The 72,089-nt window shown below is 40.3% G+C and overlaps 1 protein-coding gene across 1 annotated transcript; it reads right to left on the reverse strand.

Moving 5' to 3' along the window:
- Positions 1–3,926: 3,926 nt before the first annotated feature.
- gsg1l (gsg1-like) lies at positions 3,927–33,234 on the reverse strand. The gene is made up of 5 exons (XM_006637167.3): positions 32,360–33,234; positions 21,809–21,856; positions 13,487–13,639; positions 8,206–8,317; positions 3,927–5,191 (listed from the first exon to the last, which is right to left on the reverse strand). Exons 1-5 carry the CDS (start codon positions 32,685–32,687, stop codon positions 4,891–4,893), a joined length of 942 nt encoding a protein of 313 aa, XP_006637230.2. The 5' UTR covers positions 32,688–33,234; the 3' UTR covers positions 3,927–4,890.
- Positions 33,235–72,089: the final 38,855 nt, after the last annotated feature.

Below are 72,089 nucleotides of genomic sequence, written 5' to 3' on the forward strand. Positions count from 1 at the left end.
ATGTTTATATAATCTTGTAAATGCTTTATTTGATTTATTTAGTAGAATGAAGGTTTTGATTTTTTATATTGTGAAGCTAGTTGTGGCTTTCTTCCTTCAGGTCAGTTCTTCTTTGTTATCACTTTCTCTCAGAGACATTTTACTCAGCTTATAAACCCTGGTATCCCATTTTGCCACAGCACCTTTTGTTATATTTCAAGGAATTTCACTTGACAGTGTAAAAACTGGATCTTCCTTTCAATTAATAACAAAGGCTTAAAGGTGCTATGTTACTTTGGAAGCATTAAATTAATATTGCCATTACTTTGTAAATCCATGGCAAGGTTTACTGGCAACCACAGTTTATCTCAGCTTCAAAGCTGTCATTATCCTAAATTTGGATATAGGTAATAGGTAAATAGGTAAAGCTCAACCTTATAGTATCCTACATTATGTAAGAAAATTGCTACACAAAGATTTAGTTTTCCTTACTTCATGACATATCTTTTAAAGGCATAAGATTATAGAGAAATAATGTATGTTTAGAATTAAAGCCATACTTCCATGCTATAATGGCACTATAGAAACCCTACTGTTGTTATTTTCAGTGGTCATTCATTCCATTAGACAGTTTGGCATCAATTAGCTTCAGTTACTGGATTTGTTTAGTTTATTCAATCAAACTGAGCAGAGGATCAATAGAATAATTAAAGAGATGGTTTTAATAAGGTCGGCAGTAGAATTGCTTGAAAGGGCTATATGTTGCGTATCCTCACTGTATTGGAACAACAAATGTACTGTTGGTACCCTAAGTGTGAAAGCTTTTTGTAAAGTAAATTTACTCAATACAAATTCAAATGAAGATGGATCTGTCTTGCAGATGCTGCTCACCTTACAAGTTGCTTTTCTAAATTGTTAATCACATCTCATATAAGCAGGTTTGTGTTTGTCTTAACTCAGGCTGCTGCCTCTCATCCTGTACCATATCTACAGAAGAAGGATGCACATAACCAAAGAAGAGAAAGGTAAAAGGTGTATGAATCACATTGACATTTTCATTACCTACCCAGGTTCCACATTTTCTCAGACACTTCAGACAACAGCAAAAAGGATTCAGCCAAGGCAATCTGTTTTGTTTCCACATTGTCAAAGCTGCAAGAAATACATTCAATAACTCATCTTTCTCTGATTGAGCTTCTGTTCTCTGATGCCACAAGCTATGTGTGACGGTTCTTGGGGTATTCCACCCTTGCTGCTCCTGCCCTGCCCGTTCATCCCTAGAACCTGGGTCTCCGATGTCACGCAAAAGGGAACATGACGGCTGAGCTAAAGGAGACCTCCCTCAGCCCAGGCGGCTGAGATCCTCATTATATGCAGGGATATGTTCGTTACATTCTCTCCCTGCTTAATTCACCGTCCTCGGTGAAGGGCCATCCTGTACATCCTGTTCTTGGGGTTTCTGCCCTGCCAGTTTGTCCCTCACTGCCTGGGTGCGAACCCAGGTCTCCGGTGTCATGCAACAGGGAACTTGCCAACTGAGCTAAAGGAGACCTCCCTCAGCCCAGGTGGCTGAGATCCCTGTTATATGCAGGGGCTTGTTCGTTTCATATGCAAAGACGACTAATTAAATCAGAATTAAATCAAACCTTTCAATGTAAACTCCAATTGCAAGTCACAAGACCAGGACTGGTTTCCAAGTTTCCCTTGGATAGAATATTGCAACCAGGATTTTAATTCATAATTGAAAGTTGGCTTGAAGTTTTAATTTGCTCTTTGCCAGAAAAAAAAGGTTTATTTTGTTGTCTGCTGGTGGTTTTGAAAAGAGCTTCTTAATGAGCACAATGACACCAATTCAAAGGAAAAGGGTCACGCACTTTCTCTGTTATTATAAAGTTGACACTACAGCCTCAGTCTAGGTTTGCGTTTTACAACACACCTTTTCCTTCAGGATATTTAAGGAACAGATTGAATATCAGTCACTGTAAATGTGTGCAATTGTGTTGTTAATGAAAGTGATTCCTGCAACTGTCTCGCCTGCCAGCAGGACTTAGTTTTGAAAAGTACTAGATCAGCTTCCACTCAAGTTTTCCCACTTGCCTTTGCTTTCAGAGCAATTAGACTGATTTTAATCAAAGTGTTTAAGTTTTATTCCAGCATCCTGCTGATCCAACTTTTTTCCACTGTAAAACAGCAAATTGAGTTATTTGCTTCAGTGAGCAATTTGTTTTTTGCGGGCTGTCAATGTGTTTGAAAATTAAGACTTTGTGCCTTGGTTTTTTCAGGTTCCGAAAGCTATCTTGAATTTACAGCTTAGAAACTAAGTAACTCTGACTACCAGATGTCTGGAGATGTTTCTGCTGAAACTCTATTGGCATCGGTTGCTGAAAATTAGCCAAAACAGCTCCAATACCTTCTATTTTTAATTTTGAAAAAAATCCATCTCTGTTGGAATTTACCAAACAGGTACAGGAGAGATAAAGAGAAACAGACTTGAGATGTCCAGTTCAAAACCCTTGTGGAATATTTAATGAACATGCAGTGAAATTGTTTTAATGGAGAAGTGAAACAAAAGAAACTTGCAGCAGTATTATGTAACCAGTACTATTTCTGTTTTGCATACAGTATTTGCTGTCTGGCCTTGAATTAATAGAGCTTAGGAACTGGAAACAGGTGACAGTACCCTTCCAAATAAATTAAACAATTTTTAAGATATGTTCTCTGGTCATGTTTTCTGTGGAATTTCTTAAATTCAGTAAGCATTACTTGTTTTATACTAACTAAATGCAATATTGCAAAGAATTGAAATTGTATCTAATCTTCCTAGGGAATGAGGATTTGTTTAGAGGTTTATTTTTTAAAGTTATTTATTTTCTGCTGTTTCTCCTATAATGGGTTACGATTCTTCTGCCTGTTTCTAAAAGCAATTTATCACTGATCATATCACTTTGCCTGTGTTTCTTATTAAGCTTTTGCAACCTAGAAAGAGTGAGAGATTGTCCTGTTGGAACACCTTGCTGGAATTATAAAACCTGATAAACCTACAGTGTGGATCTAGCCTTGAATGAAGCAAAACAGCCATGTCCCATTCCCTTCAGTTTTCTTTTATTATTTACACTGTACGTAATGAAAATAGGATTCTGGAAACCAGCGTTGTGCTTGTTGAATACAGACTGAGACCTTATGAACATCACAATGAGAGAGAAACAGTGCAGGACATCACACAACTCTCCTGCAAATTTCTATCCAAGCTGCAGACTGCATGGAGGAGCACAGGATATTAATCTCCTTTCTGTACCGTAGTCTTGCAGAGGCTTGAATCCTGCCACGGATTTTTATTTCTTCCCATAAAATGAAAAGCACATTCACATACATGTGTATCACAGATATTGAGTAACGGATCCCACATCTTTCACGTGATATGAAAGCAATGTCTATGAATAAGTTTATAAAAGTGGATGCAGCATGTATGGGGAAAGTTGGATTTGTATGGAAATATACTGTAGGCACGAGTGGAGCTGAGGGCCACCAAATATGCTATGGAAACTCTAGCAAGACTGTGAATGTCATTTATTTTTCCTGCTCAAGCATGATTGCGAAGTTGTTTATTGGCAAGTCTTTTGCTTACGCTTCCTGGTGGAAGATATTCCACATCGTAATAAAGCTCCGAGTCTGGGACACTCCCGACAGAAGGAAAAGAAAAGCAAAGATTGCTGAAGACTTGTGGGAAATGTGTTGTGCAACATACATGGGTGCATCCCGATCCCTCCGCTTCATAGCATGTTTTCAGCTTTACTGCGCTGCGTTTTCCGCGCTCCTCATTAACTTAATGTTTCTAAAGTAAACAACAGGCCTTTTTGTTAAACAAGGACAAAATGGTGGTACAGATGAAAACAGATTTCTATTAAGGCAGTCTCTGTAAATAAAGCAGTCTTAATGTACAGTATGGATTGGGTAATTGTCAGTCTAACTGTAATTTTTTTCATGTACATGTAAATTTGCTTTTTCGTCCATGTCTTTTACAGATATAAAAAGAGACACTATCTTTACCTACATAAAATATGCATTTTCTAAACGTATACAATCACACAGAATGGTTTGGTATTTTGCACACACCAAATTTCCTAATAATATGCCTCTATGCCCTCACATCAGTGATGTTTCATAGTAACTGCCCAGAGATGTCAAATATTATGCCTTATGTCTTATTATATTAGTCATGTCTGCTTTAAGACTGACAAAAGCCAATCATCCACTTAAACAGTAACAGACTGAAATAGTACACATTGCGTCAAGCTGGATGAATGCATTGCATGGATGTGCTGCAATTTTTTCACTTCAAGCCATTTGAAATGATTACCATGTAAGGGCAGTGACAATCTCAATCATTACAACCAACACACCCACTTCTTTTTCATAATGACCCCTGCTTTTCCTATCCCAAATTCCCTCACAATGTAATAATTACAAAAAAAAAGTAAGGTAAACTGTTCTCCATTTTTAGAAACTCCACCCGCAACCAAAGTAACAGACCTTGTTACAAATGAAAAGGTCTTGTAGGAAAATTACCAACGTTCTGTATGTTCAAAAGTCCATCTAAGCAGGTAAACCAACCTACCCATTCTTGAGTACTGAAGAATAAAATGGATCTTGTCTACTGTACTTTATAAGAAAAAGAAAATAAAGAAGCAGAACATCAAATTCTGATCTATATTTGGCCCAAGAAAAACACATCAAGCCAGAAAAGGGAATCTCCAGATCAGAAGCACAGCTGGTGAGATGCAAGTCGATCATCAGACGTTCTGTGAAACGTTGGTTCTTGGAGATTGTATCACAGGTGCCCTCTGCGTGCTTGGTTTGGAATTTTTGATTGTTGGAAATGAGCGGATCTCCATTCTCTGCCCCTCTCGGCCCTCAGCACTGTTCCTCTCCCAGGGACTCTGGGATCTCTCCCAGGTCCATAGACGCTGCAGGCCCGAGCGGTTTGCCCCCACTGGCCCCTGGGCCCGGAAACACCTCCACCGAGCTGGAGATGGACTGAACGGACCTGTCCCGGAAGTAGCTGAGAGCTTCCTGGTCAATGAAAGTCTGCTCCTCCCGGAGGCCCTGCTCGAACATCTTGCGCTTGTGCCGAAACTCAATGACAGTCTTTGTGTAAGAGTTCAGCGTGGTGACGGAGGCAGCCATGCAGCAGGTGAAGGAGCCCCAGGCCAAGCTGAGCGAAGACGGGAAAAGAAAAGAGGAACAGGGTCAGACTGTGACCCGGAGGCGCTGTCTATAACCTCACAACTCTTTACATTTAGAGTCAGACAATGACAGGCAATGTCTCCAACTCTAACAGGAAAGAAGGTCAGAAATCGGACTTTACTGACTTCATTGATAGGAAGGTGAAGACTTACCGTTCATCTTAAAGGTCTTAAACAGGGATTATAACCTTAATTAACGCCAATGCCAATATTCCTTGTATGTTCTCAGATTCCACATAGGCTTTCTCACGTTATTATTTGACAAAAATATTTTTTGGGTTAAGATTCACCAGTCCAGATGGAAGCAATGGTATTTTCACCTGATCAGGAGTCACTGTTCCGCTTACATTTTTCTGCATTCTTTATGACTTGGACTGACAAGAAATCACAAGCTTCCAAAATTTTAAATGCCTAAGGGGAAAGGAGCTACACCAATGAGACGTTATTTTCAGAGTCTGCAACAGGCAGGCAGAGAAAAGTAATTCAGCAGACAGCTGAGGACAAAATGAAGCAATTGCAGCTTGTTGCTAAAATCACCGATGAGGCAAACTCTATAATTCAGCCACTGCAAATAGCATCTTCCTGGCCTGCGCAGTCAGAACGGTGAAGGTGTTTCATGACATATCCACGTACACAAGTATCATAACAAAATGATCATTGTCCTTCAATTGAGCAATATCAGTGTCAACAAAACTTCATTTTCTATTTTCTCTTTGTCCTGATCATCCGGACAAGTGCAGCTTATTTACAAGTAAAAAATTGAATACCAATTCCACCGGATGGTACTGTGTTTATATTCTGGCTCGCACAATGGAGTTGACAAAAAACATTCTTTACAGACAATACTTTTTCAGCACTAAACCACCCTGACCTCTCTGTGAACAGAATCCAGACACTCAGCCAGATTCAGATTTAACTGAATTAGGGTCACAAGCTGGGGTGGTGTTAATAAACTGAAGATCGAAAACAAACTGGAAGCTTACGATCCGAAACGGTGCAGGGGGAAATGTGCACCTATTTCTCAGTCTTATTTTTTGTGAGTCCATAGCTTAGTGAGTAAAACTCCCTTTCAAAGGTTAATGAGCCAATATCACGTCGCATCACTATTTCATGATGTTTCAGACCTTTAAAAAATGTTATTGTAATGTCGAAGAGAGAATTGCTTGTCAAAAATCGCTTTTGAAAATCGGTCTCAAGATCAGAGGGAGGAGTGGATTTAAAACCATTCGGTTTTGAATGGAAATCAGTGAATGACACACATCCTTGTTTCTATGGCCCCTCTGTTCCTAAGAAACCTCTACTTTGACTCAACTGCTATCAAAGTCAATATAGTCTCCGCAGTAATTCACAAAACACAGATTGCTTGTTCAAACATTTATGACTGGTGCAATTTCCAAGGAAACCATAACCAGCAAAACATAAAACAAAGAAAAAGAGGGGAACACTTCTTTGACCCATGCTATGAAATCCGGGCTCCACGCACTTGCAGATGATTATTTTTTTTATTACTATTATCTGATATTATGCCTGTTTACAAAACTCTCAGGGTCGACATTCTTCTTTCAGCTCGTTTCTATGGAAACCTCAGCTGGCATTTGTCCTCCACAGGAGAACTGTATGAAAAGTCCAAGCTGTTTATCATAAAAAAAAACAAGAGTGAAAGGAAGTAATTACTTGCACACCCACATTCAAAGTATTAATTTCTATGACCCTAGCTCTTGAACGCATTCTATTTCTTAAAGTTATAACCAAAACACAAGCAGAGCCTAAAATCACAGCCTTGGTTAAAGCAGACTGGTCCTTACTAAAAGCAGTAATTCACAGTCAAGTTTGTTTTTGGTTGGAAAAAAACAGTTGTAGTTCATATCCCACAGGTTTCAACTTGAAGCAGTGGTGCTGAATCAGTTTTTGTTTACTGATGGACTGGCTGTTGATAACAAGAACGACTTCCATTCTGAAATTCTGATCATGCACAGTTTAAAAGGAAGAGAATTGGCTAATCATAGCTCCTGTGCCAGTTTAAATAATCCTCCATAATCAGGGTCTTTCACAGGGAGAGCACGAGACTGAGAGCTTTGGAAGTCCGCAATCAGTGCTGAAAAAAACTGCCTATGGTGCGATGGTAATATACTCCGAATAGACTTTAGATTTGGATCGCAGGGGTAATTAGCACTCAGAGCTGTGTGGAAAATCACTGCAGGGGTCACAGAGTTCTCACTGAACATCTTTGTTTATTTCTCGAGTTCAGAAGCCGTAGACTGGGGAAAGTATATTTTTTTCTTGAAATACCACCTGCTATAAGTCATGGTCTACTTCATTGTTGTGAAGAAATGCTTTAAAGAGATTTAATCATTAATAGTAAACCTTTTTTTTACATTTTAATTAATGATCTTTATAGACTAAGAAATGGCAAGTTATGAATTAATTAAGTCTTCAAAATCTCTGTTCTTATTCTAAGCTCTTTCACGGGTTCAGTGAGGTCATTATAAAACATGCTGTGGTCACAACTGATGTTCTTCTGGGATTATTCTTTTATTTGTGCAGCAAATTGTTCATTCTTTAATTCGGAACCCATTAAAGTGTGATTAACATGGATTGCTGCTTGAGGGGGGAACTATTACTATCTGAATTAATTTAAGAGGAAATGTTTGTGTTCATGTCCCACACACACTGTTGCACTAGAATAAGGGTTGGGAGCCAGAAAAAGAGTATTTTTGTTCTCTATTCACATGAGCACAACTTGTCACATTCCTCTTAGAAATGGAGACTGATCTTTCATCCAGTCCACCTATGGGCACCCCTGAATAAACAGGTTGAGAAGAATGGGGCAACCCTGCAAACTGGCCACTCTCTGCATGTAGACCACAGCTCTGTAAGAAGCCCAGGATCAGGTCCAGACTTCCTAATGTGTCGCCACACCTCGATGTTGACCAACCCGGGACGCATTCTATCAAAACTTGAACACAAAAGCAATCATACTGACCAAAAGGACCAGCCATAGTCCCAGGTGTGTGGCCTCCAGTCCTCTGGCCCCAAGCTGACAGTCACCTGGAACACCTGTGTGTACATCATGTGGGCCACCATCCCCAGGAGACCTAAAAAAACACCACACACTGGCACGATGACTCAACAGCTTCTGTGCAATGACAATACTCCTCTAATACTCATCTGTCATTACGGAGTTCAGACACTGCTGTAGGGATGTAAGAAGTCATAGCACAGTGCAGTGTTGAAGGAAGTTCGTTACTGATGGCCAACCAGAGAGCAAAGCAGACGTACTGTATCTTTGCTCTGTTCCAACCCACCAAGTATCAGGTTTTCCATGCTTCTCACCCACTTACATAATTCTCCACTTCAGAGGGCTTTTTAGGAACCACGCACAACCCCAGTTAGCCTCTTGTGGCACCATAAGTGTGTTTTTAGGACAAGGACACGACATTTTTAAACAGAACGTTTTTCATCAAAGTTCACATAGAATCATTAAAGAGTAGTAAGATTAAGAAAACAACATTAACGAAAACCGTATAGAGCTATTTGAGTATACCGCTGTGGGAGAACTCTTTCTTGATCAGTTAAATAAGACCTTTAATGAAGAATGAAAGTGTTCAAGACACTTTCTAAATTAACTAAAACTGCACATCAGCTATTAAAAAAGTGATACATTTTCCCCACATCCTCATAAAAAACAGGTTCCCTCTTCCAATTGACGTTGTTTATTCATTATGACTTTGTTCACATGCTCATTGTGAAAATAAGTGACGCTTAAGACAGCTCTTTTCATCTTCTTGGTTTCCCAAGTCTGTCTTTATGACTTGCATTGTAAGAATAATCGGGTTTAATTGCATTCAGAGTAGGATCCTGTCAAGAATGTGTTTCTTCTCATAACTCAACCAAATAGCTTTTTAATAGGAGATCTAATTAAACCATCTTTTATCTTATCAAAGCACCCCGTTTCAGTGTACTGGTATATCACATCACATTTTGTTCTCCTTTACCTTATTTCTGTTCAATCATAGTGGCTAACTGCACCTTTTAATCATGACTTGAAGATTTCACATTGCTCTCTAGCTTCCCTTTTGATTGTAAGCCTTTCAACACAGAGAACAAAAGTAAAAGACTGCTAGAAATAGAATCCAGGTATCTTTAAAAAAAAAAAAACTTTTCTACCCAACTAATTGTGTCAAGCCCTGAACAAAGATGTCTGTTCACTTGGTACAAATTTCTAAAGCTTCACTTTTAGCATTGCCCAGGAAGATAAGGTTTAAGATGGTCTGAATGCATTTGTACTGTAACTATGGCATAAACAGAATACCACAGATATTAAAGCTTTTAAAACTACAAGTCTATCTAGCTACTATTGCCTTATTCATAATTGTTTTCTCAGGGTGTGTGTGGGGTGGGTGGTTATTTACACATTGTCAGCTGTTGAATGTGTACGTTAAGCAGGGAATAGGAGTCTTGCCATTGTCCAGTAAAACAGGCTGTGTAGTAAACTCAGTTATTTAATAAAAACGTAATGTTCTTCTTCCCCTATACATGTACAGCTCCAATGTGACACAGAAGAAACAATTTCTGTTAATAAGCTACAATATATGGGTCTATCGCTCATGACTAAATTAGAAGAGCAGTTTTGGAACAGTAAGATAACGGCCTGAGAACTTCTAACCTTTGAGGATTGATTGATGTAGTCTTCCTGTATTAATTGAAATCCCTTTCAGGAAAACAAAGAAAAAAACATTGGTAACTACAGCAACTACATCCAACATCATTCAGAAATACCACTACTTAAATACGCATTACCGATTCAGGTCCCTAAAACCCATTTATTACTGATAAGTAAAGAGTTTCCTATCTGCTAATCAGCCCATTTCTCTCCATTAGGCCAACCTGCTGTAACTCTCTTGTCACGGAAGGGGAAAGGGATGTTGGTGGGGTTGTTGAGAGAGCTGGAGAACACTCCAGAGGTGAAGAACAGCACGACAGATGTTACCACTGGCCTGGGCCATGGAACCTGGAAATGTTCTATCCCAGTGTCTCGTCTAATCATTCGTGTTTATGCAACCAAGTTGAGGCACTACACTTTTTAATTTTCCAATTTGATTTATCTTACCTCTAATACGGTAAGAGTCTAATGTGCCACCTGGGAGAATGTCACAGTTAATGGACCAGGCTGTGCCTGAAAGACAGAGCTGAAATACACTTTTACAGCTAATGTTCATACATTGAAACATAAATAAATGAATTGCTTAACAGACAAAGTGAAGACGCTCATCTGATTAAAGGTGTATGGCTGATAATCATGACTTATAAACTGATGATTTAAGAAACTATGTCTTTTTGATTCCCAAATACTAATCTCTGATAAATTCTAAACCTGAAATACTGTGTAAAGCTGTTTTTAGTTTACTGTTTATTTTTTCTTTAAGTCTTTTATAAAGTTATTTAAAAGTGTTGAAGTATGTAAATGGGTGAAAAGTATGGAAAACGTATACTTTCAGCACAATAATTTCTTTAAATGGTACAGCATATCTCCCCTGGAAAAATCTCACTCCCACCCACCATACTGTGGATATTGAGAAACCTGCTTTCTTCACATTAAAAAAAATTAAAAAACTTAAATTTTAGAAATTGATTTTTTTCCCTGAGAGTTTTAGGAAAGCACAACGTGATGTTCCTTGTGGTTGAAATGAAAACATGCTAAAATAATACAACTATTCAGTCACTTTTTAAACAATTCACAAAGGGTATCTCCAAAGCTGACGAAATTTGAAATATCTGTCAAAAATATATATTTTTAACAAAATGCCAAATGTTCTTTGAAATAAAATCAAGGAGCCCTGGCAGACTTTGGAGACCCCTTGAAATGCCCCCATCTGCCTGTTTGGAAAAGGTCTGAACTAGACGACAGGAGCTTTCAGCTGGAGGAACAGAGCTAGAAGACACATTTCCCACTTCCTTGTGATGAGTCTCTAACACGAGCCAGATGAAGATATGAATGCTTAAATAGTGTTGTTGTATAACATCACTTTAAAGTTATACAAACCATGAGACAGTGGAGTGCAGTTCTTCGATCTTGAGAGATGGATGTATTTATTTGAGGAGTCACTACTAATAAGTTATACAAAACTACTTTGCTTTAGGGCTGACAGCCAGGCCAATTAAACACTTCATATGAAAGATAAAACGTTTTCCAAATCTGATCATTATATGTTTTGCAGGTTCCAGACCAGCAAGATTTAGTTCCAAAATGAACAAGAATTTGGTGAACTATGTGCAAATCTGAGCAGAAGGGTATGTTGTTGTACAATATATACTGTATCTGCAGTGGAGTGTATTCTGGTTGAGATAAAGACAGAAACATTAATTAAGATTGGGAGACAGGATGTTATAGAGCATCAGAGGGATTAATTGAACACATGGCTTGTACCAGACGTATATAATGCCACAGGTTTATGTAATGAATTGCTCCTGACAGCCTAGTCAATACAGCTTGATCACTCTAATCCAGAGCATGAAGGATAGATGTCATTCCTCATTATAGCCAGCCTCCTCCAGGGAAAAGGTTACCTTCTGATTAATAAGAGGTCTAGGTTAGAGAAGTCTTGTGCAACCCACCCTGATAACAGATCAGGAAATAGGAGCCAAGAGTGTAGGATCACATTATTGTGATTAATAGTCTGAAGCCGAAATTGGGGTTAGATACAAGAGAATGCATATGAAAATCTGAAAATGATTTTTGTCCATTTACTGTGTAAAACAGCATGATGTTTAATTTGTATTTAGATGGGGGGGCTAGTCATTATGTAGTCAGAGGTGGTCCCTGGGGGTAAAACAGAAAGACCGAAGTGAAGGAGCCTACACGTCTGTAAGAGAGCCACATGGAGAGGGTGGAACAAAGATGTGAAGACCACCAGCCTGATTTACAGACAGACAGATATTTCTTCATTCCTTTCCTGGACTGCTTACTGATTGCTTTATGCTAAGAAGAACAAAATAAACAAAACACTGACCAAGGGGTCCAAATGGGTTTCACAAATGAGGTACAAAGTGCAGTGGCATCAGCTTGAAAGGTATCGATGCCAGAATAAGACAGATGCCCACAGCGGGGGCTGGCATGCGCCCTTTCTTCACCAAGTGTATCTGTGCGCAGAGACAGCGAGGTGGGTGTGTCATGGTCAGTGGGCCAGGTATGTGATGATTCATGCAAACAATATAGAATACCCACATTTATTTATGGGAATTTAGAAAATAATCTGTCCGCTATTTTGAGCACCTACTGTACTGTATGAAACACTCCAGGAATGTTTAGGAATCTCCAGCAACACTTTTAGCAAAGATTGTTTTTTTTTTTGGGGGGGGGGGCATTTTCTTTCTGCAGGTCAGAAAAACTCAAGAGTCACACTTGCCATGAGTCTCATCCAGAAAGAGAAAAAATTTAGACCGAGACGTTCACTCCATGTCTAGCCTAATGCTTGACTGGAATTAAAGGGCCTTTACAGGATAAAAAGCACAGTGCTGTAGGCCCCCAAACAAACAAATCTTAATTTGTAACTGGCAGCTGTTCTGACTTCTTGACAGCTGGGATTAAGCACAATGTAGCCTGTACCAGAAGATAAAAAACAGACAGGTCATATTTGTGCTTTTACTACAGTTCTGTTTCCATTCTGTTTTTCATAAAAAAAGCAAGTGCACCTGCCATATCTATTAATATCTAGATCCTGGTCCTAGACACTGATAAAATGGATTATAATAAACTGTAAAATATATTTTCCGTTGTATTTCCATCCCTATTGACAGAGGGGTTTCCAACAGACAGATTTACACTTGCAGATTGGTGACTTTTACATTTTTGTTGAAGGTATTTTCCTGTTTGCAAGCAATTTTTGCCAGGGTAAAGAAAGAGAGATGCATAGCTGTATTGGATTAGAAGACTTGACAGAGAGTATACAGTGATATTAACGTAGCGAAAAACAGCCACATACAGGATGAAAAATACAGCATCTTGGAAGACTCTGGCCATAAGCATTTAATCTTATTTTTTCCAAGGTTCACTGTCCCTCTGAAACAATATCTGAAATGAACACAGTCAAACTTTGTAAGGATAACAGACGTTGTGGACAAATTGCATGCTTATTTATATATAATGTGGCCTGCTGAGTCTTTTCCAGAAGCATTTTTTCTATAGCACCAAAACGGTGACTTGATTCATTTTAAGTTCAGCAATAAGATCTAAAGTAAAAGCCTCTTCATTGAGGGCACGTTACCTGAGAGTACAGTGAAAACAGCAGCAAAGGCATTCAGTTTCAGTCCATCTATCATGTTGCTTGAGTGAAAGAGTTCCAGGCACATTAGACTGAAGCCAACGACCAGGAGCATGATGTATAGCACCTCAGACACCACCGACAGCCAAAGGACACCTGAAGTACAAAACAGACACATTACTTAACATTTGTTTCAGGATCCATATTTTCTTGTCTTTTCAGAGCCATTAACATGGTCACAGAAGGAGGTATAAATACAATCATTCACTGGGGCCAGAACGTCATGCGATTAGTGTTTCATTGGCACCAAGTCTGACTTTTGAAGGACAACATTAACTGTTTTCATGAGCTGTTTATTCCTCTAAGAACATGAGGAGAGGCGGGGTATTTCATGAGAGCTATTCTTCCACAGCTAAGGCAGAAAGAAAAGGAGCACCTGATCTGTGAAGGTTGGAAGTAAAACTTCCGCAGGAAATACAGCGATGACTCTTGGCCTTGCCAAGTTCTCCAACTCTTAGCGTCGCAATATTCTGTGCAATAAGGACAGCATTTTTTTTTCTTGAAAGCATTATATAGTCTTTGTTGCCTGAATGTGGAACCCCTAAGACACATCAAAATGGTCTTTTTTGAAAGACAAATGTGATAGATTTTTTAGACTTATAATACGTGCATCATGGAGTTTATCAGTATAATAAAAGAGACTGTTCTATAGACTGTACAGTGTGTGCGTGAACCCATTCTGATCCTGTTGCAAAACCACTGGCGAAGCACACATCTTTTTGTTTAATGCTTTAAAATGAAAAAGCCATTCAGAGCACAGAAGAGACAGACGGCTGATTATCACACAATCACAGTGCAGCTTCAGCATCTATTTTTTTACTATTGATAGAAAGTAAAGGTAATTCTAAATTAAAACATTTGGATTTATCCCATTCGAGACCGAGAACATGTTCACACATTGTTAACGCTCTGTACTGCATATCCTCTATAGACCTGTGGCACACAACTTAAATATATAAATCCAGACCTAACCTGTAGAATTTACCTCTGAACATTTCAAATTCTACGTTTCTGTTTCTATGTCGACCTGTGTTATTTTATGAGTTTCAAATGTGAAACACAAAAGCTCACACATCGCAGAATGCCTTAATTATCAAGGGACGATTTCAGTTGCAAAAGTAGTGTTTTGGGATTTCTGCTGTAAAATATGCATATGCAATTTGAAATTGACTATGTTATCGCTGTTAGAATGTTTTGATGTACGGAAGGCACAAGAGAAATAACTGACATTTATCATGATTTTTTACCTGTGATATCTAAAGATTCTGAGCTTTGTCAGAAATGGATTTCCCAGAGGAAGAAAGGGATTGCAGACAGACAAGTTTACACCTGTGCAAGAAAGCCCCAGTGCTAGCTACTGTAGACGAATACTGTTACCCTCCAATCCCTTCATCTCCTTTCAGCTCTCTGCATTCAGCACCATGGACAGCTGCTGCTGCACTTGGGCACTGGGCCATTGCGAAGCCTTGAAGGACAGTAATGAGCAGAGATCTCGGCAACTGCAATTCTTTACAGACCTGGACATTTTAAAATTCATTTTGAAAATAAAATGGCCACTGCCCGAATAACTCTCACACTCGGTTTGTATGTGTCTGTTTAAAGAAAGAGATAGTATGGGTTTTATCCCTTTCCAGCCCACTGTTTTAAGTGCATAGATTTGTTTTTGTTTTTCTTTAAAGGTATAAACTTGCTATGGATGTCAAACTCACTTGGGTTCTTCCTTGAGAATCTACCAATTATTTGCACATTTACACAATATTTTTGGGGTTGCGCTATACTTAGGTGCAAGGCTAATAAGAAACATTTAAAGGGATTTAACAGCTGATTATATCATAATCACAGGTTAATTTTCTGTTGTATCTCTCAACTATAATTCCTCTGCCTAAGTTCCAGTGGCAACTATCAAATAATTCAGCAACACATATACAGTGTAATTGCCAAATCTCCTTCCACACTGACACAATAGACTGCGTCCTTGTTCAGTGTTTCAGCATGGTGTTTTCTGCACACCAGAAGACAGACACTGGAGGATCACACAAGCTGTTCAAAAGAATGGCAATAGGGTCTTCTGCCATTTGTCAAGGATGTGTTGGTACAAATCACAAGTGGTAATGTTTTATTGAAACCTCTGTTGAAAAGACAGCTGACAGCAAAATGAATGGTTCAGTTTGAAAGCGTTCGTCAGGAGGAATGTTGTGGGAGCATTGCTGCATATAGCTGCCCCAGACAAAGAAAGATTGCAGGCAGTGCTTCTGTCGCTTGATAAATAAACAGCTTTTCACCTTGCTACTCATTTTAATAACAATAAATCTGGGAACTTTGTTTTTAATTTCATCTGCAGTTTCCTAACTGGCAAACAGCTCTTTCTGCTGCAGTGCAGTAACAATTGAGGGTCAATATAAATTGCTTGTCCAGACTATTGTCATAATTTAGTTCATGTAGGAGGGATGTCAGGTTTGCAGCAAATGGGATTAATATTGAGTGCCTTGATTCTGGCTGAAGTTAATAATAGCTTTTAAAAAAAACAGGATTGAGTGGAAATATCTAGGGTCATATCTGGATTATACAGAAGGGTTTAATGGCTTTGGGATCAAATTTCAACACAGTGGTAAAAATGGTATTTGCCAACTCTCCAGCTACAGTATTAACAAGCAACAAACGTTCTCAATTTATTATTTCCTTGGGTCGTTTTCCAAGATGCCCCTTTCACCACCATTGGTTGCCTTACCTTTGGAACATCTAGCTCCAACTTGACTGTTCATAAACTTGCTGCTTCTACCCCTATTGGCCTTAATAATGCTTAGCATTGCATATTTCTTTATGCAGATGATAGCTTGTTATATGTAGAAAATGTATCTTAAACCTGGCCCCATCTGCTAATTAATTTTGCAGATTTTGGAGCTCTATCAGGATATAAACCTTAACAGTCCATCTGTATTAGTGCCATTCAATTATACACTGGATGCACTATGCACTGGCCTCTGTCTGTGTCTGTTTGTCAAACACTTCACATACCTTGGCATTGAGAATTATTCTTCATCTGCTCTCACAGAAAACAATTTTAATAGCATTTTCAAACAGGTGGACATTGACTTGAACAGATGGACTCATTTTCCTAGTTGTCTTCAAGCTTCCGTCTCTAAAATAAAATGAACGTGTTTTATTTGTTTAAATGTCTTTGATTCTATGATTCTTCCCTTTTCCCCATTTGGCTATTGGGATAAATTGCACTCTAATGTTCCAAAATTCAAATGGAAAGGAAAGTGACCACATATTGATTTTTCACTTTATGGCAGGAAAGAGACCTGTCTGCAGGAGACCTGCCTTGGCCAAAATTCAGATTTTATTTTTCTTGTGTTTTGCGGCCATTGTCTGCTTGCTTGGAAGTCTGGTATCGCCACGTAGACTTCAAAATCAGATTTACACTGAGGTCTCATTTACAGATATTGTAAACAGCATTTTAGCCCCATAATTATTACACAATTAATTAAGATCTGGCATTCTGTAGAGACTGCTTTTTGGCCGCATAATTACACAATTAATTAAGGCTTGGCCTTCCGTAGAAGACATGGCATCGCATCTCTCCTATTTTGTATCATAAACTAATTACAGGCAATTCATCTTTCTCACATTTGCACACACTTGTATGGTATGCTTTCCGTATGAATTGAGCAGCCATGGCAAAACCATCCATGAAGCACATATAACTGTTTTGTCAAAACTGAATAACGTCCTTTCAAAGTCCCAGAAAAAAAAAGGCAGTTAGACTGATGGATGACACTGAGAAAATGTAGCTACAGGAAAACAAGGCACATAAGCTCCTTCGTGAAAAGCAGAAAATACAGATGAAAGTTGCTATCAAACTACAAAAAGGAGGTACATATTGTGACGAAGGACATCCATTTTCAGAGCAACAGATAAATTGCAATCACTGACAGGAAAAGTTTACATAATGACAAAGCAGTCTTTTTTATTATTTGTCAGTTCACATGGGCAATACTGTATGTTGGTTTGGGTTGTGTGGTCTGTCGAGTTTCAGGGGCTGTTTTGCCTGAGGTCATGTCTAGATTCTTCAGTCCCTCACACCACATTCTGAACAAATCTGACAGAGAGGACGATCAAGTTGGTCGAGGAGATCATGGGATGTGACCGGCTGTCCTTCTAAATAAAAGAGTTTGTTCAATGACAACAGAGACGTAATAAAAGTATAAAGTAACACAATTTGAATAGCCAGGGAATATAATAGCCAATGCTCCCTGGTATAGCAACTAAAATCTTTCTTATTTGATCAAACAAAGTAATTAAAATATCAATAACATATTAATGAATTTATAATGGATAAGTCTGTAAGTTTTCAGGAAAAGGATTGCCATAACTTTGTTAAAGCCTGCTTCGGAACATTCTAAGATTTTGTCTGTGTAGATATTTTCTAACTGCTCAAATAAACCTTTCTTTCATTTCTCACTGATCCTTTATATTTTCCTGGTAGGCGTAAAGGCTGGATGCTTATGCCTTCAGATGTCATGCCGCAGAAGCGTAGCAAGCAAACATCAATCCTGTTATTTTTCTAATCACTCCACTCTTGCCCTGGAATAAACCTAACCTGAAATAAAACTGTGTTTTCTTTAGGTCTTTGAGCTCGGTGCAACATGTATTCTCCATGCGTTTGTAGATTATTTATAACATAGACAATCCAAGACCCTGGTCACACTGATTTCTTTGGAAAGTATTTCTTTATTGCTAACTACCAGTTGTTTTTATCTGATGCTTTCATCCAATGCAACCTCCTGTACATTTGCAGCAATTCTACAGCTGGGTATTTTTACAAGACGTCTGGGTGATGTACGTTGCTAATAGGTTCAGCTGTAGTGTTTCACTCAGGGGTTTGAATCCGCAACCTTCTAGTTACAAGTCCAGGACCCCCAATCACTGCTGTCCTTCTAGCAAAGCTGTCTAGTGGCCTTCCCCACATGTTGTGGACAGGAACATAGATGAGTGAGCAGAGGAGCCTTTGTCTTTTTCATAGTTTCTACTTTCAGTTTATTCGTGTAGAACAAACACAACCACAGAGGCAGTGATTTGGTACTCGGCCTCAAGCTGAAGCTGCTCATTTTCAGCGCTGATAACTCATAGCTACGGATTTGCATGACAGGTGGAGGGCGATAATTAGTCTGCAAGCATCCCCAGCAAACATCCCAGCCATTGCAGAAACAAGCTTGGCTGGGCATGAAATTGCTCAGCTTCTGTTACCCAACGTTAGATAAAATTCTGCGATATTGATCTCGCTCACTCCTACTATGAAATGTGCACCGCTAATTCATCAGCTGGCAGACTAGTTTATCTCTTTCTCTCTCACCTGTGCCACAAGCCTTATGTTTTGCAGTCACTGCAGAAGCTGATGCTCGGAAAGAAGAGGCCAAAAACAGAGGATGAGGCAGCTGGTGCCACAGGACATGAAGCTGCTCTGCAAGATGATGAACTTCCTTTGGAAAGCCTTTCAGATGAACTGTTGCACTGAAAGGAATTTAATCTAATTGTTTTAGGAGCAATATCCCCCCGAAGTGAATAAACGCAGCATTTCCCATAAAGAAAACCCTCATTTCTTACTAATTGAAGTGTTAATGAAAATCGCACCAGGTCTTGGCTTCTGTCATTGCTCTCTTTTCTTCAGAGTGAAGCGAAAGCTGACTGCAATCACAAACATGCAGCTCACGATCGTAGAGGTTTTTTTTTTGTTTGCTTAGGAGCGAGGCTGGCCTAGCTTTCTTACCTTCTGCATATTTATTTCAATTCAATATGAATAAATGAGTCTGTAATGATACAGAACGAAGAGAAATCAATGGTAAATAACTGATAAGAACCACCTTCTAGCATTTTATACCGGTGCTCTCAAGATGGAGATTCAGGCTGAACGGATTTGTGAAATCTAGTCCCAGGCACTGGTGTGTGCTTGACACCAGAGCTGTGTTTACCTCCACAGAAACAACCCGACTGAAACTTAATGTTGTTTACTACATATTTCTTCATGATCTCTGTGAACATGAGACCTGAATGAAGAATACCGAAGAGCGGCACCTACTTATTTCAATTTAAAGAAAGGAACTCCCTAGTTATGGCGATGATGACACAAGGACAATCAAAGCCGGCATGGAGGGTGCAGTGCATGGAGAGGGAGGCCAACAGTGTACGAGGTGAATAACGACTGAACTCATCGTCTCATGCTTCACATTTTGGAATACTGACATGCTACTGTACATAATTAATTTTGTAATGCCATTGGGCCACCCAATATGTGTAAATGTGTGTTGCAATAACAGTAAGATGACAATAAAAACATCCATAGCGGTGATACATACCCTTGTTTCAAGCAGAGTAGGCCAATCTATTTTTCTCACAAAATTTCTTGTGAGGTTTTAGTGTGCTTCGGCCACGCTGCAGTCCTGTCTGCCAGAGTGCATTGAAATGCAGGGAGAGGGCTTAACAGGCTTCAGGAACAGCCCTTTGTTTCTAAGAATGTCAGCTTCCTTCATGACTTCTTAACTACCTGATTGTATCGCCACTTGCAAGCACAGCCAGTCACGTTCACTGCTGCTGCTGTTTCACTTGACAACTCTTGTGAAACCTACAACAGAGAACTTTCACGAACTCCGAGGACAAGCAGTGGCGAACACTTTCCCTTAAGACAAATCAATCGGGGATAGTGTAATTAAATATATATACTGCAATTACCCACTTATAGTAAAATAAGTATCAGCAGAGTGCATTTAGTAGTAAACAGAAATACAATGCACCAAAAGAGCTAAATGATATTCTCTAGATGCATTACAATTTGAACAAACATGATCATTTTACTGTCAGCATAATACTAAGAAAATTCAATAGACCGATTGTATTAATCCTGAATGCATTCATACAGGCTGTTGCCAGGGACAACCTACATCGTCTGAAAGATACTGACAGATTGCTCCAGTACTTGCAAAAAGAATAAAAAAAGGGAGAAAAGAGAGGTTTTAAACATTATCTAAATAAGAAAAATGATTGATAGCTGAAAGAAAGCAATGCGCCCATCTGCACAGAAAGAGGCTTTCAAAGCAGTCATACTGCTTCAATAACCCTTGGAAAGTGAAGGTATAAACCAGAAGAATGTCAGTGCGGCACTCAATTAGTGCGCTGGCTCTCCCTTAATAATTTATCTCTGGAGTTTCATTGAAAAGCAACACTGATTGGGACCGAGATTTTCTGAAATGGGTTTTCCTACTGGTGTGCTAACCGCCATCAAGCCTCTGTCTTTTTCCTGGGCTTTGTGATCTGACTGGTTGGGGGGAGAAAAAGCTCTCCAGCCCGGTGCATCCTTCAACAGTCATGAAGGAGAAACGTCTTACAGATGGTGTACATTTATCTTTGCTCAATCCTATAAGGAAAGAATTCAAAGATCTCCACTTTTTCTCATCTTATCCCTTTCCACACCACAAAAGGGCTCCAAACAAATTTTAAAAGCTTGCTCAGCGATCATAAGAAATAGACGTTCCAAAGAAAGAACTTCTAAACATCCTCATGTTCTTACATGCGAGCCTCACCTGCTTCAAGGGGCCCTTCTTTCTCCGAGACAACAGTTTCTCTCACCCTTCCTGGTTTACATGATGCTCTGCACCTGTGTCTGGCCAGTGTGTTTCATGTCCTCCATCTTGGCTCTGCGCTGTGAATTGGACCCAGAGCCAATATGGTGGAGATAGGCTCCGGCTCATATTCTCCTCTATGAGCATTAAACCCTACGTATATAATGAGTGAAGTGAACTACATCACAGGCTTCCATTCAATTTTTGCAAAGCTCTGGTAAACATTTTTTCACTTTTTCTTCAACACTGTTAAATGTATGCTCTTAATGAATATGTACAAAAAACATGGGGGCTGTTCAGTGTGTAACAGGTTATTATACAGCAAAAAAACATAGAACAATGCATTATCATTAAAGAGAAAAAAACTGTATGAATACCATATTATGTCTGAGGCAAACTTATGGGTAATGCAAATAGGTTACTCTCATTTAAAACTAATTTGGCAGCAAACTTGAGACGACACAAATATCTTTGCGCAGAGATGACAGGTGGTCCCATTTTCAGATATGAACACCTTCAATCCCAGTGAATAATAAATACGCCGACCGAACAGCAAACTGACAAGGATAACAGATCTGGTATTTGCACAAGTTCCTGTGTCCGCTGTCAGACAGGGCTGATAGCCGGCGTAATGATAATCATTACTCACCCCTCTCCGACGCCGGGGCCAGATCAATAAAGCTTCTGCATTTCTCACCTGAAAAGACACAGGAAAACAGCAGAGTAAAGGTTTGGGAGAAACGGTACATTTCTGCAGGCTAAGATTTCAACTCTGGGTCTCCAAGTTTCTGGTTAGTTTCTCCCTTCCTCTTCCATAGGAATTCTGAGAGTCAGCTTTCTTCCCTAAAACCCCTGGCTGGATGGCACCTTTTCCAGCCTATAGCCTGATCTCAACAGACCTCCGAGGCCAAGCAATGCTGGTGCTAGTCAGTAGGTGTCACTCTACCAGCTGGATTTGAATTTTAAAACCAATGGATGAGACATTAAATAAAGTTTCTGACTACTTGATCTTCTTGACTGCTTGATCATTAAACATCCCATTGTGCTGTTCATAAGATGTTGACTAAATTCCACTCTAACTACAGATCCCCTTTAACTGGTAAAGCAATTTCTCACTACAAGTAATCTACTGTGTAGTGGCTGTCACGGATGTCGGAAAGGACGAGCCGTGGAATGACAGGAGAGCGAAAAGACCCTATGTGTAGCAGCGAGACGGGGGTTAGCTCAGCTGTTCAGGGAATGCCGTATAGAAACCTATGGCCTCAGGTAGCAGACGTAGGGCGACCTGGTGCTTGGCGGGTTTCAGGACATCCGAACGTAAATGCTGAGCCAAGGCAGAATGAAAGACCCGGAAATATATAGCCCCAGAGAGAGAGAAACACCGGAAGGACAGCAAAGAACTGGAAATGAGAGACAGGACAGAGAAGGTGCGCCCTCTGGCTGCAGAGGGCATGACAGTGGCACTAAATCACTGCTGCATGTCTACTAGGTGGGAGCTGCTCATCAGTGATGGACGGAGTGTGTTTCCTTCAATATTGACAGTTTAACAGGACACGATTTTGGAATATGCTCATATAAGAGCTGAGCTCTGTCTGTGACTTGTAGAGATTCTGAATCTTTTTTTGATCATCTCATTCAATCAGGGCTGAAGAAATCTTTCTAGTGCAGCTCCCAGAGGAACCACCTAGCTCAGGACATGGTGTTTTTGACATCAAAAACCCATCAGGCGGTGGTGGTTATGTTCAGCTCGCATCAGTGGAAAATGAAAAAGATTTACATTTGGAAAGAAAATATGCACTATGTTAAGCACGTCAGAAACAAATAAAAGAACTACATGTTGGTATGATCCCTAAGCAAATCGGTGGGCAGAGCAGACCTTCAGTTCATTTGTGCCTTTTCAAGTTCAGTATTTTTCCAGCTGCTGTTCTGTAGATTAGTACATGCAAGATTGGCACCATGAAACCAAGTGGGCATCCATCCTGTGCAAAACACAGATATCTTGTCTGCCTTCACCTACAGGTCGCCTCTTCACTAACGAGGGTGCCAGTGCTGTTGTAGCATTGATTTGTGAGACATGCTACAGCACAGAAGTATAACATTGCCTGGGCTTTTTTATGAAGCAGCTGAGGTACAGCAAGACGAGAGGAAGATGAAAATAATTCTTAATGGAGCATCTCAAACTAAGTTTAAAAAGGCACAACAGTTAAGTGGAGTGCCGAAACCTCATAACTTGAAAATTCACATTGGCAGACAATGGTTCAGATGCATCTAAATTCTGACCAAATTGACCAGTTTTCATCTCTTTTTACCATCTATATTCCATGAATCTGCTACACATCCCTTTGATTTTCCACAGTTTGCATCATGCCTTATTGTACTTTTGTATGTAATGCTGTGCTTTCCTAACTCCTATTGTATTTGCCTTGCAAGTCTTCAGGAAATGTCAGAGAAAAGCAAAGAAGAGCCAGGCGAGTACCTCAGTCAGACGTTAGGTTGCAATATCGTGCAGACAGTTTTTTTAAACCACTACCGGGTTGCTGGAGAGTAATGACACATTTGTGCACTTGAGTCCCAGATGAATATACATTTCAAATATACCTTTTAGACAAAAAGCAAAACAAAACAAGAAAGCTGTGGTAGCTGCAAAACCAGCATAAACACAATTGTTGCACTTATGATTGTCACTGCAGAAGTAAAACCCTGTCTGAAGAAAGCACTGCAGTAAATTCATGCCTGTATCTAACAAATCAGACTGACAGCCAGCAAGATCCCTGTGCCTTAACAAGCTACCCCATGTCTCAGTCACCTTATGTTCCCGTATGCAACACAGACACTTAAAGAATGGATCAAATTCAGTGGAATACAGTATACCATAGCTGACTGAGCAGAACATCTGCTATAATTCAAAACTTGTCACATTGAGATGGCTCTATTTATAATAACATTCCTGCCTGCCCTGCTCTTTAAAGTGAGTAGACCCTTCAGTGCTTTGCAACTGGAAGGCACTGATTACAGAATGCAATTACAATTTTATTTTTTTTTCTCTCAGCTACAACAACATATTAGCATGTCAGATATAGTTTTGCACTCTTGTGCTTCTGAAGCTTTAGAAATTAGAAACCTTCACCAGTGTAATGCACTGTACAAGGAGAAGGGAGCAAACTGCACGTTTTCGCCAGATGGAAACACAATTATAAAGCAAATATAAGCTGAGTTCATTCTAAAGCATTTAATTTTGGATTAATTTTTTTTTTAGCAGGCTAAGCTATACTTAAAGCAAACTCCCCCCCCCCACAATTTAATGTCTTGTATTGGATTTACTGGAGTACTGGAAACTGTGGCCAAATATAAAAGAGTAAAAACTGGAAACAAAACTTCGAATTGTTAAGATTGAATGAAGAAGATTTTAATGCATAATGGTCCAAAGATGAAGAATACTACATCAGGCTCTGTCATTACACAGGCTGCAAAGGCCTCATGTGACTGTCAGTGCAAAACTGTGTAGTCTTTTACACTGAATACCTCACACTCCTCAGCTGCAGATCAAAAGAAATTATTACACCCTACGATTACAAGATAATTGAACTGCTGCCGCAAATTTATAGGGGCTACTGTATATCGGAGTCACCATAATTAAGAATTGCTGTGGGTACACCATACTATTATTAATATCTTAGGTTTTATACAAAATACGTATAAATTATGGGCAACCATCCTTAGAATGATGTCATCATTGGCAAGTCAGTTCAGTATTGGCTTTCATAATGGGGCCTTAAGAAACAGGTGGAAGCAAAAAGATGTGTAGGTCCCTCCTACAGCAGGAGACCAGATCTCTGGATGTAGTGGAGGCCTCAGCAATCTAGGGAGCAGCACCGTGTGAGCTCTGAGCCCAAGCTGAATCCTGGCAGGGGCAGATCTGCACCCTTCATTCAGTTAACAAATGTGTTCCAGTTTGGGGGTTACAAGCAACAGAAAATGACTTACCCACTAATGATTTAATAAACTTTTTACACAAGACGTGTGCAATAACTTGTTGGAGCCATAGTAACTACTTATAAACATCAGCAGTTACTGTACAAGCAGCAACATACCTAAAGTATTGAGTACTACCACAATTCTGGTAAATATGTATATGCCTCAGCACATAATGTTGTATATGGAAGAAGCCTGACATTTTTTATTTGGCAGTTTTAAGTCTTCTATCCTTCCACCAAAAAGAAAGAATTTCATTTCAAGAGGATTAGGGGAGAATCACATGTTGCACCAGTTTTGCACCCTGCACCCTGCACCCTGCTCAGTGAAGTGTGAAATCCTAACTTGGTGGGTCAGTGGCAGCTGTAACTGAGGACAGAACTGGCTTCTTTCATGGAGGATGGAACTTATACAGCTGCTCTGGGATGCTCATGTCCACGCCGAAGATCACATTTTGCAGCTGCTGAAAAGTTGCAAAGCTGAGTCCAGCCAGGACACAAAGCAGTCACTATCGTCGGCCGTCCTCACTGTCAGTGCAGCCCAGTCGTGGTTTTAGAACCACTCAAGGACTCAGGGAGCCTGAATTTGACATTTCTTGGCAAATGACGGCTACAGTAGAAATACAAGAGCAACTAATTCTGCATTTCGAGATCTCCCTGTGTATCCTTTTTCATTATATACTGTGCTCAGTGTTTTTGCAAGCTGACTTGAAGGCTAGGCCTGGAGCTAGAGTAAGTGCGCTCTTCCCAAGATAAAGGAGCCCTGCGGCTCATTTCTTTCAAACCCAATGAAAATTGCACTAAAGCTGTCCTTCTTAAGAATCTGCAAAGTGGCGCTGCACAGCTACAAAAGGCAGAAAGACTTCATCTGAAATCACTGCCTGAAGGTTACATGTTGTGGACAGATCACCCTTACATTGGTCATTAAAAGTGGAGTGAAATGCAGCAGAAGTGTAGTTAAACCGAGCAACAGTATAAGCAAACTAAGTAAAAACTGAATAAATCTCAAATGGGGAAAAAAGTGCACATTTGTGGTGGCAAACCTTTTCCAGGCAGAGGAAATGGGATATTTCCTTAGATTAGTTTTGCACCGAGAAGGCGACATTAAATCAAGTCCAATTAGAACACGAGACTGGGAAACAGAAAAATACCTACCAAAGAGCAGAAGACCTTCAAGCTCGATCACATTGACTCCTGTGAGAGCAATTAGGCTGTCTGAAACTGAAACTGATTTGGGGTTTTTACGTATTTGTTCTTTCTCCTGTTTTGCACAGAGAATTGGATTGTAATGTTGGATGAAAAGGACACAAAACAATTATCCGGCTGCCACACAGAATTTCCCCTAAGCATTACAGGAAGACAGCTGCTGCAACTTCGAAGCTGCCGTTTTAGCTTCTGTCTACCACATCTGTAGCTGATTGCGATGGGAGCCCATAAGTCCTTCCAAACGATGCAAACATGCTGTCCACTTATTAAATGAAAGTAAAGTTTTCATGGTCATGTCTACACATTTACCAGAAGTGTAGAAAGATCTAATGAGGCCGTATTTACGGCTAAAATTAGACTTAAACATTTTGTTTAAGGGAGACTGCAGTCCCAATTTCACAGATCTGTAATTGAATCTTTTGTAACCAAATAAATTAATTAACGGTATCGAAAAGTTTGACAAATTCTGAATCAGGCACGAAATGGTGAACTTCGTGAAAGTACTGTCTGGTGGCCATCTCGTCGCAAGCCGCTGGTCTCGCCAGGGGTGAGAGTGAGAGTTGGTGCGAATTGTGACATGATGTGGCCCTTCCTGCTCACTAGTCACTGCAATGACTAATTGAATAGGATGTATGAGCACATAAGTATAGGTTATGCAGCAGTGTATTTGTTGGCATAATACTGAAGTAGTACTAATACTAACTTTAGACGGTTTTGCTGACAAATACTAAGTAATAGTATCTCAGTGTTCATATTACTATTGGTTTAAAGAGATGTATTCACAAATCTGCTTGTTTTCAATGTAATAAGGTTTTTTTCATGTCGCCAGATGTTTTGTTGCCTCTTTCTGAATTGCAGACAATGAAGGTGCTGCTCATACCTGGAAATTGTGTCTATTTTGTGGTTTAATTGACGGTTTTACAAGTTACTGCGTACATTTTACTTTCATAGTGTTTTTAAATGCGCTCATCGATAATCATTCTTTCTAACCCTAGAATATAAAAATAGTGTTACAGTAACCCTTTAACGTCCCAAAAAATCTCACAACAAAATGTTTCTTGAATTCCATATGGATACTACCAATAGTTGGAAATTTTGGTAAATTGCAAAAGAGCTGATGTGAAGGTTTTTTAAACAGCATTCTTTTTTTCATTTAAAAAAATGGATCAGGACAGTGAAATCAAATAACATGCTTATGCAGACCTGGTTCTGGGTTGGTGCGTTTGCAGGTTTTTCACAATCCCTTTAACGCAACAGTATCTGAAGAGCTGGAAGAAGTCGTTCAATCACTCTGATAATGAACTGAATTAGTTCATCAAGAGCTGTGCTGGAATGAAAAATGCCAGAGACACAGGTCCTCCTGGCCCAGGACTGGACAGCTTTCGGAGTCATTTTTAACCCAGGAGAGCACAGCTGTGGACCTCTGGGTTAACAGTGACTTCCTATTTCCATTCTAGGTTAATTGAATAAATGAATGATTTATTTGCCTAATTAGACCTGTCGGTTGTATTATAAAACTAGCTCTGATTGTTGCCCTCCAGGACTGGAATTCTGTATCACTGTTTTATATCAAGCTGGTAACTTCATTCCTTCCTCCAACTAGCTTTCCTTACACAGACCTAATTAAAATTAAACATAATTAAAACAATTCAAAGCCGACCCTGGCCTGATGCACACCAAGTTCCTCACACTGATCACTCAGGTTTGCAAAGTCTTTGAAGAATACTTCTTGAGAAATTACATCTAGTCTAGCGGCAGGTCTCTAACTCTTCTTATATAGCAAAATAGTTTAGATGATGTTTTATAGGAGACTGCACATATTGGACTGCCTAGAAACATAAAGAGATCACAGTTAAAACAAACAGAAAATGAGGTTAAAAGTCACACTGCATTTATCTTGGAAGATTCTGTTTCCCTTCTTATATACAGACTTTTCAATTTGGTTGTTAATCTAAAAGTAGGGCACCAGATGTAGCAACAGCACAATCATGTTTCAGAATTACACTATGAGCATCAGAAAGAAAGAGCAATGGAGCAGCTGAGAAAGAAATGTGTACAGCAAGAGATAGGATTTGCTGCAGCAGAGACCTCTCGCCTGCTTTACTACCGAAGTAGAAGACTTGGAGTCACTCTTCAGAATTTGTCCATTTCTTGCTCTTGCAAAAAAAAAGGTGTTTTCTCTTCGGGCTTTTTACGAAAGGGAATCAAAGTTCAAATAAATATGTCTTGCAACTACTGGAAGTAATGGCATCCACAGAAACTGAAGAAACGGTGCTTGTATTAAAATAAAACAAAACCAGCTAATCCGAGGCTTGATTACAAGTGACAAGGTTCCATCTGCTTTTTAATTGGCAGAATTCTTCATCAAAATCAACCATGTTTCTATCAGACATGCATGGTAGTTCAGACAGAAGAGCCGAAAGATGGAGACACAAGCACCAGATACCATGCATTGAACTGTTTCCTAAATTGTATCTAGCTTGTTAAAGAGGGTTTTCTGCCAAGACCATCTAATTCATTTCCTTGATCTTTTTATTGTCTATAAATCCCTTTTTTAAATTAATCATGCATATGGGTATGGTGGTAGTCGAGGTTATTAAATATGCAGCTTATGCATTTCAATTTGACATATGTTTCTGTCTGAGTACGTGCACATGTGTGCTGCAACACAGAAGCTTTTTAAATCTATTTCTGCTCATCCTCCATCCTGTAAATACCATGCATGGTCTATCCTCTGGTACATCAGTCTTCACATATACAGATGTGTTTATGGGAGGCCTGGATAGGAACATCTGGTTAAAAAAGGAAAAGAAACTCATTTAGTCCTTTGATGTAATCCCTAATAAACTGATCTCTCTCCCAGCCCCTACCCAATTCCTGCAGCTGAGCAGGACTGTTGGCGCAGTAATAAGGCACAACGATACTCTGCTACTAAAGTCTATTCAAGAATTTCCAATGGAAGCTGTATTTGCAGACCAAAAGTGTTTTCTTTTAGTTGTGTTCCTTCAGGGAAGTACATTTTTAGTTCATTTTACCAGATCTACATATTTGTTAGGATATTTAAAGCACCTAAAAATATTATCCTCTCCCTGTTTCTTTTTAAAAACACAATATCAGCAAAGGCTCTACTCTGGGACTGGAAAAAAGGATGACAAAAATAACTGGAAGGACTTTGTGGGCTCTTGACCAAGAATCCCATTGCTGGCGATTACTGACTACTGTCACTGCGATTACTGTAATAAAATACAGTAACAATGAGCAGAGTTGATGGTAAGGAAGCTATGAACTCTATCCCTCACCTGCACTGTGTATACTAAGGAGGAATATATCTTGGTTAACCTGGCTTTAGAACAATGAATCCTTTGTGTGGCTAAATACAGAACTCACTGTTGACGTTTATTATAGGTGTCAGGCACCAGTCCTTAAGGAGCAGGGATGCTGCAGGGGTGGAATGAATTCTGTGCAAAGAAGTAAGGGTGGCAGAAACATGAGTGCTGCCTTCTCTATCCAGAAGCCCAGAGCTTTCAGCAGACATTCACACTGAAATACAGACGTCCTGCCATAGAACAGCCTTACAAAGACAACAGGGCACATGCTACTGGGTTATTTGAATTGAAAAGACAGGGTGAAGCCTTAACTTAACCCGTCCCTGCTGTTCTGGTTGGCCCAAGAAGAGGAAGAGGTATTTTCCATTCAGCTGCACACAGTGATGAAAACACTTGCTCCCCTTCATTACAGGTTAATAAGACTGCGATATTTTAATGAATGATTGTGACCACCCAGATCTCAGCATGATTGTTCCTCTGCCGGTAATATTACTTAGCTGTATGCAAGTTAGAGGTAGTATTATCTGCTCAGTCTGCTGCTACTTCAGAGGAAACTGTAGGTTAATGGATTTGATCCTACTTTCGATTAAGTGGCTTTTCATAGCTAATGTTGAGAATTCAAAATAATCTGCTCACATGTTGAAGACTTACGCATCACGGCATGATTATTTACACTAGAATTCCAGGCAATTTCTGTACTGTAGATTGGACACATTTTACATCTCCTGATCAATTCAAGTGGTTGGTCAAGAAACAGGACCAACAGGACCATGTCATCAAAATGCGCCATAGTCAAACTGCAGTTCTTTCACGAAGGCTTGATTTGCTCGGTTGTGTTTCCCTTTATAAAGGAGCACTGCCCTCAGTCTGCTACTGATTCACACTGGAGCAAAGCCCACTCTGACCCCTTCTTCGATTGAGCCCACGGGTCACCAAGGCCAGAGAGACACCAAACAGCAACATGACATTTAAATATCTTGAAATCTCCTTCATTATGTTGAATTATTTGCACTGCCTTTGAAAGAGCCTGAATTCTCCAGGTAATTTATATATGTGGTTAGCAGAGTCAGTCCAGGTACATACCCTAAGTGACCAGTATCCACGCACGTATCTTACAATCTGCATTTTTATTTTCCGTCACGCAGGAACACACACGCATATCCTAGATTTTTAAAATGGGTGAGGGATGTGAGTATTTTAGATGCAGCAGATACAATGAAGCATTTTAAAATGAATCGGATTCGTATCGGATCATATCAGAAATCTGGAGTGGGCATGTACTCCAGAATGGAGCTGGAGAACATCTGCCCTCAGATTCAGACTTTGCAAGCATCAGGTAGGAGCTCAGTGCGCCAGAGCTCCTAACTGGAATGATGTAACGTCACAGGGCCAATTCAACAGGTTCTCAAAATCTCCAGCTGTCGGTCATTTAAAAGTGCCAAACATGCCAGATTGTAACCCATAGAAGTAGGACAAGCTACATACCATTCCATAGATTTTCCTTTAGGAAACTGTAGACCGTTTATCTGTAAGCTGCAAGCATATTTACTGTACAGCAGCAGACTCTATTGGCTATTCCTGAAGGTGTAACTGCCTGCTGATTTCACTAACCTCAGAATGTCATATTATTTGATTGCAGCTTGGCAGTAGTAATATATTCCTTTTTGTCTGATTGGAATCATTCTAATCCAGAGCTTTCCTCCAAGACTAGGTCGAGCGCGTCTAGTGGTTTTCAATCCAACTATATTTAACAAATATACATCAGCTCATTGCTGGCTTAATTGGATCAATTTAACAACATCTCACAGCTCTGCGGGCACTGATGCTTTAAAGAGACATACAAATCCTGCAGACCCTCCAGGACCAGCCCTGGTATAGACACTGTCTCACTGCTGTTCTTGTGTGCTGTAAGTTTAATTGTGTTGTGCGTGTGTGCTTCTCTTCACTTGGTTTCAAATCATCACACACTTTCTGACTCACAATTACTGCCGACACCGATTCCACACTAAAAGACAACCCGGAGACAATCAACTTTAGCTTTGAAAAGAAATTTTGTAAAAAAAAGTCAGGCAAAAGAAAGGAATTAAAATAGATCTGTACATAATGTATTTCTATAGTATGTGAGACTTAATATGAAGCAGCATAACTTTAGAGATTGTGAGCCATACATTTCACCCCGATCTTCTTAGACCATAGCAACACTGCCCCTCTTGATAAAGTTCTCCCTAAAAGAAACCCCCCTTTAATTGATAACGCTTTAGCCGAAGGGTTATTTTCAAAAACGTGAAAGTAAAAAATAAAAATAGAACCAGTATTTGTAATGATATAGGATTTCAGAACATCTGCGCACTTCTGAGACCTTCAAGAGCTCAGCATGCTCGGCTGGTTTGCGGGGCTGTGCAGAGCGTTACTTCTGATCCCATTTCACAGACGAAACCGTCAGCGATGAAACACACGCTTCCCGCAAAGTATTTCTTTTTTTTTTTTTTTTTTAGACGGGTCTAAGAAAAACGTGGGGAATTGGCGAATTTAAAATGACTGCGCTGGGAGCAGAAAAGCGAGTTCTATACTTGCTTGCTGTCGGCGGTGGATGCGGGGCTTCTGCTGAAGAGATGCGGATAAGAAGCCAGAAGTTGAACCGTTCGCAGACTGCGCTGGGCAGAGGAAGGGAGAGAGGTGGGGGAAAAGACTTCTTACCTCCTCCGTTGATGTTTTCCTCACACGAGTACCAGATGCCGGTGTGAAAATGCCTGAACAGAAACCTGTCGTCGCCAGTCTCCCAGCTGTAGTGAACCTTGCTCTGGTCCGTCTCGTTTACCCCGTAGTTGATGCAATTTCGCAGGCGGTCTTTGCTGCAGTTCGGCTTGGCGACTCTCTGTGTGCCCTCGCACCAGTAAGTCGTGATGAAAGCGGTAGTGGAAAAAAACAGAGCCACCAGATTCAAGCCCACGGACAGCAGCGCCCTGCATTTCCGAGTGGTCTTCATTGTCCAAGAAAGTCTTTGCAGATGGAGTGAAGAGTTCATCCAACTGATCAAATCACGGACAGATAAATCTTTTAGAAGCTCTCGATATGTCCTTCCTCCCACATCACTGTAAAGAAAAGACGAAGATGGAACGCTAACGATGGACTGCTGCTGCTCAGCATGATTGCCCTTGGGGAATAACTAGTAACCGGTTAACGCTAAAGAAAGCCGACAGCGGAGAAGCAACAGTGCGTGATCGGTACTCGCATCTTTTTGTACTTCGTTACAAAACCGTCCAGAAACAAGCCAACCTCCCCCCACCAAAAAAAAGCTCAGGGTCTCTTAGACGAAAGCAGGACATCAGAGAGCCAGCGTGCGCTAACCGTCTTCGTCCTCAAGTTGTCAGGAGTGGGAATCCTTTCGCCTGGCGTTGCGCGCAATCCTTATTCTCTTCGTCCTCGATCTCTCCCTCTCAAACTGTCTTCGCAGCCTCAGACTCTGTTAAATAGCGCTTTAAGAGAGCCGGCATCAGCTTGCATTAGACAAACAGTGACAGAGGGGGGCAGTGACTTCACTCCGAAAGACACCTGTGGGTATATTCAAGTCCCGGCGAGAATAAGGGTTTAGGAAAAAATGGCAGGAAGATTTGTTTTTTCCTGCAGCAGTAGACCTTGAATCGGATACATTATCCCCGATTGGAAACAAAACTTGGTCCATTTATACAGTTACAGCAGACGTATAATGTTAAAATCTACCATTATATGTTTTTAAGGAGTTTTGAAAACATTTTTATCGTCGTTGATTTTAACACAAAACAACATCTCTGTGAATATCCGAATGGCGTTGATTATAGTATTTTTCTGTATAATCATTTGTTTGCTTGAATGTAAAGATAAGTTACAATCAAAATTAAGACGCTAACAACAACTATTATTACTGTAGCTGTTTTTAGATTGTTAAATCTAATTATCATGCATGAAATCTTTGGTTTTCTTTTAGGCTTCATTTTCACGATAATCACAGATGCTTGTGGCTTCTAACAATTTATTTTGTTCAGTTTTAATTTAGTTGCCATAAATTGCCATATTCCACCTGTCCGATCAATCTGAGCTCTTTGCCCGCAAGATCTTTTTCCTTTTATCTTTTATATTGGTATGGCTAAAAACGACACCCCTTTCACTTTAAAATGAAAGAAAATGTGTCATTAATTGCTGTTGATGGTGCTTATGTGACTTTATTGTAAGCCAAAATGAACCGTGCTATCCCTGTCCTTGAGTCTATTCTTACACCCCTCAGTCAGAGCCAGTGTCTCTGCTCTTGGGTCATTTGTTTCTAACCTCATCAAATTCAGTTGTGTTCTTGTAGGCTTGACGTCTGCTGCTATTACACCTGTGTTACAAAAGCCTCTTCTGCAGCACTGAGCACTTAACTTCTGTCGTTTTCCCACTTTCCTTCTCTTCCAGAAATTATGAAACAGGCTGTGGTAGTTTTGCCTCTAATGAGCTCTTTAAAACTTTTTAGGCAGGGTTTAGTCTGGGACACAGTACTGAACTAGCCCCTGCTAAGATAGCTTATAATGTGCTGATGGTTGTTTTTCTCCTTCTGGAGCTAAGCACAGCTGTCAATATCCCCAGTTCCAGCATCGTACTGTGTTGCATGAAAAAGTCTCGGGCTCACTGGTAGAAGATGTAGATGTCCTTGTAGGCTTGAAGTCTGAGTTTAAAGTCTTAATTCCTTTCTCTCCTTTTGGATAAGAGGAGCCAATCTGTAAACCTCGACTGTCTTATTTCTGATGTTACTTCACTTACTGAAGGTGCTCCACTGGTACCTTCAGTTATTACTGTGTTTGCACGGTGCCTCATACAGTACATCACGATTATTCACCATCACTCACTTGTTTTTTTTATTTTGGCTGCAGTGTTGTGAACATAGAGACCACATCAGATACTGTACCACTGCCGCAGTTTCTGCAAACGGGTGTCTGACATTAAGATATTGATGCAGCAGAATGTTTGAATGTTAAAATGACGAGGCGGAGGTTGGTGGATTCGGTGATGTTGTTGAAACTGCTGAAATCAGGCCTCTGATGGAAGCTAAAAATTCCTGATGTTATTTTTGAGCCCTTGTTGTCATCTGAAGTGCATGTTAGGTTGACTACAAAGGTATCTTTCCTTCACCTGTGATCACAACAAAGTTGGGATAAGATCCTTGCTCAGCCTATCTGATACATGTCTTTATTAATCAAGATTAGCCTAGTGTAATATCTTACTTATTGGGATATTTTAATAGCACATGACGGGCTTCAGTATGTCCAGATTGCTGCAGCTCATGTCCTAATTAAAACGACTCTGCGCCAGCACAAAGCATCTACGTTCTATAAATTGTCCTGGCTCCCTGTGAAACTGAGTAGAAAGACTTTAAGGCTTTCATACTCATGTACAAGACACTGAATGGTTGAACTCCAGGTTATTTTAGGCACTTATTGCATGAGCATCGTCCAGTTCTTAATCTGACGTCTGCTTATTCAGGTCTTCTCATTCTGCAAAAGACGAGGCTCAACACTATGGGCAACGGAGTCACTGGTGTGCAGCACCATGTCTGTGGAGCTCACTGCCCAAATCCATTAGAGACTCTGACAATCGATGTTCTCAGAACTCCTTTCAAGATCTCTCTTTTACCTTTAGCTTTTAATGTATAACTCAGTTCCACTAGTGGTTTTATTAGGCCAGTAATGTGTGATGTGCATGTGGTTCTCGTTAATTTTATTTGTCATGGACATTACATACAGCATGTGATATTTTACTTTAGCGTCTGAAAAGTGTTCATAAATGGATTAGTATTTATTAAATGCACCTTTTTTTTGCCAAAGCCTAGTTTTATTTTCTTTTATGCGGCAAGTGGTTTCAAATCTAGTTTCTTAATAAAAATGGAGATGTATCTGACATCTGTGGAATTTGGTTATTTTGTATGCATACACATTTTGTTGTATGCATACACATTTAATTGCTTGGAGTAGTGTACGTCTTCAGAAGAAAGTGCGGACAATTACAATATTTTCCCCATTGCGTAATTATGCGTCTGAGTTAGTTTGTGACCAGGTTATGAGAGCACAATAGAGGTACCACACTCCGTATTTGTTTTTTAATTTTTTTCACCATCACCACTTTCGGAGTTAAAGAGTTAACGTAATGACTCTATGATGTTTGGAAACTTGAAAAGGCAGCGCGTTGCAGTTCAATTGCGTTTGTCTCTGCCAGTTGCCTGCAGTTTTTAATTTGATGCCAGGTTGCTCGAAGCAACCGAATTTCAATTTAAGCAGCACGTGTCACTTTGAGCCGGCGCTCTCGAAATAAAATCACATTTTCTAAAGCCAGATTCTTGGTACTCAGTGTCGGCGTTTAATGTCAGAGAGCTGAATTAAAAGCCGGGGAAACGCAGTCAGGAAATTCAGCACAGCAGAGCTTGCATCAATAACAGCTGTCAGTAGAAAGAGCATTGTACGGAGCGGTGATTTAACTGCGCCTTGTTCATACCTGACCGCCGACTGTAAAACCGACGAATCTGACAGAATATCTGCCCGATTTGTATTTATATAATCACGAGAACGTGAAGTGCATTTTAAGTATTTAAACTGAACAATTTTCAAACATTAGCACCCCGAATAAAACTCGATCTTTCATATTACGGACTGATTGATTTGCGTTCCCCACAGTGCAAATCGTCTGATTGCATTCCGAAGCTTCAGCCAGGCAGTGCAATAAACAAGCCGTATTAATCCAAGTCAATGAAAAGCCTGCTCCCAGCCTAGTCTGCTTCTCGGTCCGGTCATAAATTTCCATGACAGCAGCAAAAGGTCTTGTTAAATACATATTTCAAAACATGATCTAGAAACAAAAGCCAAGTCGGCTTTAGCACAGTTATTCCACAGCACACATCTAGCCTGGACATAAATACGATGACACTGTAGATGAATCAGTAAAGGGTTTTAAATTTAAGGTGCAGTCGAGGCATACACAGTAGCTGGTTGTGCCATAGGCAAAACTCTGCACGTCGTGGCAATTACTCGCGCCCCACCTTGCGTGTTCGATCACGTGAGCCATCGATCATGTATTAGTTTTGCATGAAGTCCTTTCATTTCAACATTTACAGAAAAAAAACTTCTTTACCGACAAATTAAGGACCAAGAAACATGTCTTTGCGTGAGAGTTTTACAAGATGGTGATACTGCTGCTCTGAAAACCTTTTTGCGACTTTACCTCTTTGGCATATAAGGAAACTTAGTCCAGAAGAAGATTAAGCAGCTGTGTGGGATTCAACGCAGAATTGCAAATCTGCGTTATTTAACGACGACTTGCTGGATAGACGAGCGAAAAGGAACAGTAGCGTGGAAAATGGTACGGCAATGGGTTACTGAGGTATATACGACGATCAGACACGACCTTTAGCAACAGAATTATGTACCTTCTGCGTATTTTCAACACCTCCACTGATTTTTCTACTGCTGAAAAAAAACAACCTTCTTGCGCTTAACATTTTGTAACTTCGTGCTCCCGAGCTAATTAAAATGTCGGACGAGCGTAATGGCGAGCGGCAACAAGGGCAAGCTGGTTATAAATACCGCTTCTTATCGATCCCGTCCTGCGGTTGTCGTGGTATATATAAATTACTACCTTCATAGAAAGAGACCATAATCCTCCAACAACCAGAGTTCATTACGCAATTGTTTGTCCTCGGCGTAATCGATGCCGGGTTTAGCGCGTGTGTTGCAGCCCTGTCGTCTGGGTGCTGCTGTCCAGACGACAACGCTCTATGAAAAGAGCAGGTGTATCGTGTCATTTTGCAGCGAGCCGGAGCTTTTATTTGCACTCTTCTGGAGCTAGTATTTGAAAATAATTCATCAGTACGCAATAATTGGAGAGACTGACTCAACTGACGTTGTCTTCTACAACTTTCCCCAAGTAAATGCGAAGAGGTGATGTTTTTGAACCTGAACAACGAGTCAAAATAATGAATATGTACTATAAAGAGCAGCATGCTATAATAGATAGAATCTTGCGTCTTTGCACTGTTTTATTGTTATTAATGTCGCATTAACTGTAGACATCTTGTAAAGCCCATTGGATGTTTTATGTGTTCTGCATTTGCTGTCTCTATGAGGCCAAAAGAAGATTTCGCCTGTACAGTATGTGGACAATAAAGTAGATTCTGATTTTGACAGTAATGTGTGCTAAACTATAATAAGCTTTGGTACAATGTGACCCTACTTTATTTTAACTCTGCTACGGTAAACTGAAAATGCGGTTAAGGAAATCATCACACAATATCCGTTTGCGTCGCACAAATCACAATTCCCTTCACATCCAGAATATAGATCTGCTGAATGTCACGATTTTTCTTTCTCGCTGGGTGTCCTATGTAGTGCCTGAATACCTTCAAAAAGTGCTGCCCCTTTACTCAGAGATATAGCAGTGAAGAGAGGAGGACTGACAGGCTACCCCACAGCACTAAGGCGCACTGAAGCGTTTGTGTGACATCTGTAGCTTCAGGTATCTGGCACGTCTTCTTATTGTCTCCAATTAAAAAAAAAAACTTCGAAATCCAGCTGTTGACTTGTGCCTCTAGCGCCACAAAGCAGGGATACATTTCCGTATCTTATTAGCGTATGGTTTATTGTGACACCCTCATTATAATGACAAATGGTCCCTTACTGTTTCACACGCAGCCGATACCGAACACTTTCTTAAGCTACAGTTCTCTCCGCACCTCGGCTCCTGTGCTAACACTGACAGCCGCTCTTCGGCTTATAAAGAGGACTGCAACACTGGGACCTTCTCTCCGACTTTTCACACAGCTGACATTTATAGCTGTGGAAAAATGTGTTTCGCAAATAACATCGCGGGACTAACAAAAAAAAAAACAGGAGATAAATGCACCTGTCTTGAATAATTCATTCTGTTCTCATTTCTTTTATATATTTACATTAGCTGTAGCCTCTCCGGAGTTATTAAACTGGAGGTCATTTTATGCAAATCCCCTTTTGAAGAAATTAAGATTATCTTTTATTTTCTTAACAAAAAAGTAAGAAGCCATCACACACTGGCCAAGGAAAGTGATATTGCTGGGTCTGTGAATGGCATTGGCTGGGTCTTTCTCGTGCAGCCACATAAATTCTCTTCTCTACTTCAAATTAATAAGAAACCACAGCTCTGGAGCGACAATTCTGGGTGACAGAGGATACTGTGCCATGGATGTGTCGTCTTTTGAAGGTTAAACAGAGTTCCTGAGGTCTTGATCGTTAAAGATCCCATTGTTTGTAGGCAGTGTTGATTTCAGAGGCCTGGCTAAGCTCTTCTCTGGTCTCCATAAATGATCTCTGCATTTGCTCAGACAGAACAGAACTACAGTATGGCCATCGTCATTTGGCGGCACATTCCCAAGGACAACATCACTGGGAGATTCTGGATGAGCTTCCAGGATTCCATCATTTGCACAACACCCTAATGGAACCTTACTGGGTTTCATTCCAGAGAACAGATGAAGGGACTGAGTTACTGACCTCTCTCTTCACCTTGCTAAATCAGGGGGAGCATTTCTACATGCGTGTCCTCATGCATGATGAACAAGTGCTTGTTTTTTTTTATTTTAAAGCCTAATTTGTGCTCGGTCACCATGTGTGCATGCGCACGTCCTTTCAGTTGATTTCATTTCATTGTTTGTCACTTAACAGCTGGGAGCTGAGGAAGCAATTCCTTCTCGGCCCTGCGCGAGCTCTTTGGAGAAGTGGCTGCCGACTGTAATTAACCTTGACCCCACACGGATCTCCTTGCCTCTCATCAGAGGAACGATCGCTCCCCTGTGATCTCCGAGTGGGGGCAAGACTGCAAACTTCTGCAGTGACTCGTAGCACCCGTCACGAATCCATCATCAAGAAGCACAGAGTCCTTGATCCCGTCCTGCAGGGGGGGCAACTTAACACCTCACCCGGTTTCCCAAGCCCGGGGCTCCAGCGGTGAAAAATAAAGCAGGGTGCTGTTATGTAAAAGCTGCAGCGAATTCTCGTTTCTTTCCTGACACAAAAAATAGGTTGGCAAGGTCATCGTTCTGGTTGTCACTTTGAGTAGGATCATACTCCCTTTCTATGAACACACTATTAAACAGGACCTGCAAACCAAAATGGATAAATGCTAAATAAGATTAACACAAACCTTGCTGCCAAGGCTGGCAAGAATGCAGTTAAATGGTTTTAGCAAGTGACCTGCATTCAAAGGCTACAGGTGCCTGTCCTCAAGTGCTTTTATTTTCTTTTTGATGTACCATGGTAATGGAAGTGTGGTTCTGCTGAGCCTCCTGTTTGCTAAGTATTAATTTAAAATCACAGTCTTTCCATCTCAACCCCCCCCCACACACACACTTCTTCTCTCTCCCTGTCTCTGTCCTTATTCTTCCTCTTTGCCCTCTCCTTGTCAGTTGTATAGCTTATAAAGTAATTGCTTCACATTAAAAGATAGTTTGGTATGCATCATACGACTTCCACCTATTTTATTCTAATATTTGTCTTCTAATAAGTTTGTATTACAAAGGATGTGTCACTGCAAGCTGGTAGGAAAAAGTATTAAGAAATCACAAGAGCGCAATTATCGCAGGAACAGCCTTAGTTGAAGATCCCGTTGCCTTTTCCAGCAGTGTCGGAAGGCTGTCAAGAGGCTGTGTTAGGATTTCAAAGGGAAGTGTGAGAATTGACGCGTGAGCATGATATTGCAATTAAAACTCTGCATCTTTTACAAGTGCCTAAATATAACAAACACCTTAATGACGCTGACATCTCAAAGTCTGTCTGTTTTCTGGCTCTTTGAAGAAAGTTTCCCCCAGTACCCAACACATTCGCAGGTGTCTCAGGCATTCAGACCCCAAACCACATGGGTTATCATTTGGGTTTAGCAAGGAAGGGAAGAATGGACAAGAATTTCGTCTTGTTTTCCTGGGGAATTGACAGCTGTATGTCCTGCCTGGAGGTGACCTAGTCAGCACAGTGCAGGGCAGGTGAATCATTCCGGTAATGAAAATGCTTGAGGCAGAGTGTCCAGGGACTCCTCAATATGCTCATTTGGTTTCTGTTTCATTGATTTTACTTTGGCCAAGGGAATATTTATTGATTTATTTTTTTTCATGTCCACGGGATTTGCAAATAGACACAGTTTGAAGTTCATCTAACGCCGGCCACAATCATCCTCCGTGTCCGACCAAGTGACCTTCCATTTACTTCATCTCCTGTAAACGTCTCGAAATAAAAATACTTCTGGATTGATTAATCAGAGCAAAGAAGATTGACGGAATTATGAGCTGCCTGTTGTTTTATTACAAACTGTTCAAAGGAACAGAGAGGTATGTGACTGTACTGAAAAAACAAAATCTTGGAGCTGTTTCTAACTGTTTAAAGAATTATTATCACTGGTCACCATGCAACCATATGGTTATTATTCTGAGTTTAACATATTATATTTTAGATATGAAATATCCCAATTTAAACCAATTCTACTTAAAGGGGACACAACCATTTAAAACACGGTATTGTATTGACTCAACCATCTGTAATGCACGCATCCAAGGTGTGAAGAAACTTGCAGGATATAAGAGGGAGTGTACTAAGGCCTGAAATCAGAACACACTTCTTAATGGAAAAGGTTTCAAGACAAAAATTGGAACATAAGCTGCTAGCAGTTTTTTGTTCAGTTTTTAAAGTATGATTCAATTCATATGTATTTCCTTTGATGTTCGTCTTAATAAAGGTGTTGCTTAGAAAAACGATAGCACCTGTAAAAAAAAGTATGTTCAGTGAGTGGACAGTGAGTGTGGGCAGTAAGTTGTAGTCTTTGGAACAGCCTACTCTAGAGGCTCATGGTTTACAGTCCAGGATATATTTTTGGATAGAAGATGTTGGCTTTGGAGTGGATGAGCAATCTTAGTACTCCACTCTGGTTATAGACAAATGACAGCAAGTCCTTCTCCACCATTTTGTTTGAGCCTACCAGCCTCATACAGTATACTGTATTATATATACACATGAAACACAAGATTTAGAGATGTATTATTTTAACTGCTGCAGACTAGCACAGCTCTAGAATTGTAATCTGTATATGTATGGTCCTTGTCCTTTTTAACTGAAATGAAACTCTGGATAGATGCCCAGTGCCGTTCTGCTGTCCAGAAACCCATTACAATTCACAGAGCAGGTACAGGAGAAGCTCAGAGACTTCCCTTCTCTTTACAATGTCCACAGTTGTACGCCATCAACAGAAACAGGCATTGCTATTGGAATTTGGCTGTTACATGTCTCTCTCCTGAAATAGACAAGAGCAACATCCCAAGTTAAGTCCAAATCCATCAACAGTCTGTTAGTCAATTTGCATGTCCAGTTCCCAAAATCCTTTTCTAAGTCTGAAAACTAAATGAGAAAATCTTCATCCAGACAGGCAAACAGATAAGGATCCTGGGCAGGGCCAAGCTCTTGCATAAGCTGTTGAGATTTCCTTATGTTTCAGATGATTGTTAAGCTTCCTTAAAATAAACTCACAGGAGGAGAGGCAGTCTGTAGCCTTCGCTTCTCTGTTTCATTTTGTTAATGTTTTTACTATATATTTTCTCTTTGGGCCCTGTGAAAAATAATTCTTATTTTTCTTAGTCTACAGTTTGTTTACCCAGTGAACAACATGTTCCAGTGTTAACATCTTCTACACCGGTTTAAAAAAAAAGTAAGTAAGAAGACAGTTTTGCTTATATGTTTAAGACTGTTCTACAACAATTCTTCTATAAATTCGTCCACAACAATTTCTCACATCTCATCTTATTCTCATCTATTGAGACATTATGTATCTGGCCTGAGAAATTCCTTGCAATATCAAGTATCAAACAGTTAACAACAGAGAACGCATGTATGCCCATTACTAGAATTGTTATAATTGTTCTCCCTTGTTGTTTTTAGCCTTTCATCGGTCTGCGGTGCAGCACTGACTAGTTTATTAACAAATACAACTTCATTTTGGGTTTAGTGAGGCGTATTTGCTGTACTGCAGCAATATCGCTCAGAAAAAAGCTTCTCACAGAATGGTTCCATGTTTATCTTTGCAAATTCACTAATATTTAGGTAAATAAGTAAAGCAGGCAAATATGCTATATAAACAAATCGAATTAAATGTAACAGATGCTGTGAGGACTGGCTCTCCAGCACTTTTCACCACTTAAAGAACCTTGGAAAGTACTGGGCAGCTAATTTGATGAATCTTTGAGATGATATTTGCAAATTGAGTCCCTGGACAGAAGGTGCTGGCAAGGTTCAGCTCTCACACTCTGTCACTGCCAGAGGGTCCACAATGTCACAACAAAACTGCTCACATAAAGCAATGGCCAACACGCATCCAGCTTGTCAAATGATAGTCTGTTCTCTCTAGCAACTGAGCAGTATCTGAAAACCAGCAGGCACTGCTGTTGGCTTGGACGTTCTGTGTTGTGTACCCAGGCACTTTTAAAGAATAAATATAAGGTAAGCTTAATGGCATTAGAACTGTGGTCATGGTAGGGTTAGCTACAATACATAGAAGTACATGTGCACAGTCTCATAGTGGATGTATAGGAAACTACTTAGTGATCATTTATATGCAGAATAAAAACACTTTCCCTTAGATATCCTGTTCAGATTTGACTTTATTCTAATGGGTTTGTTCACTATTTTTAGAATTTATAAATCTATGTATATATAGAAGTTATATATCTGTGTCTTGGGACGTATCTATTTCAAAACTGTGATCCTGTATAGTCTTGCCTTCCTACTTTTAGATAGCGTGGATGTTTTCCTCCACAGCAGTTGCAGTGAGTCCCAAGTCAAAAAGCCCTCATACTTCCTTGCCAACAAAGAGACGCTGCAGAAAAGCCCAGAGCTCTCCTTGGGCAGCCTGGAGTCCAGCCCTTTCCCCTCCTGCTTCCAATAGAGGATGGGTATTCTCTCTGGGTAGTAAATTCTCTTTGAACTCGTCGGGAACTGACCTGAAGTCAGGAGCGATTCAGAATCAATCAATTTTTCTTCTGAACACAGATGTCTGGAGATTGCTGGCTTCCCTGCTTTGCATTGACTTCCTTCCCATGTGAAAAGCACTTTCACCTCACCGATTTACTTTTTTCCAAAAAACTGAAAACTGTCATTTTATAGCTCCGTGTTTTTCCTCCCAGCCTTTACCACATAGAAAAAATCTCTTTGTACTTTGAGAAATGTGACAGGATATAAAAAAACATTGTTTTTAAAATTCGCTGGAAATGTATAGTATGGATTTTTTTTTCTTAACCTGTACAGTACTGTAGCTTCTAAACATTTGCTGAGTGGTAAAACAGCGAATGGAATAAACCAAGAAAAATTACATAGCAATTAAAATAATACACAGTTTTATTTCCACATGTATTCACATTAGAAACCAACAATGATGTAAAATACAGCTGTCACCTCACACTGTGTCAGATCCACAACTACTAACAGGGAAAATATTTCCATTCTTGTCAGCTAAATGACATGACAGGAAGATTTATCCTGTATTACGATGACAAGTGTCAATGCATATCTCTCTAGTACATATTAAAATATCCAGTTCCCTTATAAATGTTTACTGTGATACAGCATGGTAAACATACAGTGAAGTCTAGTAAAGAATAGTGCAACATGATAAAACATGATAAAGCAAACAAACTGCAAGAAACCGTGATGAAGCAGTGTAAATGCTTGGTAAAAGATCGCACTGTTATTTAGGGAGGTATGATCAGCATAGGGCTATTAAGCATTATCTGCTGCAGGGATGCTTTGGGATCGGTGATGGAGCACAGGGAGCAGTTACCTGGGCAGAAACCCTTGACTCTTCCAGAATGCCATCCTTGCTGCAGGATTTTCATGGGAGACTGTATCAGCAGCAATGGCCCCTCAGTCAATGAGAGGGAAAGTTCTGATGTGGTGAAGGGAGTGATCTTTCACTTCTGTCAGAGCACAAACAAATGAAGCCAAATTCCTAAGTGAAGACATCTGGCCTCTAACAAAATATTAATGGTTGTTCACTTATTTATGTGCCTGGTGTGTATGTGTTTAATGTTTAAAATGCAGTCCGTCTCTTTGTCACAGTTGTCAGTCTGTTGCCATGCAGGACCGTGTTACCCTTCAGCTTTGACTGGGTTTATCTTTTGTCTGAAGTGGAAATCCATTGGAAGTGACTATAACCTTTCGAAAGATTGAAATAGCCCAAAAAACGGCATTGCCAAAGTTTATCCAGGATTTTCCCTCGCTTATGCATTGCATGCATTGACTCTGCTTTGCCATGGTTCCATTCCTATTGCGTTTTGCAAAAACCGAAATTTGTTTTATCATCTCTGTGCTGTGTTTTCACTACGCTTTGCTGCATATTCCTTTTACAAGTTAGCTCTTGCAAGGACAGGGCTTGGCTTTCAGTGGACTTGTTTGGAAATAGGACTGCGTTTCTATTGCATCTATTGTGTCCGCGAGATGTATAGTAAAGTCAGAGAAAGGACTTGGCCTTGTCTTGGTACATCCAGATCCTCTTCTTTCGAGAACATGACCTCTGTCTTTCACCAAAGCTCTGCAGTCTCCACACAGTAGCTCTCGGAATCAGCTGTCTGCTCTTACAGCACCCACTGCCTTCCAGCCGCCCGCGTCAGTGAACTTTGCCATGAACACCTGTGTGTTTTCATCTGCGTCTCATTCTATCACCTGTTCGCAGAAAAAAAGCCAAAGGTGTGGGAGGCTATTCCTGTGTTCACAGGCTTTTTCTGAAATGCATCCTGTGGCTTTTTCCAGCTTTCTGGAGAGCCCACGAAACTTAGCAAAAGAGTGGGGGCCCCACATTTTGCCAAAAAAACAGTCTATGTTTCCATTCTCGTTTACCTCAGCAGAAAAATCTAATGCAGTCGTACTCTTTGTTTAAAATATTGACACAGTGGTTGATTTCTTCGTGTAATGAGAACAGCAATTCAGCCTATTAAACTTGAAATGTCAGCGCAATTCTCCCTGTGTGCACAGACCTCTCCACTCCTGGTAGGCACACAGATTAGAAAAGGGTTAGAGTCCCACAAAGAGCTGTTAATGCCAGCAGGAAATTACTGACTTTCAGAGATTTATGTCAATGAAAATGAGTTGGTTTTCATGCTCTGAAACATACATTATATACAGTATATGTATAATATATTGCTGGGCTTCGTATTATTGATCTCAAACATTTTAAGATTGTTTTAGAATAAAGCTGCTAGGTGTATGGTCCCAAAGCAAAATATTACTTGTACTAAAAAACAAGATGGATGTAAGGTTAAGGTTTAACTTGATTTGGAGTTTTGCAATTATGCATTTTTTTCTTGCAATGCACTAAGCAGTGCTGTCTGTAATATACTGTAAGTCCCAGTGCATTGTAGGGCAGGTCTCCACGTGTGATCTGGATACTGGTCTCTTTTTCATCATGGAAAAACAAACACCCATGATTTCTTTTTCCCCATATGGTTTTTACCCTTTCTTATTTCACTTTTTAAAACTTTCGACCAGGTGGAATTGCTTGGTCAAGAGCTAAACAGACCTCAGGGAAGGCTCCAAGAGTAAGAGCATCACTTCCATCTGCTATCATCTGGTGCCAGCCTTCATCCCAGCTCGCCTCCCACTCGATGACTTTTCTTATCAGCTGCGACATAATGAAATGACCTGCCATGGACTCATATTCATTTTAAAAATAGGGGAAGGAAAGCAGGCCAAACAAACAGGCATGATCATCACTCACCGGAGAGGACAGCGATCTGAAAGGTGCCGTAAATCTCCAGGTCTTCTGCGGCCAGAGCAACAAGGCAATTACAATACAGCGGGCTGATTGATTATGGCAGCGGCAGTTTTTTTCGAGTTCAGGAACGGGATGGCTGATGGATCGAAGAGAGACAGCCCGGGAACTCTCCCCTGCAGCCACGTGAACTCTTCTGCTCCTTTTTCGTAACTTCGCCTCCTCTGTGGCCAGAGGCACGTTCGCCCAAGGCTGGCTCATTAATATATATTCAGAATATATCTGTGTCCCCAAATCCCAAGAAGGCCCTTGTTAATTGTCAAGTTGGTTTTGCATGTCTATCCCAGTCCCCTTTATTTATGTGTGCTTTTAGTTGGCAAGATGCAGAATCCACTCGAGTCGTGTTTGAGGTCCTTTCTCTGTCACTGCCAGAGCCACTTATTTCCTCTTTGCAGAGCAAGTGGTCTGGAAGTGTGTGTTTAAAGGCCGTTTTGAATTTTCTTAAAAGTGTAAAGGTAGCTATATCGAATATTGTCTGCGGATGGAGGAGATATTGTCCCCTCTATTCCCGTGCCCAGTGCTTCTGAAAGTCTCGGAAGTCGCAGGGAAAGGACAGCACCACACAACACGGGGTCTGCAATGCCACGGCTCTCCCAGGGAAAATGATTTCGTTTCCAGTCCCTTATCATCTCTGTTGTGGTGTGATATTAAATGAGTGTCAAACTAACGTTCCTCAACAAGAGCAGTAGGTAGCTCAAAATGCTATATACAGTATACAAATATATATATATAAGATTTTTTTTTCACTCTGGTACTTTGCTTTAAAAGTTTTGATCATACTCTTATGAGTTTGAAGCTATGTAAAATGGATTGCACATGGGGGAATGCTTAGTGTCCTTTAAGCTCTGTTTGCTTTGTCTCTGACAACAAGTCGCTGCCGGTGTCATGCATAAATACCTCTGACAGCAGTTCCAAAAGCACCCAGACTTAAGCCAAGATTTAACTTTGTAATGAAAGCCGGTGCAAAACAAACCTGCCTCTCTCTTGTGGGATACAGATGCACAGCAGCATTTTCCCCCGGAAGACAGCGAGATTCCAATTTACTTTTTCGCAACTCATTGACCTGTCAAGAGGATGGACATGTGCCTCAACTTGCTCCAGTAGCGTTTGTTTTATTAATTCACACTGGCTCTGCTGCAAGTCGGATTCCTCCCTTTCCTGATTCTCATTTACTTAGTTCATTATCTCTCAGTTTCTAAAGAAAATTAGGTCTCTATAGAAGGGGCTCTGTTACAGAGCAGCATTGATTGGAAATCACTGCTTATGTGTTAATTGTGTGAAGTTACGGATACTTGCTCACCAGCTGGTAGAAATTAGTTTGGGCATCTGAAGAGAATTTTGCTATCCTTTATGAATACATAAATCCAAGCCTAATCTTTCCAGCACTGGAACTAAACCCAGGATCCAAATAGAAAAGACTTTGAGTCCCAATCTACTCTATTTCAAAGTTGTCTAAATGAAACTTTAATAGAAAATACTTGTCATTCTACTGTAATCTGAAGTTTGGTTAATGTTTGTATAAACACTACTGATTATGCATATGTGATTTATTAATAGTCTGCAGAACTACCGTTGACACTAAATTGATCATTGATAGAATATTTGTTACATACAACAATAAGCTTCTTATGACCAGGCGTCACAGCGATATGAACTGGATATCGAAAACATCCACCTTCCTTCTCGTGCTTCATTGGATCTTCTTCAACAAAACAAGAAACACACAAGAACAGCACTTTTCATAGTACTGGGACCGTGTGTAAAAGCAGTGTAAGTGAAACAGAAAACAGAGCTCTGTGTAATTCAAACAGAATTTGAGACTAGCTTTGGCCTAGTTCAAATACTTGAGGTCAGTCTCGTAAACTGTGACTGAAGAAGGTTTATAAGACCAGCAGTCACTATCAACATTAAAGGCTCTACATTGTGATACAATAACTCTAGAAAAGGTACACAATGTCCTCTTTGAAAGGAATTGGAGAGGTCATACAGGGTTGTACAGTACATTGTAAATGCAAGAAGCTTCATTGTAGTTCCATAGTGAACAGCACAGATAGTGAACAGCAACCAACTCATTTTAAGGGCAATTTCACACTCTTGCTGAAGGTGAGTGGTTAAATTAGTGGCAGACAAGTGAGGAAGTAGCTGAAAGCCTTTGATTTTCCTGTAACAGTCCTTGTTGATAGCCAGCACTTTGAAAACAAGGAAATAAGGAACAATGTGGTCAGAAAACTAAAATGAAGCAGTAGAGCGCTTCTTTATCCAAGCTCTTTCACAGTTCATTACAGAGGGCAGTGCAATGACTCAGGGAACGGTTGCTGAGTAGCGTTTCCACAAAGCACCCTTGCTGTTGGACATGAACTCGCCGTGTTCTTTTTTAATTAAAAGGGATTTGATGGCGCTACGGAGATATGAGACGTTAGAACAATGATGAATCAATATTTAATGCTCAGTGATTCTAAAAATATTCTTTCCACTCTTGGATACCAATGCCAATGCATCATCTTGGAGCTCCCCCTTTTTTATGTGTTCATTAACTTTCTTAATTGAACATGATGCAGCACTGCAATTTAAGTAGTGTAATTACCTGTAATTTAAAAAAATATCAAGCGAGCACAAACTGTTTGGTAAATTGTAACGGCAAGAACAGCAACACGGTTGAGAGTAAGAAATGCATTTTAAGAAGACAAGGCTGTTTTTCTCCGGTGTTTGCAAAGGACATGCAATAAGTGAAAGAAGAATATTCTGGGATGAATGAGTCTACATCACGAAGAGGTGATATGATTGGACAGGTAAAGCTCGGACAAGGCACTGTGTGAACAAATTGACAAACTGTCTTTTTAAAAGGATGCAGCACTGACGTAACAGGTCTGGTTTGCCCTTCTTCTCAATCACTGTTCTCACTACTATCTCGAAACCAGAGCAGAAGCAAATGTGTTTCCCAAAACTTAGACCACGGGAAACAATAAGTTAATACAAAAATCCTGCCAAATGTTATATATTCCTATCCAAAATAAAGATAAGACAATGATGGGAGAAAATTAACAGTAACGTTATACCAAACAATTAGAATAGACCAATGATAAATAAATATACAGTGTGTTTGGGAGTTTGAAAAGCTTACTTAAACATGGTAAAAATCTCAATTCAGCACTTGAGCCCATTAAGACTGCCTACAGGAGCTCCATTCCACCTGAACTGGTGGCACCAAGTTGTTGAAAGGCAGATAAACTCTCCGATGATTCATCACCATTTCTAGCCCATGCATGTAATCTTTCTTTTGTGTTTATTTAACAAGATACATCTGAGATAAGACCCTCGTTTACAGTACATCAACAGCATGGCCCTGTGCAAGCTACCTGAGTGCAGACCTCTGTATATGGACCTAGCTCGGGTCTCCAGGATCGAAACAGCAGCTGCCCGTGCTGACAGGTGCCTGCCAGTCCTGGAAAGATAACTGAGCAATGTTCTCTTCAACCTTCAGTGAAACTCTGACCACTGTTCTTTGAGCAAATCACTCAGAAGTAAAATAAAGCTGCAAACAAATTTGATTTGAACGCTGCTTATTTCACATCTACAGTATGTGCGGCATTCACTTTTAAAAACCTGAATGTTTACTGCTTTTAAGGTCAAAGACGACAGTCAGTGGGTCTCATTGGCAGGACATGTCCTTGCTCTGCCTTTGTAAATGGCTTTGCTACATTTACACAGATACCAATAAACATCTATGTTTTTGAGATGATAGATGCTTGTAACCCAATATAAGGAGTGTCCTTTTCAACAGTGCACTCTAAATGTAATTGCTGTACGCTGACAAAAACGTGACGTTAAATCCCTCCCTGTATTCCCTAATCCTCAAGCCTGCAATCTCAATACACACATCTGGTTATCCTATCTGTTACAAGACAATGCACAGTTGCCTTTGTACATTTCAAATGAGGTGAAAATGCAAACTGCAGAACAGTCTGTAACTGGCAATTATGCTATGCTATTATATCACTTTGAAATTCAAGCTAATGCTGGAAACTTTGCATCGTGCTCTTCCCTTTTCAATCTAACCAGGAATCTACTGCAGTTCTAGTGGTTATAAATTTGCTCAAGCATCGCTTCCTACAATAAACCTTTCAACAGAACTGTTTCGGGTGCCAATGTCCTACATTAACAGGATCATAACAATCTAACCTTTCAAAGCAGGTGTAACATAAATTGCTATTGATGTTTCTGTACAGAAACAAAAATTGTAGCCCCCATTTAAAAAAACGGAAGCAAGCTGAACAAAGTTCCTTACTCAGGGGTTTATAAACAACATCCCACTAGGATTTGAACCCACAACTAAAATCCCAAAGCAATACCATTACTTCGCAATACTGCTTTTAGACCCATCGTTGCGTCTTTTCACGATAACAATGAAGGAGGTAATTCCTGTTTTTTTTTTCCTTCCTTGAGTTCTTTTCAGAGACAATGAAACATAATTAAGTCTTTTGCAAGCCCAGATTTAGACTGTGAAGTTTCAGACTCTGATCGTTTCATGCTGCTGCCTCTGAGGAAACTCAGACTGCGCCGGGGTCATGTGTAAATGGCGGGCTTTGGTCGGCTATGGTTATGTAACTAAGTGGACACGAATCTTTCGGCACGAGCTGCTTGGTCTCCTTGACCGGTTCTTGTGTACCACGTCTTTCGATTACCGGAGAGATAGACCTGACTATCACCACAGCTCTGGGATCAAACCTCATATTGATTAGAAGCTCAGATAAACAGCCGTCCTCTTTGATGTATCACTGGCTGGAATGACGGAGTTCGAAAACCTTGTAAAGTTCGTAATCTGGAAGGGACAATGATTACAGGAGATAGCTCCGATAAAAAAAAAACAGCACATTTTGGACTTTTTCAGAAGCTTAGCTGGTATTAGCAGCAGATTACTCTGATGCAACAGAAGGAGGAAAAATGAAAGCAATCTGTCTGGGTAACTGGCAGCAAATGTTTAATTATGGCCTTAATAATCATCCGATTGAGCAGAACGCTGATCAGAGGTCTGAATCTGCTAGGTCTCTTGGAATTCTGTACTCCACTGTCTTACCTATGTCCCTCCTTACTGCCCTGCTGGGCCTATGGGAAACTATAGCAGGTGCTTTTGTCTTTTTCTTATCTGAGATATTAGGATTCCTGGCTAAGAAGCTCTTGAAACAATCAAGGAGGAATACGTTTGTGTGACACATTGACATTGGTTGCTTCCATAATTGTCATTTGCTGTGCAATGTGTTGTTTATGTAAGTCCTCAATAACCTGTACAGATTTTGTTCTTGATGTTTTCTGTATAGTCTTTAAGACATTCCCAGAGCTCTTCCTGCAGTGTTCAGCCAGTATATTCACCTTTCATATTGCATCTGTCTACAAATTAGTATGAAGGCTGACATGTAATACTATAAATGATTGTTTACATGTCCAGAAATATTTCACTGTATCTTATTGATGTGAATTTCAGATTTAGTTTTAATTCTGTTGCTCTGACAAAGAAATTAGCCGAGTTGGAAGACTTTGACACACTCGCATCTCTTTGAGTATTAAGTAATTGTGCAATATTTACTTGTCGTTCTTTGAATTAATACAGATGCAATCTCCTAATACAGATATAAGTAGCAAGTTGGAAAAACACTCAAAGAGGAACAAAATTCCTACCATTTTTTTAGGAAAAATATTGAGAATTTTTCTGTCAAGGCTGGAAACACAAGCACTCAGATGGATCTCATCCTGAAGAAAAGCTTTTATTTTGATCAGTGTTTTTGACATTTCGTCATGCATCTCCGTCATAAAGTAGCATTTGCCCAGTAAGAATCATCTCGGGAAGGTGTTTTACAAAAGTTCCCGTTTAGTTTGAGTGCCCTCAAAAGAACAAAACAGGGCTCTCACATGAAGAGCAGAAAAATTAGGGTTAACAGCCACCTGGAAAGGCAAAACTGTGTCTTCAATCTCCAGCAGGAGCCAATTGCAAATGTCTGTGGATAGCTGTCAAGCCAGGCCATTCTCATGCATTCTGTGTGCCACATCTTGCATTAAAGCACGCTGAATGTCAGACTGCAGGTGTCTTTTAATGTGACGCCTGTGGAGATGCAAGCTCACAGAAGCCTGTCAGCTTTAGACCAGCTACTCCTTCTATTCAAAGAGGTGAAATTACCTTACGGAAAATTCAAGTGCACAGAATTACAGCGGTAAAGCGGCTCTCAGTTCAGTTATTCTGCCTGTGAATAAGAGAATGAACTGTCTGTTTGAGCAGATGCCACATGGCTTTTCAGCCAGACAGGACTTCAGATGCTGCGTGCCTAGTTTACATTATTCAACTGCCTTAATACCAATGTATCACCAAAAACTGACACCCTCCTAAGGTAATTTACCTTTCTGGGCACAGAGATTTAATAAAACTATTGGATATATATATCTGTAAGCCATACCATAAAATATCGCAATCTGAGGTATCTGATTTTTGCTCACTGTCTATGTGATGTTGTCAGTTCCAGAATTATTCTTTCAACACTTTTCTCCTCCAGTCAAGGTACATTATTTCTCTTCTGAATCCAAAACCTTTCTAAAGCGTCAGTGAACTAGCCATTTAAAAACACCTGCTTAAAGTCCTGTAATAATCCCGCAATTTATGGTAATGACTTTTAACTGTTGAGAAGGGAACATAATTAAAGTTCTTCCATTCTCTAATGAAACCAGTATGATGATATCCAGCACAGTACATTCTCACTTCTTCCTGTTGCTAATTATATAGAAGAAACTCCAGATGTTAAACTCACACATTGCGTTTTAATTTAAAATGTTCTGTCATCTCTGCTTTCTACAGTACATATTTTAAATTATTAAGAGTTTTGTGTTTAGAAAAGTGTGTGTGCTTTTCAGATCACATACTGTATCATAATCTTATATGGTTTATATGTGGAGGGAGATCTAACGCCGGTATTTACATCATTCTGTCATTCTTTGTAATGAGAAGACAAAGAAAATGATGGGGGATCTGTTGAGTTCTACGACACAAAGTCTAGAATATGAAATAACATCACTGAAAGATGTCATTCATGCTTCATTTTTTTTTTTTACATATGGGCTGAGATAATGCCAAACTTCACTCTATATGTTTACTCACAAAGTTTAATTCGCAAAGCTTTTTCTGTGGAAAGACCTGCTGGGTTTTGCTATTTTGCAGGACTCTGTTACTGATTACACAAAAATACAGAAAAAAAAGGTAACGAGCAATGATCTTTAGTCTTTATGCATGAATAAAATGTGTCAGTACATAATTAAGATCACTTTATTAACCCTTTACAATTTCTTGCATTAGGAATTATCTTTTCGCATACCCCAGCTTGCTCTCCATGAGACACACAGACACACAGACAGGGAGAGAAGCCTGGGGTCAGAGCGCAGGGTCTACCATTGTATGGCGCTTCTGGAGTGCCGTAATGTCTAATAAAATAGAAATGCTCTAAATTCCATCAATCTTTTCATGCCATAACAGTCACTTTTCATACAACCAAGGAGGGTAAGATCTGAGGTTTTGATTGAGCTGGCTTCATAATTAATTTCATTAAAATTCAGTCATGTTAGAATATCAGATAGGATCAGAATTTAGAGGCAGGAGGCCGAGATAAGAGTTAGTTTGTTAATTTGTTATTGGAACTTTTGAACATAAAATGATACATTGCTCACGTTATTTTTGTATACTTTTGCCCTAGAGGTGTTCTTATTTGTTGAAAGACATTCTCCTTCCATATTCTTGTTAAATAAAGAAAAACAAAATAATGCTGTTAATCTCCTAATTGCTTTTGAAAATTCTAGTCAATCTGTAGTGAGGTGTAATCCTAAAACGTGCTTTGAAAAACCTTCTGTTGCTGACGAAGGGATTAGCATTTCAGAGGAAAAGGCCAATTTAAGGGTGGAAGATAAGAATTGCTTTGTGTTTGAAGACAGTCTTGGACAAGGATGCCAGTTTACATCACGCACGGCTTAAGGGGAGATTTCTGTGAAGAGAAAAGAGAGCAACGTGTCTCAGAAATGGGGGCAACTCTTTAATTAAGTCTTATAAACCTTCTGATTTAAGCAAACTGCTCTTATAGAGGAGCACAGTTCACACCTGCTCTCTCAGAAACGTCTCTTTTCATGAGTGCTGCTGATTGAAAGAGTTGTCACAGGAAGATGGAGGCTTTTTCCCCTGCTCATCTCAAGGTCAATCAACAAAATCAAGAAGAGATTAAGAGAGAATGTGCCTGGGTCAGTTACAGGGCATCATGTTCTTCTGCTGGAATGTTCACCACAGACAAACAGAAACTTTACAAAAAGTATGACTTTTTTTTTCTTTATAATGGGTTCCAGCTGACTGAACCTCTGCTTCTTTCAATTATATTTAATTAAAATCAGATCTAGGTTGATTGATTACCAAGAATTAAATTCAATCAAGTTGGGGAAAAGTGTTTTTTTTTTCTCTCTCATGCAAAATATATTCAGAAATTAATCAGAGCATGTAGAGTTTTTAATGGTTTTTATTAAACAGTTTTTTTTCTTAAGGTATTTTGGGGGCAGAAATCAAAATCACTCATTTACTTATCCTTAATAATAATTTAGGAGTTGCAGATACACACAACAGGGAAAGGTCACATTGAGGACAGGCTGATCTTTTATTCCAAGAGAAATCTGTTTCTTAAGTAGAAGGGAGAAGATCTGCTATAACTTGCTATATTCAATATTTTCAGAACAAATTGAAAGTATGTGTTCTCTGCGGCTGTCAGCTGTTAGTTCATACTGACTGTAATCTGCCTGTTGGTCCAAAGGGATTGTCGCTCAGTACATGTGCCTTGAGTGCAGGATCTGCAGGCTTGACTCCCTCAAGGCCATGAGTATCTGTGAAGGCAGCTCCTCTTTTCTGCTGGCCTGTCCTGCAGCTAAATTTGCTACATTCTGATCCCTTGTCTTGTTCAGATAAAATGATCCCGCAAGGGAAGAGGTCAGAGCCCAAACTAGCATTTTGCTTACAAAAGGCAGCCTAAGGCCCTTTATAATGAGGTTCTCGCTTCATCATCTGTTGTCCTGTGTCTCTGATTAAGCCTAATTGAATTCCCTGCCAGCCCCAGGTCTCTTCAGCTAGCCTCTAGAACTGTGCATGGTCATGGTGAATCCTGCTTCCGAAAATAATGTATTGCACTTAAATCATCATTTGGGATTTTCGATACAGTTTTAAATATTCATTTATTTTTCTCCTCATTTAAACTTAGTTGTTGTCAAAAGAGGAAGTGGTCTGTGATATCCAAATTAGGTGCAGCTGAACAAGAAAGTGATAAAAGAGGCAGAAAGAATTGGGAAGAAGAAAGGGCAAAATGTCCCCTTCATTCCCGAAACTGAGTTTAACAGGAAGAACGATTACAAAAACAACAACTGGCAAGTTGCTACAACAACTTGTCACGATTATAGTCCCCCCTCCTTAAGGGTGCTCCAGCCCTTTTACTTAAGACTTTATTCTGTGCACCTGATTCCTATTCCCAGCCCACCTTAAAAGCCAGGCGCTGACGCTAATCTGGGCTCTGCATCTGATTTCCGTATCGTGCGAGTCCGGGACCTGGAAGCGCCTGGTCCCGTTCCCTGTCCGCCGGTTCCGACCCGGCCTCTGGTTTTAATTCCTTGTTTTGATGGATCTCCTGGTTTTGGACTTACCCATTTGTTTGGATACTCTCTAAGGATTACTCTTTTGGATTGTTCGCCTCGGCCACACCTCCCCCGTGCACCAGCGCACCTTGGACACGCCCCCCTGTCTTCAGCCCCGTATTCCTGCATGACGTTTCCCCAGTGTTTCCCCACTTCTTCGGATTGTGTCGTCCGCATAGGGTCCGGAAAGAACTGTTCGTTACACAACTGGTAACAAAAAGCTGTAACTTGGGATTGGCAAACAGTAGATGATGAACTTTCAGTCTTGTGACCATTTCTTAATCTAGAAAGCTTTCTTTTTAGCACAGGTATTTACACACAGTAGCTCTCTTTTCAGAATGCTGGAAGAGTACTACTCTGGGATTCATAACTCAGTATTGTTCTTTTGTATGTCTTTTTTTATTTTTTTTTGTGCTGGTTTCTCATACTGGATCAAAGATCTAAGGAATTTGGGTGCAGATTAGGCCCCCTGGCTGTTAGAAAACTTTCAGAAAATGCAGGCTCACCTATTACAATGGAGACTCTTATTTACAGTATATACAATTGGAAACTATTACAGTACATATACAGCACCATTTATTTTAATGCCAGTTGATGCCACATGCACAGTATCTAAAAATGAGCCTTCTGCATTCATGAGCTCCACGGATTCAAGAAAGATGAGGGGAGGATGGGAGATCACACAGATTCACTGTTTATTTCCCAATTATTATCACTCACTTGGGATATAAGTGGGACATCAAAGATTACAATGGAAGAAGAATGCGTTGCTTTGATCTTTTATTCTCATTGTAAGTCAACGCACTGCGATACGTTCTGTGGTGCAAAGGAAAAAAAATAATAAAAAGTCACAAGAACTAGCATATTCTTTTGGGCTGCAATCCTGTATCTTTATACTGCATGTTTACTGATCATAGGTTATTATATATTCATCATGACAAGTGCTTTGTTAATGCCACTGGTATTGTTGGGATAATTATGTACACATAGACACATATGCATCCTGTTTCTCTTTTCCTCGTTGTTTAGGCATTACTTCCATCACCAAAGGTTTTTTTTCCCCAAAAATGCAAGAAACATCTGACTGATTTATATCATATCTCAGACCCTTGTGGAGAAACTGCCTGAGGCCCATGCTTCCTGTAATCTGAGTATCTGACATTTCATTTATGTAACGTAATCCATGTTGTAAAATGGGGCTTTTGCTTTGTTCTGCGTGTTGTCAAATTCATACAGCCTCTAATCCTGTAGCTGTACAAACTGACAGATCTGAAAACCATGTTTGCACTGTCATCCTCAGGGACATTGCCTTCTCCCTGATTTCTGATCTGGAGGGTGCTTTCATTTCCCATTTACTTGATCGTGTACTGTCTTTGTGGTATACACTTCCTTCAAGCAGCTGATGCTATTTTAACAACCTGTTGTCTTTTAAACGTATTGATGTATAAAATTCCAGAGATCATTGCATTGCTTTCCATTTAGTTACTCCGCAGAGCGGGCCACAGGCGTCTACCCCTAAAACATCAAGAAGACACAGGATGTCATTCTTGAAGAAAAATTAAAACTGGTCCAAAGATTTCGTTCTGTTCAAACACCCCTGCTGGAATTGATGACACAGAAAGCTAGAAAAATGCCTCACTCTTTTTAGGGATGTTAAGTCACATTTGCTCTTTGAATGCCATATTCACAGTGATCCTACTTTCACTAAGGAAAGTAGGATCTACTTTCCTTAGTGACTGTCATGTAAATGTAAGGACAAAAGACTAGGACAGATCACATGACCCATCTAGCCTGTTTGGTAGTGATAGACCAAGGATCTCATCAAGACATTTCTTATCAGCTTCAACAATATGGCTGGGTAGCTTGTTTCTCACAATTGCCACAACCGTTTGGGAAGAGAAGCATCCCATGTTATTGGTTTCCAATGCACTTCATTGACTGTCCTGGGATATACAGGCCGTATTATCAATCCACTCTCACTCATGCAAGATTCGGTATATCTTAAACAGGGAAATTAGGGATTCATTTTCTTGCAGAAGTTCAAGTACAGTAGGTGGCTGCGTTGGCACACCTAGGCTGCCAATGAATAAGTAGAGGTTTATTCCATGCTGAAAGGAAAAGAAAAGAGACACATCACTTTGGTTGTGGAGCCTCCATTGGGTGTGTCTGAAGAAGGTGGTGTGTGTCACACATCTGAAGGAGTCTCCACTGCCGAAACGTTGTCTTTTCTTTTCAGCATGGAATAAACCTTTCCTCGTTCACTGTCTTGCACCTCATTACTGTTTTGTTCCACCGTAAAGAGTCTTGCATGCGGGTATAATTAAAGCTGGAACCTGATGCAGAATTAATTCCAGCCCCCAAAGACATTTGTCCTTCTGCAGAACTGCTTGATTGCAGTGGGCAGCTGTAGACATGGTGCTGTATGAGTGTTGGCAGAGTATGAGGGGATGTCAAGCACTCAGAGCTTGTTAGATACAGAAAGATAATGCAAGCCGTCCTCCAACAGCCTTGCTTCCATAGTTCCATTTGTATGGATGACAGTGCTAATTTACTATTAGGGATTTCCATCTCCTTGCCATTTTGTTCACTTGTCGCTATCTTTTGGGTCGCTTTGCATGTATTCACAGCAAGTCATGTGGCACTTCACGCCTACCGTGATCTACATTAATATCAATTAATACTCGCCTCCTGCCACATGGCGCTACAGTAATTGAGTGAGTGAATATATTAACAGCACTTTCATATTAACTAAAACCTGGTATCATACAATTAAAAAACTGACAGCCTGCCAGGCCTAGAAAATGATTTATGACATAAATAAGTGATCATGAGGAAACGGAGAAAAGCATGTGTGACAAATAGCATATTTTTAAAACTGGGAACAGAGCCTGTGTGCAGATCATGAGCCATCGGATGAGCAAATATATTTTATTTACAAAACAGGGTGATTTTTGGAACGTTTGATTAAACCCGTTTCCTGGAGATTAAATATAGTAAATCTTCTCCATAAATATATGAACTGTTATGCAACAGCTGATTAAGAATTGCTTGCTTTACTGCAGTGTCACTGTGGTGTCTGTCAATTAGTGGGTGAGTTCAGAATGCAACAGGCTAAATAAACGAAGATCAAATGTGCCATTTCTTTTTAATGAGAAATAACCATGCTGAAGATGAAAAAAAAAGAAAAAAATAGCACCTATGATCACGACTTCTCACGTTTACACCTAGGCAATAGAGTTTATTTATGTAGTGAATGTAAAATCACACGATTGCACAGAAAATACAATTATCAGATCATATTAAGTCTAAAGGCGTGATCGGGGCTATATAAGATGTTTAAGCAGTTCTATAAAAAGAAAACACATTTGTCTATCACCTATTTTTTTTTCTTGGAAAGTTTCATTAAATCAAGTTAAATTTATTTTAATCAACACTTCCAGTGATTCTGTGATAACTCCTCTCTCTCTCTGTGTGCTCCGCTTTGCAAGATATGCAATGACATTTACCCAGCACCAGGGCGAGAGAGAAGGGACAGCGTCTCTCCATTGCCTGAGCCGTAACCAGGACATCCGGGGAGCTTGCCCCCTTCAGACGCAGGGGCAGAATTGAATAAAGTCAAGCCTTAAGGGCCTGGAAGTGCAAAAGAGCAGTGGGAGTGTGTGTGTTAGGATACACAGCTTTCCAAACCAGGAAACAATGACCTGAGGGGAAGATGTGTTGGCAAGGGACACATCCTAAAGGCTTGTGCCAGGTGTTGTAACACAGACTCCCTATCAGTGTGAGAAAGATCTCTTTAGAATTCAATTTTGTTTCATCTTATCAAGGGTCTAACACATTTCCTCCAGGCTCAAAGCTCCCAATCCCTTGAGCAGATCTTAATAAGGGCCTGTGCTGCCTGCCTGACAAGCCAGTTCTGAGCTGTCACCTCACAAAGGAGCCTCCTCCTCTCCAGAGCTGCCTGTGAGGAAACAATGTGACAGGTGTTTCAGATCAGCCAGCAGCGCTCTGCAGCACCGAGACCTGATGAGACTCTTTATGTCGTGTGATACACTGTGCACAAGGTCAATATCCCCATACACACACTGGACAGGTAGAAGTGTTCATACTTGCTCAGCGAGAGTGAGCAGACAGATTAACTCCTGACTGGTTTCTTTGTTGCCCCCAGCCTCTCCCAAATCGTAAAGCGGTTTCTAAAATAAAAAGTCTCTTCTTAATGTTTCTTATTGTTGAATATGTTCAGAAAGATACTGTACATTCATCCAAAAAGGAAGACATTCTGTGCACATCAGTGACCGACAGAGAAACTGGGAAGTGCTTTAGGATGTGTGTAGTGGAATGTGCTAGCCTTAATGATAGAGCTAACTGGTGCGTCTTCCAGACACCCAGAATGTTTAGCACAGTAATGTAATGTACTGGGCCTTGATGAACAAACTTTGTGGGATTTTAGGAGTCCATTCTTAATAAGAAATACCAAATATGCTTTGGGATACTACAAACAAACCCCATCAAAAGAGCAAAATAAATGTATGAGTAAAATACTGTTCATGGTGGCAGTACAAAATAGCAGCAAATTTAGACATAATAACAAACAAAAAAAGTATTTGTTTAGCTGAGATGAATGTGAAATATACTGTAGAAACTGTGTTTTTGTGTATTAGGATTGTTAATGATCATAGAATCTGTGATGGGAGAGACTGTTTTTTTAGTGAATAGTTCTTCAGTGAGTGTTGACAGCTCTTGAACCATTTAGTCAATGGTTAAACCCAAACAGCATCATGAGCAAGTAACTGTGCCCATTGTGGTGGGTATTTGGGTTCTGTTTTCTTCTACAGCAGGGTCTCCTGGTTGAATCTGAGGATAACACTTACACTGGGGAGGCAGGTTTCCAGAGGATTGTGCGTAATCTTGAGAGATTTCTTAAACCATAATCTTCCCTCTTGGGGATACTCTAGTCTGGATGAACCAACCATCGTTTTCATTTTGTAAAATCTGCGTGTGCACTGAGGACACGGGCATTCAAGTCTCAGTAATAACACGCAATATTGCAATAAAAAGCCAGATCAACAGCGGCTTCACTTCCGATTGTGTTGCTGTCGACGTAGTGCCTGTTGGGATTAACGACCTGTTCTGTAAAACATTGCAATGCTCATCACACGGCAGATAATAATTTCCACTGACATCTAAGCCTTTATTTTCTTATTGCTCTTTGTGTAGATGCTAATGCTGCCTTTCTCAGTTGCCCTTCTTTCTGCCCATGATGGTTGTACAGCGCTGACCGTTAACACATTAACATGAGAGACCAGAACACAGAAGAACACTCTTGAGTTAAAAAAAGTGAAAGGGATCTGTTCATTTCTTAAATCACACAATAAGGAAGGCCTTGAGAAACTGCATGTTATGAGTGAATACGATTAAAGATTGATTTAAAAATGTGGCAGTTCTTCTGTTATTTTTATTTCTGCTCCTTGCTTGCTTTCCAGACCACAAATGAAATTTCTGCCTCTCCTGAATATCATGACAAACTTTAATGTGCCAAGACATTCTTGAAAGAGCTCTCAGCTACCAGTACTCAATGTCACCAGCAGTGCCATTCTTAAATGAAAGCCGGGGAGTTGAGTCACCCAAAAGAATGAAGCCCATTGATTTTCCTTTCCTTCTCTGGTCACCTCGAGTACTGTCTACACCTGACCACGCTCAGCCCCTGAGGATAGAGGTCGGAGATGTCCAGGTGGACCAACTCAACCAGAAACTTGTCTGAAAATCTTACATGTCTAGGGACTCGGTCTGCTGCTCCGATGAAGGAAATCTAATACACTTGTGCTCAATGGGCAGTGGTAGGAACTGTCCCAAATGATTAACCATAATCTAGCTCCCATTTTCCTTGGTGGTTGCAAGCTGTTTGTGACCTTGTTCTCACCCTGCACAGTTAACTTTCAGTCACTGTTGAGCATCTTGTGCCCGCTGAGCTCCATGTGGTATAATCTTAATCCTGTCTCTGTGTGGTACCCAGGTGTAATTCTTTTTATAGAGCTCTGTCGCGTCTTCACACTGCGTGTCTGTATTAACCACCTGTTTGATCCCAACGGAAAACTTATCACCTTCTCCTCTGTCATTATTAACTCGGAAGTGCTCCATTCCCAGCAACTCCAGGATGCCTGAGGTAATAAAGCTCTGAGAGAAGCAAGGTTAATTACCTTTGTTAAAGAACTGCAGTAGATCAAGCAAAAAGAGAGACACAGCACACGGTATTTCTATCCAAAAGTCAAGCACAGCTGTAGGAGGCTTCGCGGGAGAATGTGTCTGTAGGTTGAAAAAGATTTCTTGGAGCCTTAAATCCCTCAGGAAGGAAGAGCTGAAGTAGATGCTAGGTCAGAAAGGCACACATCCAGTATGTACACAGAAACAAAACTGGCTAGCAAAGTGAAGGAATCTCTTATTCAACATTGTACACCTTTAAGCAGAGCAGGGCTCTCTAGTCCCTGACAGATGGCCCAACTGTGTTTAGTGAACAGTGCTCGCAATTCTGCCACTGTGCCCGTGAACAATAAGAGAGACTTTGGAACATGACAGCCCATTTCCTGTGAGGGACAGCTTGGGTCTCACCACCTGTATGCCACACATGCTAGCAGGCTGGAGCCAAGTCACCAGGAGGAGATCCAATAAAGAATTTCAGGTCTCTTTCTCCTGCAGACTGACTGACAGCTGCCAAGTCCCCAGTATCTAAATAAAGAATGACAACAAAAGTGCGTTGGTGTTGGTAGTGTTGGAATTAGAGAGCAGCATGCACCCATTGCAATTCATGGAAAGGCTTGAGATGTTGAATGAAAGCTACACTTTGGTCTTCTCTGGATTTGCCAGGGTTGGAACACACAAGTTGTGACCGGGAGAGGCAAATAATCTAGTTAGACGTTCTCTTCCAAAACCAAATTAAAATGTGCAGTTGTCTTCACATCAAAATAATCAAATGGGAAAGTCAGGCAGTTCCAGTTCCTTCTGATAAATCTTGGTTTGCCAGCTTCCCAGTCTTCATACTGAGCCTGAGGTAGGAACACAATACCACAGGATGTTATAGAGTATCATTTCAGTCCTGTCATGGATCCAAATACATTTTTAAAAATTTGTTTATCCCTGCCAAATCTCTGCCTCACCTTTGGGTCTAAACTTTGCAGACTGACTCATCTGCATGTTTTAGAACCATAATATACAAAATATACAAAGCACAGGAGTTGGTTTCATGGAAGCAGTTCAGTCAGTTTATCTTGTCAACATAAACACCTAGGTATTTTTCATAGAAAGTTTTTTCAATCTTAATGTCTCCCATCTCTTAATTGTAATTAATGTATTTGCAGACTGAATGTAACACTCTGCACATTGAATTGCTCTATATTAGATCTTGAATTTTGTTTAAATCTTCTTGAAGGTACTTAGCTACTTCTACTGTGTTTGCTAATTCCCTTCTTTTCGTCTCATTTGAGAAGCATCTTTGCCAGCTTCTGACTAGACTGTAAGAGCTGTTATATACTTCTAGTTAAATCTATATTTCACTATAGCTGAGCAAAAAGCATTAACTTTCAATTACAGTCAGTTATCATAATTCTTCAAGTGCTATAATGGATGTTCTATTGATAAATTGTTTACAAAAAAGGTTCTGGACAGAGATTTTCCAAAGCGTTTTTTTTCATTTGTCTTTAATTCTTTTGAAGTCTGAACACTGGGTCAGATGAGAGCTAGGTTTAAAGTGCTCTGAATGAGTAGGTTTGAGAGTGAGCCAAGCTAGCAGGTATTGGAATGACCTTATTGATCTATCAGGCTGTTTCACTCCTGACCCCTGCTGACCTGCATTGACCAGGCCTACGCCACTGACCTGGACCAATGGAAGTGTCTTATTAGCAGTCAGATCAAGATGTGCTTCTAATGAGAAACCAGCCCAGCGGTTCATTAAGAAATGGCTCAGGGGCCACGGAGAGCACCTGCGCTCAAGGCCAAAGCTGGAGCACAGAGACCATGCACAATTCCCCCTGAGATATCAACTTCAGCTAAAGAAAATGTTGATAAAGGAAAGTTTCAAACTCAAAAGAACAGGAATGAGCCATTGAAAAACACATGGCAGTGGTGCCCTTCATTTTCTCATCTTTAGCATACGATATATGTCTATTTTCAGTCTCCTCTTTACTTGTATGTGATCACAGTAAGCCAGAGCATGACACAGGGGCACAAGCCAAACTCCACCCAGGACAGGACCCCAGTGATATGTATATGATGTAGACAGTACTTATGCAGTTTCTTTTCAGGAAGGATCACAAATACTGTATACTGTACAATAATGGTGTCTGTGATCCAATCCACCATATGAGCATGAGTCAGCTACATTTTGTTTGCATGAAAATGTTTTTTTAAAGATATCAAAGTCTGATTCTATCACTGTCTAGAACTGGTTAAAGAGAATATTCCTTGCACTTCAAGTCACTACCCGCAGAGTGTTATATACATCGTTTAATGTACTAGCTGTGATAAGGATTAGAGTGCTTTGTGAAAGATTAAAGTGCTTTGTGTCATGAGTATTTATATGCCACCTTAAAATATTTCAGTCAGATGTCATCTGATGATTCCACCGTTGAAATGTCAGGTGTCAAAGTACTGTCGGCTGATCTATTGGTTGAATCTGAATATAAAAGAAAAATAATTATATTGTACCTTTGTCTCTTTCACAGCTGTAATGCCTTTTAAATCACATCACATTTTGTATCACATCAGTGCCTCTGATCTGGCTCCAAACATAGGTCACCAAGCTCATGCTTAAAAAGTAATGCCTGGATGGGACAAATGAGTTCCATGTTTTCAGGTGTGGGAAACATTTATCAAAGTCTGACCTACAGTATCACTCAAAATGGTGATGAGGTTATTGATTGATGAACAGATGTGGGTCTATAGTCATATGTCACTGGTTCGATTCAAGCCAAGGCCAGTCCTTACTAATCGGACGTCACTTTGATCTAGTAGATGTTGGCAGCTTGCCTGGCCATGTGGCTCTGTTATGTGTGGCTCCAATGGAATTATCTACCTGTGAAGACGTTTGCTTTAGGGTTAAAACCTGGCCAAGAGAAATTCCACTGACAAGTGTCTGTTGAATATCCTAAGGTCACCAGCATTTAGAATCAAGAACACAGGAAACTACAGTAGGTCTCTATGAAGTAGAAGGCTTGCCAAGTTCCAGAGGAGAATTTTGCTCTCGGTTGAGTTTATTGAATGACAGAAATCTAAAAATGGGGACTAAATAAGTAACTGAATCAACTATTTAGTACACATATGTGGGATTTTATTTGCCACATAAATGTTCGGTGCTATACAGAGCCATCATTGATGGACATATTGTAAATACTGTTTAAAAACTAAGCTTGAGTGGTGCATACAAGTAGCTGTGAATGCCCTTTTCTTAAGAACCATGGTCATCTGACAGCAGCTTTTCCATGCTCTCGCCTGATCATGGCAGATCTCAGAAGCTCAGCCAGCCTGGGCCTGGTCGGTACTGGAAATCCAGGTTGCTGCTGGATTGGTTAGTGGTTACCAATTAGTGGACAAGAATGTCCAAACCAGTACAATTACTCACTTCTCCTTGTGAGCAGGCCACCGAAATGAGTGCTGCACATTACCCAACAGGTGGGAGCTGCACTCCAGTGGGGAAGGAAGGTGAATCACCTACTATATGTAAAGCACTTTAGTATGAAAAACCCTCATAAAACAAATGTCAAACCCCTGCAGTAAGAATATGGATTCAAACTTTGAAATTACTATTATTTAAAGAATTCTGAATCTAATACAATTTTTACACTCCAGAAGAAACTAATGACACCTGCCAAAGTTCATCAGCTCCTTACAGTTCTTACAGTATAGCTCAAATGCAGCAGCTAACCTCACAGTCAGTTATCAGATATTAACCTTAAAACCTGATTTTGAAAAAGGAACGTTTTTCCGGGTTTTGCAGACTTCGAGCCTGACGAAGACGACAGAATTAAAAATGCGGAATTGGCAAAGAGCTGCAAGGAGTGCTACCACATCCAAGCCGCCCAGCACGGAGAAGAATTGCATTTGTTTTTTTTTCATTATTGTTTTATTCTCACTGCAAGTTGCCAGGCCTGTCTCCCGGGAGCTCTGAGCCCCAGTTCAGTGACAGCCATTTCACTCTTCAGATACAGCGCCATCTCCATGCTGATGAAAATCAGTGTGCCATGAGCAATCTTAATAACCCTCCACCTAAACAAACATTGTTTCATCAGCACAATCTCTCTCGGAGCTAAGCAAGAAATTACATCTCAATGATGGACCTCTTCTCTAGGTGAAGAACAGGCCGTCCTGATACTTGATGACCTGTTATTGTTGTAATTACTGTAACACTTTCAGCATATATCTGAGTGAGGAGGAACAGGGAGAGGGTGGTGCTCTGGCACTGTAAACAGGAGCAGCTCTACAGTGCTTCTGCAAATGAATACACAGCCCCATCTCATGGAGTAGCCCGTTTTCATTTTCCCTTCAAGCGACACGTGAAATGAGTTTTGTAGTATCAGGCCCAGGCCCTAATAGGAAGATTGAGATGTTGGAGAAATTTCCGAAACCTGGTCAACAGCAGCGGTTGCTCACTATTTGAATTTAGATTGGCAGAGTCTGCTCAGCAGATGCACAATGTGTTCCTCTGATAGATGAGACGGGGAACAAGGACTTTACCGCAATAAAACAAAACACAATTTCCATCATTTCTGCCTATAAGCCATACAAGTCTACAACTGTTTTATACCTCCCTCACGGGATAAATAGGCTTCCCCTGATTTTACTTACAAGTCACAACATTACTCCGGCTCTCAATGGTGTTTACAAACCCAGCGTACACTTTCAAACGAATGTATATTTGGGTGGTTTGGGCCATTGCTAGCCCACCCTGGTCAAATTGTTGTCACAAATCTGTTCCAATAAAGAAATGTATCCAAACTGCTTTGCTCAAAACATACTCGCGAGCAATTCCTTGTTTCTCCCAGCAGCAAGGCCTTGCGTCCTCCTCCTACCCAAGCTCATATCTCTGTGAGGAAAGTGTTATTTGAGGCAGTGGGGTGCTGTGGCCACTAGAGGTACCTCCCAGCTCTGGGGCCCTGGGTTCGATTCCCCATTCTGCGGTGCCTTCTGTGTGACATTTGCCTGATCTACCTTATTTGCATGGGATTTCTCAGGGTACTTGTGTGTCCTCTCCCCCGCCTCCCAGAGGTATTCTGGCTTAGTTACTTGGTGCCCCTAGATCTCACTGTGCGTGTCTGCATGTGCGTGCCCTGTGATGGACTGGCCAAAGAGGTTGGGAGCAATCTCGTCTTGGCCCTCTGTTTGCCTGGGTAGGCTCTGTCTCGCCATGCGAAGCGAGGTGTATATAAATGGCCAGGTGGAAGTGGGCGAGATTAGGTGCTGACCTGATCTGTTGCAGTGGGCCCGAGAGAGTCAAAAACATGTCTTCCCTTATTATGTAATAGGAATTGCTAATGTTTATGCCAGGCCAGGTAATTACATCTGGGTTCCAGGACAGTCTCCACCATGTAGTCACCCTGTGCCCCCCGGTGCCAGTTGCTTCATCCCCTTGTGCCCTGTGCATTAGACAAAACGGCAAACTGAGGTTAGATTTCACGTCTGTGACTCTGCAGCAGCTGCAGCTGTGGGTGATGTTAACCACACTCCCCCTCCCTTCAAATTCAAATATTTTTTAATATCTCCAGCAAATCTCAAACATCTCACGATACTAATTTCTATCTGTCACCCCTACAGCATCAACATTAGCGCTCATTCTGTCTTCCCCAATGAGAGCTGCATTTCCATTAAAAGAATCTTATTATGTTGTCAGGTTCAGAAATATTTTTATATTGTCTCGTCACCTATTAAAGTCTTTTGTAGCAGCACAGAAAAGAAAGCCTTGCCTCATCGGCCGCTGTTTTTCTTCCTACCACTCACATTCTTCTCAGGTCAAACAGTAAAATTGTTCGTGTTTGAATGTTTCGTGAGCATTTGCAGTATGTGATGAGAGGGCAGAAAATGGATCACTTCCAGTTTATAGATTGTCTAATGAGCCTGGAATAGATGGATGGTTGTTTTTCCAGCTCCCAAAATCGGGTGGGTGGAGGAGAGAAATATCCTTATTGGAAATGCAGGCAGGTTTGGAATTGTCTTTTCTCTGCCAGTCAGAACTCTTCCAGGGTTACCCTGCGACGAGTGTTCATGCAAAAGTCCTGATAGCGATGAATAGTGAGACTGGGTGAGGGACAACAGTCTTGATATTGTGGTCACCAGCTTGGGTGGATGAGTTCAGTCTTCATATGTCTCTGCTGACTTTGGAAGGCTTGGTTTGACAGCCATGTGTTTTTGATTAAATTGGTCATGGCACTGGGTGGTTGTAACCGCAGCCTGAAGTACTTTTTCATCCAGCAGTGCCAGTAGCTCTGGGTCAAGAACAAATAATGACTGCTCACTCCAGTGAGCTCCTGCACTCTGCTCCTTCCATGCTGAGAGCCTTTCTCAGGTAACCATTATTATTTTCCCCTGCTATGCAATTTCTCAAGCACTTAGCATTTATTTTAAAAAGTCACTAAAAGCCTTCAACGTGCAAGTTTGACAATGGCATTGTGAATTTGGCAGTATTTTTAAGCATTTTCACCTGGTGAAAAAGGAAAGGCTTCTTTTTCCCTTTTACTGTTATAGAATGATTTACAAAACAATCTAGTTAAGACTAATTGCTTCTTGGGCACTGAGGTTTAGTTGGACCTGAGGCGTGGATGTCACAATCCATCTTTCAAACATCACAACACATTCATATCCAAACTCTCCTGCCTCACACGAAAGACACTGTAATCCAGCAGCAGTAGTAGTGACACTCTTTCAACAGTGAAAGATATCCAATGCATGTTCCTTACAGTAGAATTACCAAGACAAATGAGAGAATAAATCCTAATTGGTTTACGAAGACTCTCCTTGGAAGAGTTAAGCCCATGAGAACTCAGTTTAATTAAGCAGTAGATATGCATAAAGAGATTTATTATTTTGAATCAGGCTGCTTTTGCAGTCTGTGGCAGAACACAGCAAGTGCCTGGCAGTTGTTAAGAGTCTTTGATAAGGTTTTACACCTTTAGTTAGAAGTAATGTGTAATGTGTTCTCTAATACTGTATATCTTCTTTTCCCAAACAAGTGCAGCAGATTTGATCTCTGCTTCTAATCAGACTCTTGGGTCTCTGCATTTCAAATTATGAATGCGGTGGTTTGCAACCTCTGAGCCTAAAAAATATTGGATGTAGCATAAAATAGCTGCTTTATCAAAGACCAAGGAAAAGACCTCCTTTTCATTATAAATAGTTCATGCACAGAAGTGGATGTAATTGGCTATTCCATACATTTATTTTTAATATAAGCAACAGCCCTTACGTGCACAGGATGTCTCTAAGTACATGCCTGCCAATAAAGAATAGAATTGTCTAATGTGAGCTTTTCTTTAACAGAACCTGTTTCTCCATTCTTTAAATAATAGGGACCTACCAGCTCTTACACCTAAAGGTAGGATTCTACCTTGTGTTATCGCCCAACAAAATTAATCTTTTCACACAGAATTACTGTTTTGGTCTTTTTTTAAGTTAGATTTGCTTCCAAACTAATCCCCAAGGCTTGAGCTCTCTGTACTCGACTCCATTTATCTATCATTTTATATTCTCTCTGTTTCAGGTATTTAATCACCTTAATCTGCTTCCAAAGGTTGATACAGAATTATATTTTCTAGATAAGATTTAAAATAGCATCCATAACTCCAGGAGATATCATGAACCCAAAAAAGTCCATAAAAGGGAGATAAGACCATGAACAACAAACCAAAATCATAATATTTGTGTTGCTGGTAGTAAGCTATTTAAATGATCGAGCGCAGGCCAACATGCATGGAGAAGCCATCTGTTTCAGAAGGAATGTTGTTCAGCCTTCACACTTCCGAGCAGAGGACAAGGAAAACTAAATAGTGCTTGACTGCCGGCTTTTAAATCATTGTTTTGTTTTATTCGTTACCACAGGACAAACCAAGATTTAAAAAAATAATGGACACTATATGCATTTTATGTGTGCCATATTTAAATTAATTGCATTATCATGCAAAGGAACAAGAAAAGGTTTATTCCATGCTGAAAAGAGAAGAAAATAAACTATGTTTCGGCTGTGGAGCCTTCTTCAGGTGACAAAGACCTTCGGGTGTTAAAGACCCCGCCCGAAGAAGGCTCCACTGATGAAACGTTGTGTCTCTTTTCTTCTCTTTTCAACACAGAATAAATCTTTACTTGTTCCTTATCAGTCTACACATGCTGACACAGCTCCCTACTTGAACTATTACTGTGTTGGAGTAACTAAGCAACATTGTCAACTTTACACAGATTTAAGGCTCAGTGTGTTATCCAAATGGTGCATTTTGTGCCATCTTCTAAGTGTCCAATTATTATGGGACAATGTGATGAATCTTAATTGAACTGAATTAATATTTGTAGCAGATAAGTTTTTAGAATAGCTGTGTACACTGTAAATTATGTAATTAACTTCAGGAAGTTGCTGAATATGGCTTTTAATAATGCTCTTACCCTTCTCTTTGGGGCATGAGATTAACCCCCAGTAAACTCTCCTTTATGTGAGCACATTGCAAGGATATAATTCTGTTTTTCATACTGGAACATTCTAATTAAGAGTAGTTGAGGTCAATAGTGATACTCCCACCTCCTCCAGTTAGTGACATATTTCCCAGAATTAAATCTCTTTACTTCCTTAAACCTTTCACCCAGCGACAGGAGGTACAGAGAATCCTCCTCTCTGGTGTCTCAAATGAAGATGGGGCTAATTGATAGTCTGAGTGACATATTCGATACTGGACCTTTGGCCCTGCCTATAAAAATTCATGTGACCTCTGTGTGATAGCTTTAATGGGCATGGAACTTCCTGCCAGAAACAGTCTTTTACTGTTAATCAATTAGGGTGAGCTGGGATTTCAGCTTAGCGTCACATCTGATGTCTTCCACACCTTTAATTTTATCTCCCTCCTTGAGCAGCTGAAAAGCAGCTGACTTTCCACATTTATTTACAGCTCTCTCCAGTTCTATTTTAAAATTTCTCACATGCCTCAACATGGCACATGGCACAACTGGCTGGTCTAGTTCCAGACCTATAAACTCCTTACAAAATTTAGATGGCAAAGCCTCCTCTATCCTCACTTTTTGCTTTCCTAGTTCTCTAACAGAGACAGTGGTGTGTTATTGTTTTCTGCAGAAATGGAAACATGCAAGTACAGCCGACACTGTAGAGCTTGGGGTGTTTTGTGTGGAGGAGTGATTCAGTTCCAGACTGCCATGAGCACATCTGGGAGAATAAGCACATCTGGCATTGTGTGCAGATAGTGGTGAAAACAGAGCTGGAGGTACATTTGATATGACAAGAGCACAGACAACTTTCCACTGATCTCTGCCAGAGCTCAGGAAGAGATTCATTGAGACCATCCTAAGAGCCTGGCTTCTATGGGCTTTTGGAAACAGAAGTACTGAAACAGAAAATTAGCTTTTGGCAGTGAGTTGAAAACAGTCTGGTACTATATTGCAGGTCCCAGGAAGGATATTAATGTCAGGTTGCATTAAATGAGTAAACTAGAACCAGGGTTTATGCCAAAATGTTTTCTTGCCAAAAAAAAAAACAGGTACAGTGCAGTTCATGTGCACTGACCTTTGCTTAAATGGGGAGGTTTGCAACACCTGGCTCAAATTGTGTGTTCAAAAACCACGCCTCATCGAGAGAAGTGACAGATATACAGAAGAAACGACATTCAGAAAGAAGCATTTCCACCCCTAGACGTTTTTCAGTCAGAGTTCACACCCAAGCAGGAAA

This window comes from Lepisosteus oculatus, chromosome 19 (assembly GCF_040954835.1).
Source record: "Lepisosteus oculatus isolate fLepOcu1 chromosome 19, fLepOcu1.hap2, whole genome shotgun sequence".
Taxonomy (NCBI): Eukaryota; Metazoa; Chordata; class Actinopteri; order Semionotiformes; family Lepisosteidae; genus Lepisosteus; species Lepisosteus oculatus.

What these genes read in the sequence shown, in the direction of transcription:
- gsg1l (XM_006637167.3), bottom strand. Translation starts at nt 32,687, where the DNA reads ATGAACTCTTCACTCCATCTGCAAAGACTTTCTTGGACAATGAAGACC. An exon ending in GGCCCCGGCGTCGGAGAGGG is followed by an intron (nt 13,640 to 21,808) that starts GTGAGTAATGAT and finishes TTTGTACTTCAG; the next exon opens with GTGTCCTTTGGCTGTCGGTG. An exon ending in GACTATGGCTGGTCCTTTTG is followed by an intron (nt 5,192 to 8,205) that starts GTCAGTATGATT and finishes GTCTTCGCTCAG; the next exon opens with CTTGGCCTGGGGCTCCTTCA.